This window comes from Myotis nattereri (genome assembly GCF_964212035.1).
Source record: "Myotis nattereri genome assembly, chromosome: 5".
Taxonomy (NCBI): Eukaryota; Metazoa; Chordata; class Mammalia; order Chiroptera; family Vespertilionidae; genus Myotis; species Myotis nattereri.
Window position 1 is genome coordinate 17,886,911 of NC_138080.1, and position 69,058 is coordinate 17,955,968.

Sequence of the window (69,058 nt, forward strand, 5' to 3'; positions counted from 1 at the left end):
AATGATGAGAGCGAAACATCAGCTGGCTGCCCCCTGCACCCCCTACTGGGGATCAAGCCCACAACCCAGGTATGTTCCCTGATTGTGAATCGAACTGTGACCTCCTGGTTTATAGGTCGATGCTCAACCACTGAGCCACACAGGCTGGGCTTATATAGATTTTTTGTTGTTGTAGTTCGGTCTAGTTTTACCCATGTCACTGCTTTTAGCCTGGAGTATGTTCCAGGGCTGAGTGTATCTCAGGAGATAGTGTCAGAGCTGGTTCTGGAAATGGCTCTAGCTCTATCTTGGCTCTCAATCTGGGACAGGAGCTAAAGTCAGAGCTGGTGCTGGAGCTTGCTCTAGCTCAGGAGGTGGTGCTAGGGCTCATTCTGGTGTTGGCACTAGCTCTGGAGATTGTTGCAGTTTCATAACCAATCTCTATCCTACCTCTATTGCCAGCTCCAAAGCTAGAACCTTATCCAAATCAATTCCAGGTTAAAGACAGCACCAGGTTTAGAGGAATAGCCAGCGCTGGCAACAGATTCACCTTTTAAAATATTTTGTTCAATTTAGGACATTAACTACATTCGCTATGCTGTGCACCATCACCACTATATAGTTTCGAAATATTTTTATTACCTCAAATGGGACCTCATACCCATTAAGCACTTCCTCCCCAATCCCTACTCATCTTAGATTCTGGCAACCACTAATTTATTCTAAGACAGAGAAAAACAAATATGATCTCATTTATACGTGGAATCAAAAAACATGGAACTCAAAAAAAAGTAGAATGGTGGTTGCCAGGGACTGAGGGGTAAAGAAAATAGAGAGAAATTGGTTAAAGTATATGAACTTCCATTTATAAGAGGAGTAAGTTCTGTGGATTTAATGTTCATCATGGTTACTATAGTTAACAATATTGGATTGTATACTTGAAAGTTGCTGAGAGTGAAACTTTAATGTTCTCATCATAATGACAATAACAAAATTGTAATTAGGTGAGGTGATGGATGTGTTAACTAACCTTATTGTGGTAAACATTTCACAATATAGATACATATGTATCATATATCACATTGTACACATTAAACTTACACAATAAATATGTCAGTTATATCAGTAAAGCTAGGAATAAGTAAATAAATATCATGAATTGCCATTAAAATAAGTGAACATGGATGTTTACAGCAGCTTTATTCATAATTGTCAAAACTTGGAAGTAACTCCATTAGGTGAGTGGATAAACAGTGGTTCATCCAGATAATGGAATATTATTCAGTGGCAAAAATAAAGGAGCTATTTGGACATGAAAAGACATGGAGGAACCTTAAATACATATTATTAAATGAATAAGACACTTTGAAAAGGTTCTATATTGTATGATTCCAGCTATATAATATTCTGGAAAAGGCAATACTATAGAGACAGTAAAAAGATTGATGGTTATCAGGGGTTGGTGGGAGGAGGGATGAATAGGGAGAACAGAGGATTTTTTAGGGCAGTAACACTACTCTGTATGACACTAGACTAGAGAATGATGGACGCATTTCATCATATATTTGTTTAAGTCTATAGAATGTACACCATCAAGAGTGAACCCCAGTAAAATCTAAGCCATCTCACATAGCAATATGTTTACGGATGCATCTCCTAGCAGTGGTTCTCAACCTTCCTAATGCCGCGACCCTTTAATACAGTTCCTCATGTTGTGGTGACCCCCAACCATAACATTATTTTCGTTGCTACTTCATAACTGTCATTTTGCTACTGTTATGAATCGTAATGTAAATATCTGATATGCAGGATGTATTTTCATTGTTCGTGACCCACAGGTTGAGAACCGCTGTAGGGCAAAGGAAACTAAGGAGAAAATAAACAAATGGGACTACATCAAAATAAAAAGCTTCTGCACAGCAAAAGAAACCACAATCAGATTGAAAAGGGAACCCACTGGATGGGAGAACATATTTGCCAATGTTATATCTGATAAGGAGTGAATATCCAAAATATATAAAGTACTCATACAACTCAACAAAAAGAAGACAAACAATCAAATTTAAAAATGGGCAGAAGGCCCTGACCAGTTTGGCTCAGTGGCTGGAGTGTCAGCCTGTGGACTGAAGAGTCCCAGGTTCGATTCCTGTCAAGGGCATATACTTTGGTTGCGGGCACATCCCCAGTAGGGGGTGTGCAGGAGGCAGCTGATGGATGTTTCTCTCTCATGGATGTTTCTAACTCTCTATCCCTCTCCCTTCCTCTCTGTAAAAAATCAATAAAATATATTAAATAAATAAATAAATAAATAAATAAAATATAAATGGGCAGAAGACCTGAATAGACATTTCTCCAAAAGGACAAACCAATAAATGGCCAAGAGATACATGAAAAAAATGCTCAAAGTCACTAATCATTAGAGAAATGCAAATTAAAACCACAATGAATATCACTTCACACCTGTCAGAATGGCTATCATCAAAAAATCAACTGACAAGTGCTGGCAAGGATGTGGAGAAAAGGGAACACTATTTCACTGCTGGTGGGATGCAGACTAGTACAGCCACTATGGAAAACAGTATAGAGTTTCCTCAAAAAATTAAAAATGGAACTTCTATTTGACCCAGTGATCCCACTTCTGGGAATATATCCTAAAAACCCCAAAACTCCAATCAGAAAGAATATATGCACCCCTATATTCATAACAGTGTTATTTACAATAGCTAAGATTTGAAAACTATCCAAGTGCCCATCAGTAGATGAATGGATAAAAAAAAATCTATGGGACATTTATACTATGGAATACTATGCAACTGTAAAAAAAAAATGGATCTCTTACCCTTTGGGACAGCATGAATGGACCTGGAAAATATTATGCTAAGTGAAATAATCCAAACTGAGAAAAACCAGTATTACATGATCTCACTCATTTGTGGAATCTAATGAACAAAAGGAACTGACAAACAAAATAAGACCCAAAGCAGGGTGGCATGGAACAGATCAAGATACCTCAATGTGGGGTTCAAGAAGAGATAAACCAAATAACTTATGTACTTACATGCATAGCCCATGGATACACGCAGTAGGGTGGTGAAGACTGGGGGGAGTGTAGGGTCTTGGAGGGGGGGGGAGGAAGAAAATGGGAGATATCTGTAATACTATCAACAATAAAAAATATTTTTTTAAAAAAGAGTGAACCCTAAATTGGTGGGGGGTGCAGAAAAAAATCAAGGAGCGTAAGGGGTGATAGAAGGAGACTTGACTTTGGGTGGTGAACACACAATACAGATTATGTATTATACAATTGTACATTTGAAACCTATATAAATTCTATTAACCAATGTCACCCCAATAAATTCAAAAAAAAACTTTTGAAGTGTGACACTGAGTGATCGCTTCGGCAGCACATACACTAAAATTGGAATGATACAGAGATTAGCATGGCCCCTGGGCAAGGATGTCACACAAATTCATGAAGCATTCCATATTTTAAAAAAAAATAAATTAAAATAAAATAAAGTGTGACGTTGGGTGATTATGATGCATTGACCAATTGTAACAATGTACCACTCCAGTAGGGAATGCGATAATATGGAAGGCTATAAATGTGATATTATAGGTGCACAAAACTCAATTCATGCGCTTGGGGGGAGGGGGGTCCCTCAGCCGGGCCTGTGCCCTCTCGCAGTCCAGGAGCCCTCAGGTGATGTTGGGCTGACGGCTTAGGCCCCCTAAGCCGTCAGTCGGACATCCATAGCACTGCTATGGAGGCAGGAGAGGCTCCTGCCACCGCCACTGTGCTCACCAGCGGTGAGCCCAGCTTCTGGCTGAACAGAGCTCCCCCTGTGGGAGTGGACTGACCACCAGGAGACAGCTCCTAGGTTAGCATCTGCCCCCTGGTGGTCAGTGCATGTCATAGCGACCGGTCGTTCTGTTTGGTCGATTTGCATATTAGCCTTTTATTATATAAAATAATTGTACCTTTCTCTCAATCTTCTTTGGAACTAAAATTGCTCTAATAAAATGAAGGGTTTTTAATTTTTTTCCAGTTTTATTGAGATAAATTGACATGCATCACTACATAAGTTTAAGGCATATAGCATAATGGTTTAACTTACACAGACTACAAAATGACTACTACATGTTTTTAGCCTCCACCATCTCATATAGATACAACAAAAAGGTGAAAGCAAAAAAGAAAATGTCCTTGTGATAAGAACTCAGAATTTACTGTCTTAATAAGTGTCATATATATCATACAGCAATGTTAACTATAATCATGCTATTAGATGCCTAGTACTTATTAACCTTGTAACTGGTTTTTGTACCTCTTGACCACCTTTCTCCAATCCCCCTACCCCCATCATCGCCAAAGATTTTATGTCAGCTCAACTTTGTTAAGTTGAGCTGCCATAAAATCATATTTTCAAAGTCTGAGAGAAGAAAAATGTGCTTCTGTAATTTGGAATTGCATTGAAGATTGGAATAGAGAAAACAATTACAGTCATGCAGAAATTTACAAGTCGTTTCTCCAAAATTCTTTGATGATCTCTGAAGAGGCCATGAGGAGCCCAGACAAGGAAGAACTGACTGAGGCTAAGTTGTTCAATGTTTGACAAAAATTCATACAGAAAAAGAAGAAAAAAAGGACTGCTTCAGAATTCAAAATGTCATCAGAAAAGGACAGTCGAATTAAATAGGACATTCTCAATTTCTCTCCTAACTATTTGGATGCCAACTTTGATTACACAACTTCAAATTACCTCTATGCTTTAAAACGGTTCTCCCCGAGGTTTCCTTTATACTGTGTAATGGGACAGAAATAACGTCATCGTTATTTTATTAAATATAGAATAGTATCTGTCTTGCTGCATTTAAGTTCTCCTTTTACACAATCTTACATTTATGTAACTTAAGAATATGCCACCAGATTTAAATATCCAACAAAAAGTTTAAAAAGTAGGTCAAATAAATTGCTGTATCAGAGGACACAAAGAAACACTATAAAAATAATTCCACTTTTTTCTCCCATGTATTGTTTAATCAATCGTACTATAACTACTACTACTTGTCACTGTTAAGTAGTTCTATTGCGGTTTTGTTCAAATGATAGCGAGAAAGTAAATAAACACCAATTTTTCATATTTGGATATTAAAGCAGTAACTTGGTGTATTATCTTTTACATGACGGCTCCTGCCCAGCGTGGCGATGTCCTGAGCTAGCTCCCCAACCCGCCCCACAGCCCTGCCCAGCACCCCACTAGAGTAACCCCGGGGCCCCAGGCGACCTTCCTAGGCCCCGCCCCGCAAGCCCCGCCCCCATAACAAACCCCGCCTCCCCAGCGCGTCCAGGGCCGGGAGTTCCGGGCTGGCCCCGCCCCCGCGGTGTCAGGCTCCTCCCCGGCTGGCTACCCGGCGGCCCGCTCTCCGCGCAGCTCCGAGGCGCGCCGGCCGCTTCCGCTCCAGGGGGCCCCGCCGGCGCCAGCCCTCAGAGGCTCGTCTTTTCCGGTCTCAGGCAGGCGTGGCGGGGCCGGCCGGCGCCCCAGCCCCTCCATATCCTCTCTGTCATGGCGGCGCCCTGCCTCTCCTTCCGGCCAAACCTGTCATGGCGGCACCCCGAATCGCCCCTTCTGGACCTAGCCCCTGACGGAGGTCTGGCTTTTAGTACTTCCGGCTGCCATGGCGGCGCCCAGGGTTCACCGGAAGTGAAACTTCGAAAGTGAGGCGGGCCTCTGCCCGGAAGCGAGCGCGGCGCTAGGAAAGATGGCGGCGGCGGCGGGCAACGCGCTGCCTAGTGGGGCCCGGTCTGGTGCGGCTCGGCCCGGCGGACAGCCCAGGCCCATGCCGCAGCCGCGCACGCTCCTTGCCGCCGGGCCGGCGCTCATCGCGAACGGGGACGAGCTGGTCGCCGCCGTGTGGCCGTACCGGCGCCTGGCGCTCCCGCGGCGCCTCACGGTGCTGCCCTTCGCCGGGCTGCTGTACCCGGCCTGGCTGGGCGCCGCGGCCGCCGGCTGCTGGGGCTGGGGCAGCAGCTGGGCGCAGGTCCCCGAGGCCGCGCTGCTCGTCCTCGCGACCATCTGCCTCGCGCACGCGCTCACCGTGCTCTCGGGGCACTGGTCCGTGCACGCTCACTGCGCGCTCACCTGCACCCCGGTAAGTGCGCGGCCGGAGCCCGACCTCCACCGCGTCGGGTCTCGGGGCGGGTCGCAGCCGGCGATCACGTCCATCCCCATCCGGCCCGGGCCTCCCAGCGGCTGGGCCCGGGTCCCTAGCGGCGCCCTGGACTCTGTAGCACCGGCATAATTTGGGGGGGCCGCTGCTGACTTGCTGTGCGACCCCAGCACAGGTACTTCCTTCCTTTGGGGTTCCTCCCCGGTGTTGTCATTTAGATCCCGTTCCGTAATACCCGTGAGAAGCATAGCGCAGGGCCCACCATATGTCGCTGTTGGATCGTTCCCATCCTAGCGGGCACTCGGCTGTTTCTCCCGGAAACAGTCCTGCCTTCCTCCCACCGTGGTTTTCGGTGAGGCGAGACCTGCCGGGGGCGTTTTCCTGTGTGTGAAGCCTGGTTTGGAAACTGCACATCAGTCCTGCCGTCCAGTGCCCGGAGGCCGCCGGTGCGGCCACCAGAACGAGCTTGAAATACAGTTCATAGCCGCGCTTAAAAGAGCGGTTGGTGACCAAGTGACTTCCCTGTTTGGGGTCCCTTTCCGCCTGTCTGCAAGGTGGGGGTGATGATGGTGTGGACTTCCGTCAGGATGCGACCGTAGCCCCAACATGGGGATGAGGGAGAGCTGCCCTGGGTTAGCAGTCGATGTCCCCGGGCCTGCCCCGCGGGTTTGGAGCAGTGGGTGGAGAGGTCAGCCTCCCGCCAGCCTCCACCGGACCCCAGGTGTGTGTCTGCTGAAAGAAGGGGAAAGGCAGCAGCACCGAGGGCTGCAGAAAGGCAGGAGCCCCACCTTTGACCTGACTGTGGGCTGAATCCTCTTTCTCCTCTGAGCGTGTCATCTCCCTCGGCCCGCAAGCCTTATGCCAGGGAGGGGCTCAAGCTTCGGGGCCTGGTAGAGCCGAGTCAGTACCGTGGAAGACCCCAGCGAGGGACAGAAGAATGGAGGGGGGTTACGGGGAGTGGGACACACACATCCGAACTTCCAGCTGCCTTTGGGCCCGTAGCTTCAAAGCGCGACAGCCTCCTTTGGAGAACAGGGAGGAGCTAAGCAGCCGTGGGATGATCAGATCTGGGTTCGCATCAGAGATCGCAGACACCAGTGCTCTGCTCTCTGGGTTTCAGTTTCCCCTTCTGTAAAGTGAGAGCCGGACACCTGCCTCGGGAGCCACGGTGAGAAGCATGGTGTCTGCAGAGCCCCTGGTACGGGGCCTGCGCGGGCGGCCTCACCAGGGTTCAGAGATAATGTGTTGTTTTCTGCCTGCTTCCATTGCCCAGGAGCTCTCTGAGGGGCAGGGCCTTGTTTGTCATAGTCACTGCGGCGACACCCCCTCCCTCCCTCACACACGGCAGAGCGGCAGTGGGGTGGATGCAGCTTGTGCTGAAGGAGTGCTAATTGAGCTCCATTTGCTGCTTCTTGTCCTAAGTGCTGAGAAAACAGCAGTGAACAAAACCCATTGCCTTCATAGGGTTCGTGGGGGAGACGTGTACTCAGCAGTCAGTGCCAAAGAGGGAAAATAGAAATGAGATAGGAGCATAGGGATGGAACTCCACGTGGGCATCCAGGTGTGGCCTTCTGAGAAGGTGACGTGTGAGCAAAGGCCTGGAAGCTGTGTGACGCGTGTCCTGGACAGAGAACAGCACGTGCCAGGAAGCTCCTTGGCTGAATCAAGGACGAGCCTCCAACCTCCTTGCTCCTCCTTGCTGGAGGACACAGCAAGGATCGTAATGGGGCCCTAGCCGGTTTGGCTCAGTGAATAGAGCGTCAGCCTGTGGACCGGGTTGGATTCCAATCAAGGGCACATACGTAGGCTGCAGGCTCCTCCCCAGCCCGGGCCCTGGTTGGGGTGTGTGTAGGAGGCAACCAATCGATGTGTTTCTCTCACATCCACGTTTCTCTCTGTCTTTCCCTTTCTCTTCCACTCTCTAGAAATTAATGGGAAAATACCCTCCGGTGAGGATTTTCAAAAAGAATAGTAATGGAGCCTGGCCAGTGTTGCTCAGCGGTTGAGCGTCAACCTATGAACCAGGAGTTCATGGTTCGATTCATGGTCAGGACACATGCCCAGGTTGCGGGCTCGATCCCCAGTGGGGTGCGTGCAGGAGGCAGCCACATCAATGATTCTCTCTCGTCACTGATGTTTCTGTCTCTCCCTCTCCATTCCTTTCTGAAATCAATTTAAAGTTGTTTTTAAAGAATATTAATGGGGTTGGGACGGAAGCCAAGCAACATTAGAACGGTGAGCTGTGACAGCTTGGTTCACATGGATCGGGGGTGCACCCCTTGCCGGACAGTAGTCTTCCTACGGTGGCCGGAAAGGACTCAGCAGCATCCCTTTGCCTCTCACAGGAGTACGATCCCAGCAAAGCAACCTTCGTGAAGGTGGTCCCGACCCCCAACAATGGCTCCACTGAGCTCGTGGCCCTGCACCGAGATGAGGTAGGGACCACCTGCCACCCTGCTCAGTGCAGGTCTTGGGTGAGATGCGCAGGCACTGGCATCCCAGTGAGGGGCTCTGCCACAGACAGCCTTCTCCCACAGGGCGAAGACGGGCAGGAGGTGCTGTCCTTCGAATTCCAGAAGATCAAGTATTCCTATGACGCCCAGGAGAAGAAGCGCTTCCTGCCCGTGGCCTTTCCTGTGGGAAACCCCTTCTCTTACTACCAGAGCAGCAGAGGGTTTCAGGAGGACTCGGAGATCCGCGCAGCAGAGAAGAAGTTTGGGAGTAACAAGTGAGTCCTGACATCCCACGTGCCCCTCCTGCTGACAGGACTGGGCCCTGCCTGGGTCATGGGCCTTGCTCTGCCCCGGCTGGTGGCCTGTTTCTGCCCCTTTGAACTCCTAGGTTGGGGTGCAAGTCTCCCCTGAACTTGTTTGCTGACAGGAACCTCCTGGGGGTTCTTGGGGAGGACCCCTCCTGGGGAGCCTGGTCACGGGATACAAGAGTTGGTTCTTCATCCTTGTCTTGTTTTTTGTTTTGTTTGTTTTTTAATATATTTTATTGATGTTTTACAGAGAGGAAGGGAGAGAGATAGAGAGAGAGAGAGAGAGAGAGAGAGAGAGAGAGAGAGGGAGTTAGAAACATCGATGAGAGAGAAGCATCGATCAGCTGCCTCCTGCACATCTCCTACTGGGGATGTGCCCGCAACCCAGGTACATGCCCTTGACCGGAATCGAACCTGGGACCTTTCAGTCCGCAGGCCGACGCTCTATCCACTGAGCCAAACTGGTTTTGGCCTTGTCTTGTTTTTATAATTCCCCAATTCATTTTAAATTCTTTCTTTAAAAAAAAAATATATATATGTGTATATATATATATATATATATACATATATATATATATGTATATATATATATATATATACATATATATATATATATATTTTTTTTTTTTTATTGATTTCCGAGAGGATGGGAGAGAGAAATATAAACATCGATGGCCGAAACCGGTTTGGCTCAGTGGATAGAGCGTCGGCCTGCAGACTGAAAGGTCCCAGGTTCGATTCCGGTCAAGGGCATGTACCTGGGTTGCGGGCACATCCCCAGTAGGAGATGTGCAGGAGACAGCTGATCAATGTTTCTCTCTCATCGATGTTTCTAACTCTCTATCTCTCTCCCTTCCTCTCTGTAAAAAATCAATAAAATATATTTAATAAACATCGAGGATGAGAGAGAATCCTTGATTGGCTGCCTCCTATACACCACCTACTGGGGATCGAGCCTGCTATCTCGGCATGTGCCCTGACCAGGAATTGAACCATGACTTCCTGGTTCATAGGTTGATGCGCAATCACTGGGCCACACCTACTAGGCTTAAATTCTTTCCTTAAATATAGTTTCTTGCCTGTCTCCTCATATCCTGGCACTTAAAGAATGGTGGTAAAAAAGAAGTCAGTGATCAGGATAGCTCTTACTTGTACCAGGTAGAATAGCAGGTGCTCTGTACACACTTTAATTTTCACCAAAACTGCCAGGGCTCACCCGTGCCTGGGAGGGGGCAAAGCTGAACTTCAGAGCCCCTCAGAACCTGGGGAATTCTTTCTGGGCTTAACTGTGTACCACAACTACCAGTCTCACAGGAAGGTTCATCATAAATGTTTACTGGTCCTCACTCCCCACCCCCACCCCCCCAGGCCCAGGCTCCCTTAAAGGCAGCAGACACAATACAGGGTGGTTTTTAGTTTATTTTTATCACTGTGGGGCCACTGTGGTCTCTTTATCATATTCCACCTTCAGGAGCCCACTACATACCGTGCTGCACACCCTTAGCGCCCGCTTTTGTCACATTTCTGAGGCTTTTATTCAGGGAGTTTTGGAGAAATCCTGGCCCCAGACCTCTCTCCACAGTGGGATGAGCTCAGGCCCCAGGGGCTCAAAGGCATCGGGCTGCCAGGCCTCCTCTGTGCACCTTCAGCTTCAGGGCTCCTGTTCCAATCAGAGGTTCCTTCTCCACTTGCTTTGTCTGCTGCCCAGATGATGGGTTTTCATCTCACCGGCCCCCACTCGGATGGGGGTGCTGCATGAAGGGCTTGTTGCCAATTCAGAAGCTTCCTCGGGGTTCTGCAGAGCAGAGGGCGGGGGGTTGTCAGCATGCTGCCCCAGTGAGGGTGGAGAGCCACCCTTGAATGGAGAGTCCTGTCGTCTAGAAGTTTGCCAGGGCTTCTCATTTCCTGAGGAGGCTGCAGTGCCTCCAGGTAGAGGTGTCAGGGAGGAGCCTCCGAGGCCTCCCACCGTGAACAGGGTCTGGGTCTGGTTTCTTGCAGGGCTGAGATGGTGGTTCCTGACTTCTCGGAGCTGTTCAAGGAGAGAGCCACAGCACCTTTCTTTGTGTTCCAGGTAAAACAGCAGCTCCAGCACATCGTCACACCCCATCCTTTAGGGCTTACACAGCCAGCATGACCTGTGTCCAGTTCCAAACCCGAAAACTTCCCTGTCCTAATGGGTCAGAGTCTAGGGGTGGAATGCCCTCGGTGTAGGTCCAGTGCTCAGCAGGCATCCTCATTACATTTCTGGGGCAGGTGTTCTGCGTGGGGCTCTGGTGCCTGGATGAGTACTGGTACTACAGCGTCTTCACGCTCTCCATGCTGGTGGCCTTCGAGGCCTCCCTGGTGCAGCAGCAGATGCGCAACATGTCGGAGATCCGGAAGATGGGCAACAAGCCCCACACTATCCAGGTAAGGCCAGCAGGGTCCCAGAGGTCTTGGCAGGCCTAGTGCAGGTGTGTTCCCAGAGCTGACCACGCCCCACCCCACTCAGGTCTACCGAAGCCGCAAGTGGAGGCCCATCGCCAGCGACGACATTGTTCCCGGGGACATTGTCTCCATTGGTGAGGCCCAGCTCTGCTCTTTCCCGGTGGCATCTTAGCCTTGGCTTCTGCCTGACCCTCTGCTGCTACCCCACAGGTCGCTCGCCACAGGATAACCTGGTGCCGTGCGATGTGCTGCTGCTTCGGGGCCGCTGCATCGTGGACGAGGCCATGCTCACAGGAGAGTCAGTGCCACAGATGAAGGTGTGGGGAGGGGGAGACCTCAGTCCACTCAGGTGTATTGTGGACCATTCTTGAAGGAGCCACCATCCAGGAGAGTGCCAGGATCTTGTCCAGGCGCCCAGGAGGAGGGATGGAATCCTGGCCAGGAGGCTGGAGGAGGCAAAGCTGCTGATCTCAGTGCCCTGGACAAAGGGAAATTGGGTGGTGGAGAGAGGAGAGGAGAGTCCCGGAGTGTTGGGACATCTAGGTGCCCTGAGATAGCAGATCGAGGTGGACTGAGAAATGAGGAGGATGTGATTTCTGGGAGAGGCCAGGTGCAGGGTCACAGGGAGTCGACAAACGTGCAACTGGAGAAAAGATGAGATTTGCTGGGCCAGATATAGAGCAGGTGGGCTCCACCAGCCCCAGGGTTCAGCTCCCCAGAGACGGGGTGGGGAAGGAGGCTGAGGTGGGACTGACCATTGGCTTCAATGTCCTCCCTTCTCCCCAGGAGCCCATTGAAGACCTCAGCCCCGACCGGGTGCTGGACCTGCAGGCCGACTCCCGGCTCCACGTCATCTTCGGAGGCACCAAGGTGGTGCAGCACATCCCTCCACAGAAGGCCACAACAGGCCTGAAGCGTAGGTGCCTTGGGAGTTTTGGGGTGTCCTGGCCCCACCTCCTTACCCCCTCCATGTCTGCTTGGCTATGAGGGAGTCCAGACAGAGAGACAAATGGCACTGTCTCTGCTTGTTTCCACAGCGGTTGACAGTGGGTGTGTGGCCTACGTCCTAAGGACTGGATTCAACACATCTCAGGTGGGGATCTTGCCTGACTGGGGAGGGTGGGCTCCATGGCAGATGAACAGTCAAGATGGCAGTCCTTTTAGACCCCAGGACATCCACCCACAGGCTCGCTCTGACAGCGGGTACTAGGCCAGAGGCCGTGCGGAGGAGCCCAAGATCAGACTCACTCTCCCCTGCTGAGGGCCTGGTGGGAAATCAGAAGACTGCCTGATAGAGACAATGGCCAGACCTCCTTCCAGTAACTCCTGCGCTATCTCAACCACTTTCTTCCCCCACCTCCAGGCCTTGGCCACTGGTCTCCTTAGCTTAGTCAAGTTGCAGCTGCCGATGTAGCCATATGGTCCCTGGACCATCTGTGTGGTGGGTTGCAGGACTCACTGATGGGCCTGGGGCTGCTGCTCTCTGTCAGCTAAGGGAGGATCTGACCCTGATGCCCTCAAGCAGGGAGGCCACCACCCCATCCCCACACACCCCCCAGAAAGGCCTCTGACTCCTTCCAGGGCAAGCTGCTGCGCACGATCCTCTTTGGGGTCAAGAGAGTGACTGCAAACAACCTGGAGACCTTCGTCTTCATCCTCTTTCTCCTTGTCTTTGCCATCGCGGCAGCCGCCTACGTATGGATTGAAGGTAAGCACCACGTTCCCCACCTGTCTGCTGGGTCCCCTGCCCACCACCACAGGCTGACAGGCCCTGTCTCCATAGGCACCAAGGATCCCAGCCGGAACCGCTACAAGCTGTTTCTGGAATGCACATTGATCCTCACATCAGTAGTGCCCCCTGAGTTGCCCATTGAGCTGTCTCTGGCTGTCAACACCTCCCTCATCGCCTTGGCCAAGCTCTGTGAGTACCTGAAGCAGGGCTGGGGTGCCAAGGGGCTGGGGCCTGGCAGGACCCCTGACCCTGGCTCCACCTTTCAGACATGTACTGTACGGAGCCCTTCCGCATTCCCTTTGCTGGCAAGGTGGAGGTGTGCTGCTTCGACAAGACAGGAACCTTGACCAGCGACAGCCTGGTAGTGCGCGGTGTGGCTGGGCTCAGGTGAGCGTGGAGACCTGGGCCAAGAGGTACCCAGCCAGCAGCAGAGGGCTTTCTGAGGGCTCATGGCCTGAGTGCTGCCCACCCAAGCCCCCAAAGGAGGGCCTGTCAGAGGTCTGTCCAGGGGGCTTCCTGTGCAGTCTCAGTATGAGTGACAGTGGCACAGGAATCATCTTAGGCTCCAAGCAGCCATGTGACCTGTGGGAGCATCCGTGATACAAGTACAGATGTCACAAGGACCAAACAGACACCCCTGCTACCCCTGAAGTGACTGGCACAGATATGGGGGCCCATCCCTCTTCCTGGCTGGCAATTCCTAGAGGGGTCCCTTCACCCTGTAACCAACTATTTCCCTTCCTTGCAGAGATGGAAAGGAGGTGACCCCCGTGTCCAACATCCCTGTAGAAACACACCGAGCCCTGGCCTCATGCCACTCCCTAATGCAGCTGGATGATGGAACCTTGGTGGGTGACCCCCTGGAGAAGGCCATGCTGACAGCCGTGGACTGGACGCTGACCAAAGGTGAGGGGCTGGAGTCTCAGGCCCAATGCAGACTCACCACCCGCTCTCACGCTCCCGGGAAGGCAAGCCAGACCCCTCAGGCTGGCGGGTGGGCATGCACACACTTGGTTGTCCCCCTGGGTTGGAACCCACCCCACCCAAAGCTACGGGGCAGGGTCCTCCACGCCCAGGTCTCCCAGCTCTTATCCCCAGGAGCCCGAAGGCCCTGGATCTGGGGAGGGGAGGAGGGAGGAGGGGCAGGCGGGGGCCTGGCTGCCTCTTTGGAGCTAAGGCCCTCAGGACTCGCACTTATTTGTTTCCAGATGAGAAAGTATTCCCCCGAAGTATTAAAACTCAGGGGCTGAAAATTCACCAGCGCTTTCATTTTGCCAGTGCCCTAAAGCGAATGTCCGTGCTCGCCTCCTACGAGAAGCTGGGCTCCACCGACCTCTGCTACATCGCGGCTGTGAAGGGAGCCCCTGAAACCCTGCATTCCATGGTGAGTGGAGCACAGCCCTGGGCTTCAGCGGGGAGGTCAGTGTGAGGTAGTTGGTGACATTCCTCTGCGTTTCCTACAGTTCTCCCAGTGCCCACCCAACTATCACCACATCCACACGGAGATTTCCCGGGAAGGAGCCCGCGTCCTGGCTCTGGGGTACAAGGAGCTGGGGCACCTCACCCACCAGCAGGTAATGGCCCAGGCCTCTCACCCATGTTCCCACACCTTGTGTCCTCACGGTGCCCCTGTGAGCAGGCACGATCTCATCTTCCTCCTCCCCAGACTCTACCTTTGGAGACTCCAGGTGGCACTCAGTCCTCAGTCCCTTCTCCATAGTGCCCTGCCTCCATGGGACCCAGGCCCATCCTGGAACCTAGGGCTACCTCCACCCAGCTTCCTACCCCCACACCCATGGGTCCTCATGCACCCTCAGTAAGCATCAGAAGACATCTTTTTATTCAGAGAGGAAGGGAGGAGGGGAGAGAGAGAGAGAGACATCAGTGATAAGGTAGAGTCATTGATCAGCTGCCTCCTGCACACCCCCTATTGGGGATCCAGCCTGCAACCCGGGCATGCTCCCTGACCAGGAATTGAACCATGACCTCCTGGTTCATAGGTCAGTGCTCAACCACTGAGCATGCTGACTGGCCCAGGAGACAATTTAGATTACCATCTCTAGTCTAGTTCTGACCCAGCCCAGTTCAGTCACCTGGTTACTGCATGGTTTGGGGACATCCCCAGCTCTCATTCATACCCCCATGTCCCATCAGCTCTTCTCCCACCTCCACTGCCAACACTCCTTTACCTCCTTCCACCTTGGCCTTCATCCAGGCTGTTTGCACCCAGTGGCCAAGAGATCCTTCCAGAATGCATGCCTGATCACACCCCTCCAGAGCCACTCCTGCTTAATGCCACCCCTCTCACAATCCAGGACCCCTCAGGGGATGTCGGAGGCCCAGTGCACAGATTCAGCCTGATTCCCGCAGGTCAGGCTGAAGGATCCCACCAGTGCACGAATCCATGCACCAGGTCTTTAATGTGCATATAAGATCTTTGGTTAATCTCTTTCCTTCCCTCCCCTTCCCTCTAAGATTCATCAGTCTGTTCCATGTTTCCATGCCTATACATTGAACACCTGCCCCTGGTGGTCAGTGTGCATCATAGCTACTGGTCAAATGGTCGCTTGGGCTTTTATAGATATAGATGCCTTCCCCAGTAGAAGACAAGCTTAATGAGGGTGGGCATTTTTGGTTTCTGGGATGAGGTAGAGGGTGAGCACATCTGGGTTGTTAACAAGGAACAGTTGACAGAAGCCAAGACACAAGGTCTCTGTGAGGACATGCCATGCCCACACCAGGGAGTAGAAGCACTGGGGGCGGGGACCACCCAGCCATTGCCAAGCTGCTGTGCCACAGGGAGGACAAGCCCTTCTCTGACCTCTCCACTCAGCACATCGTTGGGGCTTGGGGAACTGCAGGGCTGGGGGACGTTATGATCGTAAGAGCGCCCCATGTTTGTCCACAGGCCCGGGAGGTCAAGCGGGAGGCATTGGAGTGTAACCTCAAATTCGTCGGCTTCATTGTGGTCTCCTGCCCGCTCAAGGCTGATTCCAAGGCTGTCATCCGGGAGATCCAGAATGCCTCCCACCGGGTATGGCTCCTGGACCCTCCACACCAGGCCCCTCAGACAGGTGGGCGGGTGGGCCTTGGCTCCTTACAGAGAGGAGGATGTGACAGCAGAGGACACTTCCACCTCCAGTGGGGCAAGTGGGTGCTTCCTGGGGTCCACAGCATCCCGGAGAGGCTGAGGCTGGGTAGAGGGTGTGGGAGCAATACCCAGACGGGTCATGCCTGTCTCATTGGCTTTAGTCTGTTCATCCTGGTGTTTATGTTGTTTAATTTGGGACTCGGGATGCAGTTTAACGTGGGAGCTAAGTGAGCAGTCTCAGAGGATGGTGGCAGGATCAGTCCCCGCCTGGCGCTCAGCAGGCCTCCCAGCTCTAAGCTGGGAGGCTGGAACATGTGGTTCCCACCCCCCCACACACAGCTTCCTGGGAAGCTACCAAGCCAAAAAGGTCCACGAAAAAACTGCTTCATAATTTAACATGAAAGGTATGGGTGTTCTCAGAAAGACATACATGTATTATTTTTAAAAACATCGCCGGGGTGGACAGATTGTGGCCTTGGAAGCCCAGTCCTCAGGAGGGGGCCCAGACTTCTCTCTGTAGCCTTCCTTAGCGGGGACTCAGGCACTAGGTCTCCAGGCTGGAGTTCTGCCCCCTCTGAGCCTTTGCCCCTCGCCCCAGGTGGTCATGATCACTGGTGACAACCCACTCACTGCCTGCCACGTGGCCCAGGAACTGCACTTCATTGAAAAGGCACACACGCTGATCCTGCAGCCTCCCACCGAGAAAGGTGAGACCCCAAATGAGCACGCCCAGTGTTAGTGAGTGCCTGTGATGGTGGCAGCAGTGCGACATGGGCCTGTGGGTCACAGCCCTGCTCCTCCGGCCATCTGGCTAGAGTTCCACCCGTGTCTAGCAGCATGAGGGCAGTCACTGGCTCCAGGATCAGTGATGACATAGTCTCAGGCAATCGATTATAGTCACACCATCTCATGTTTCATATCATCACACCCACCTTGGGCCTGACGGGTGCCTGTGCACTGCATGTATACTCCGTTCCCAAGTTCAGGGACTGCTGGTGCTGGTGCTTGGCCTGGCCAGACCCTGGGCAGCGAGCTTGGTACGTGTTATCACATTGTCCCTTCACCCTACACAGGAGGGCTTGCCGTCTCCATGCCACGTGGGAGGAAGCCATCTGGGTCAGCTGTTGTCACCCAGCTTTATAGGCAATGAAATAGAAGTGAACCCACCCACCCAGGTTTCTTGGTGTCATTGTGTCTAACCATTTGAACCTGGATGGCCTGGCTCCAGCAGCTGGCCACTCGGTTGACTGCAAGTGGTCCCCCAGAGTCAGACCATTCGAGGAGCCGTTCCAGCCCCAGCACTTTCTGCCTGGTAGGGCAGGGCCCGTCAGATGCTGAAGGACGGTGCCCAGTGCAGCACCTAACCTGGGGGTGCTCGCAAGGCTACAGGCCAGGGGAGGGTGTTGGCAAGGCCCAGCCAGGTCAGCTCCTGGCGCTTCCTGGCCTGTCTCCCATTCTGCACTGCTGGTCCCAGAGCTCCGTCCGGCTCCAGGCACTGGGCTCCTGAGAGGCCCGGGGTTATGGGCAGGCAGCCCAGAGAGGTGGCTGTCAGGGCTATTGATTGGCAAGTGAAGCTGCTCTAATAAAAGGGCAACAACAAAAACCAGGTGGAGGTTAGTTTCCTGCCCAGCCGAGTCTGTCCAGCTGAGCCATCAGTGCCAGGAGGGCTAGTAGGCCAGCCAGCTGGAAAGAGGAAGTGGATAGCAAGTGTCTGGCCAGAGGAAGTGACTCCAGTGCCCCAGCCCCGGGAAAATGGGCTTTCAGGCAGGCCACAAGGGTGGGGCTAATTAAGTAATAGGTTTAGGGTATGCCTGGGTTGGAATTTGGCCACTTCACGTGGTCTCAGGCGCTGGGTTCTGGGACTCCTCATTTGTATTGGAGGGTTCTGAACAATCTCTATTGGACGGTCACCAGTCCAAGGCACAAGTAGGTGTGGATGCGGCTTGGAGGAAGGGTGAGGGTCAGAATGGTGCTCCAGAGAGGAGAGACTAGGAGCAGGCATGTTGAGTCCAAGTCAGGGGTCTTCCTGGGTGACGAAGCCCTGTCCCTGACTCTGGGCACTGGTCCTGCAGGTCGATCCTGCAAGTGGTGCTCCATCGACGGCAGTGTCGTGCTACCCCTGGCCCAAGGCTCCCCAAAGGCGCTGGCCCGGGAGCATGCCCTGTGCCTCACGGGCGATGGCTTGGCCCACCTGCAGGCCGAGGACCCCCAGCTGCTGCTGCGCCTCATCCCCCATGTGCAAGTGTTTGCCCGTGTGGCCCCCAAACAGAAGGTGAGCGCAGAGGTGGTAGGCGGGCGAGGCCCTAAAGTGGCACACAGCCCTCACTTGTTCCTTTGCCCATGTAGGAGTTTGTTATCACCAGCCTGAAGGAGCTGGGCTACGTGACTCTCATGTGTGGCGACGGCACCAATGACGTGGGTGCCCTGAAGCACGCCGACGTGGGTGAGCTCCCCCACCCCCCGGCTTACTGTTCTGCCAGGCAGGGCTCAGCATAAAGGACACCTCCCCGAGCATGGGGAGGCAGTGAGGGGATAGGGCGGAGCCAATAGGGTCAGGGATCCACGGGCAGGACACAGTGTCTAAGGAACAGTGTGGCTGAAGCCACCAGAGCCATGGAGAAAGTTTGGGGAGCCAGGGAAGCTCTGTGAGAGAACCCGGGGACCCTTTTAAGTCGTTATAGAAAGTAAGATAAAATGCTCTCTGAGGTACTCCTTGGGGGGGTCCAGTGAAATGGGAGGTTTGGCTCTGAGGCCCATGGCTCCATCTAGGCATTGAGCTGACACTCACTCTGGCTTGGGGCCAGTGGGCTCCCCTGGATCCTGACACACACATATCCTTCCCTTTCCCCAACCCCAGGTGTGGCACTCCTGGCCAATGCCCCAGAGCGGGTTGTCGAGCGGAAGCGGCGGCCCCGTGACAGCCCTGTCCTGAGCAACAGCGGTGTCAGGGCCACCTCCAGGGCATCCAAGCAGAGGTTGGGGCTCCCACCCCCAGAGGAGCAGTCCACCTCCCAGAGGGTGAGTCTTGGGAGGAGGGCGCTGGCACCCCCTTGTGTCCAGGTCTCACCCACCACCACCCACCCCACAGGACCGCCTGAGCCAGGTGCTGCGGGACCTCGAGGATGAGAGCACGCCCATCGTGAAGCTGGGGGATGCCAGCATCGCGGCGCCCTTCACCTCCAAGCTCTCATCCATTCAGTGCAGTGAGTCCTGCCATCTGCCCCGTCCCCTACCAGCCCTGCCTGGCGCCCATGCCCATGCCTGCATGCACCCATGCTCACACCTACCTCCCCCAATCCATGCAGTCTGCCACGTGATCAAGCAGGGCCGATGCACACTCGTGACCACGCTGCAGATGTTTAAGATCCTGGCACTCAATGCCCTCATCCTGGCCTACAGTCAGAGTGTCCTCTACCTGGAGGGCGTCAAGTTCAGCGACTTCCAGGCCACACTACAGGGGCTGCTGCTGGCTGGCTGCTTCCTCTTCATCTCCCGCTCCAAGGTGGGCTGAGACCCCAGGCAAAGCAATGGCTCCTGCCCTACCCACAGGCACCTCCACCCTGGAGGTGCTGAGAGGCTTCAGTGATGCACGGCAAGGAACACTTGGGCTGTCAGAGGTGCTTCCAGACGGATGTCATCTTTTCTTCCTCACAGCAGCCCTCAGGGGGAAGCTGTCATCCCCGTGTTACAGATGGGGAGTGGGAGGGAGGGGGCGAGCCCACTGAGCTCTTCCCAGTAGCACAGCTCGGGCCCCAGCACTGTCCACAGGCAAGCAGGGCTCTGGAGGCTAGTGCCAACCCATGGCCCCAGGATGCGGTGACTGCTCTCTGCACCAGGCCTGCAGGAGGCATGGTGGGTGGGTGGGTGGCCCAGGGCACTCTGGGCTTGACACTCACCCTGTATTCAACCCCCAATACTGCAGCCCCTCAAGACCCTATCCCGGGAGCGGCCCCTGCCCAACATCTTCAACCTGTACACCATCCTCACGGTCCTGCTCCAGTTCTGCGTGCACTTCCTAAGTCTTATCTACCTATACAGCGAGGCCCAGGCCCGAAGCCCTGAAAAGTGAGTGCCGCCCTAGTAGTGGGTGCACAGGGCACTCACAGGAGGCAGCGTCCCTGTGGTGGGAGGTGGAAGGAGGATGCAGATGCAGGTGCAGACGTTGGCCTGGGGCAGCCAGGACCAGGCAGAGAGCCCTGGTTATGTGCAGGGGCAGTGGGAGCCACAGAACGGCCCTCACCCCATGCGTCCTGCAGGCAGGAACAGTTTGTGGACCTGTATAAGGAGTTTGAGCCAACCCTGGTCAACAGTACTGTGTACATCATGGCCATGGCCATGCAGATGGCCACCTTCGCCATCAACTACAAGGTGAGCTCCAGCCCTAACCCAAGCATGCCCTCCCCACCCCCCCCCCCCACCCCCACAACACACACTGCTCCTCTGTCCGCACAGGGCCCGCCCTTCATGGAGAGCCTGCCTGAGAACAAGCCTCTGGTGTGGAGCCTGGCTGTGTCACTCCTGGCTATTGTGGGCTTGCTCCTCGGTTCCTCGCCTGACTTCAACAGCCAGTTTGGGCTTGTGGACATCCCCGTGGAGGTGAGTATCCCTGTGGGTGTGGCCCCAGGACTTGACCTGGGCCCATCGGCAGGCATCCAGCTCATCATCGCTCCCTCCCCTGCAGTTCAAGCTGGTCATCGCCCAGGTCCTGATCCTTGACTTCTGCCTGGCACTCCTGGCCGACCGCGTCCTGCAGTTCTTCCTGGGGACCCCGAAGCTGAAAGTGCCTTCCTGAGACAGCAGTGCCAGCACCCACTGCCCACCCTGCTACCACCGGGCAGGGACCCCATGTGGGCCCCAGGAGGGAACACTGCCCCCACGGCAAGGCCAGAGCAGCCTTGCCCATTAAGACTGAGTTGGGGCCGCCCCTCTCACCCCCCCACATGGCCGTCCTTGGGCCTGGCTGGCAGAACCAGCCCCCAGCCAGCACCTTTGGTAAATAAAGCAGCATCCACAATTTTAAGAAGCCCTGCCTTCACCTCTGCCTGTACACACAAGGGGTCGCTGGGAGGCTGGGTGTTCTCCGAGGAAGGTCCTGGCACCCGCCCAGAGGGCTGTGTGAGGTTAAGGACACCCCCTGCAACAGTCGGGGCTTGGGTAGGCCAAGCTTCCAGCCCAGAGCTCTGCATATTCCCTGGTTTAATAAGCACCCCCATATGTCAGCTTCATATTTTCACACCTCAGGCACTCGGGGGAGGCTTAGGATCTATGGCTTTTTCCCCTTTTCAGTTATATGCAAAATGGCAGCATGCCTTCTCCGCATGGTGTCTTATATGTGAGGAAGTTCAATCCACACCATTGGAATGCTGACTCAGGCTGGGGTCCTGAGGCATTTGGGTGCTGTTGCCATTTCAGTCACAGCCAGACTGACCCAGCAGCCTGGCTCTGCCCTCACAATGACTGTCCTTCCTTTCAAAGGGCGCTCAATGCAATCGGCAATGTCAGAGCAGGCAGCACGAGAGCAGCCGGTTGGAGATAACAGCGAAAAACTTTAGGAAGCAAAGTTACAAACGAAGTCTAATTACAGCCAGAAATTCCACTGAGTGAAGAGTGGGTGCATTTTTATGACAGAAGCTGCTTGTGACCACCGCAGGCGAGGGGACCCAGACTCACACTTCTGGGCTGCCTGCCCACCGATGCTAATTGGGGAGCTCAGTCCTTTCCTGCCCTCGGTCATCCTCGGTAGCCCACCCCCGTCTGCTTCCCCAGTGAGTGGAGTGTAGCCTGCAGGCCTTGGGAGGCCTTGGGAGGCCTTGGGAAGCAGCAGGGACCAGCCGGGGATACCTGTGAGCATGATGAGCACTGGCTGGCCAAGGTCCCGGGGGGGAGTGGCCCCAGACCGCAGCCTGCAGAGGGTTGCTGTGGTCATGTGGAATGTAGAGGGAGGCCAGATCCCTGCGACAACTTGAGGCGACTCCGGAGAGCAGTCTGGAATTGGGTTTGCCAGGGATGATTGGGGGCTCAGGGGAGGGTTTCTGTGCCGCCCTCATCACTACCCCATCCCACCCCAGGCCTGAAAAGAACGGAGGGCCACGCTGTAATTGGCCCTCAAGAGCCTGATCTAGCTTTGAGGGTCACTGGGAGTCCCCCAGGCCAGGAGTTTCTGGGCACAGAGTGTTAGGTGACTTCTGATTCGCCTGTAATTGGGCAGGACTGCGGGCCTCCACAAGGGGCTCCATGTCTCTAGTCCGGCTGGACGGGTTCGGGGGTCCACGGAGCCCTGAGCAGGATGTCACTGGGTGTGTGGAAGGGTCGAAAACCGGTGGACTCGGGTCACTCCTGGGGGAGTGAGCTGGCGCTTTGGGACCGCGCAAAGATCTGGGAAGGAGAACCCTGGCCAAGATGGAGTCCTGAAGTGCCCAGGTGTGGGGTGGCCGCCCAGGAGGCACTGGCCTTACAGCATCTCTGCCCTGGAGCTGGGAGCTCCTTCAGCGCTTCCGAGCCCGGGGGCGTGGCCTCGGGCAAGGGCGTGTTTCGCTTAATAACGTAGGGGCGTGGCCTCTGGCAAGGGCGTGTTTAGCTTGATAAAGTGGGGGCGTGGCCTGCCACGGGGCGGGGAGACGCGGAAGCTGGTGGTAGCCCGAGCAGAAAATCTGGGCTAGGCCCAGCCGGCGGTTCCATCATCTCAGTCCCTGTCCCCACCGAGCAACCCGTAGGCCATGGACGCAGCAGAGCCGGGTAGGCGGTCCGGGGTACGGGATCAGGAGGGGCACCAGCCATACCCGCTTCCTAAACTGAGGGCCTATGGTTGTCCCTCTCTGTCCTAGAGCAGGGGAAGGAGTTCCTGAATGGGGAGGACGCCGGGGATCCTCCATTGTGGGCACCGTCCCCCCCCCAAGCCGAGAGGAGCCCGGGACACCAGTCCCTGACCCCCTCCCCCTTGGAGTCTTCACCCCGGATGCCTGGTTGAAGGGGCCCAGGAAGGGGAAGTGGCTGCTTCTGCTTTTGATATTTGTGATGGGGGCAGGGTGCAACAACCGCGGATGGAGAGGGGAGAGGGCGACCGCGCAGCAGGATCCGCACCTGCTGCTCCGCAGCCCAGGGAGGAGCAACGCTGATGGGGCCCCCAGAAGAAGGGCGGGAGAAGCTGTTGCAGAAATGTAGCAAGTTTCCGCTTGTTTCGGGGGCTGTCGTTTGTGTCTCTCTGTGCATGTTGAGTGTCAGTCATCAGTCTTCATGGCCCGATGGTTCGGTCTGCCAGTGTTTCTGCCACAGCTCTCTGCCTGTCTGTCCCATGTGTATTTCCATCTGTCTGGCCTGAGTTCCATGTGGCTCCATTGCCAGGCTGGCTCTCGCCCCTGGGGACAGTGTGACTGCATCTGGGGCATCTGTTTTGTCTCTTTGCCTCTGAGCCCGTGTGTTTGTGGCTGTCTCTGCTCTCTGTGTTGGGCTGTGCCTGAGTCCATCTGCCTGGCAAAGTCAGCCCCACCCACCCAAGCTCACCCTCCCTCCATTCCAACTCAGACACCCACCCCATCCCACACTCCCTACAGAACCAGAACTTTCTGTCTTGCTCCTCTTTCTTTCTCTCTCCCCACCTCCAAACAGCCACCGGAGGTGCTGTGGACTGAAGGAGGCTTCGTGTACCCATACATGACCCCCGCTTTCAGGGCTTCCCCCGGCTCCTGAGAGCAGGAAGAGGTACAGTGACATCTTTCGGAGCCTGGACAACCTTGAAATTTCGCTGGGGAACGCGTGAGTCTCAGACTGGGTCGCCCCCAAATCCTGCCAAAATCTCCAAAACACCCAAAATTCACCCCCCCAAAATCCACTGGAAATCCCTATAGTGGTCCTAGAACCCCCACATATCCTCTGGTGACCCCTTAAAACATTTGACACCCCTATAATCCCACTCTCTGAATCCCAAAGTTATCTGTAACCTGTCAAACTCTGTCTCCTGTCTCATAAAAAAGCTCACCTGGTTGTCCCCCAAAACCCCATCCCTTAGACCTCCCAGATATAAGAGATGTCACTGAGGTGGTATCAGGACCATCTGCCAAAATTCCCTGGGACCCTCAGCACCCTGAGCGGGACAGCCTGGGTGGAGGGTGGTATCCTGATACCCTTACCTCCCAGGACCCTTGAGATGCTGGCTGGAGACCCTATACTTTCAGGAGACCCAGAGCCTGACAAGACCCCCAAGGCCACTGTGGTGAGAGGTGGAGCCAAGGGGGCAGGAAGGAGGGCCTCCAGGAGGAGGGGCTTTAAGGAGGGGTCCCCTGCCCTGTATGTTCCTGAATGCTGTCTCCCTCCCCCTCAGACCAGTGAAACCAGCCATTGGAGTGGCCCCTCCCCAGAGGGCCCTGCACCCCTTACAGGTAGGGGGGGTTTGAAGCCAGGAGGTGGGGCCAGAAAGTTCTTCCCTTAAGTCAGTGGTTCTCAACCTGTGGGTCGCGACCCCTTTGCAAGTCGAACGACCCTTTCACAGGGGTCGCCTAAGACCATCGGAAAACACATATATAATTACATATTGTTTTTGTGATTAATCACTATGCTTTAATTATGTTCAATGTGTAACAATGAAAATACATCCTGCAGATCAGATATTTACATTACGATTCATAACAGTAGCAAGATTACAGTTATGAAATAGCAATGAAAATAATTTATGGTTGGGGGTCACCTCAACATGAGGAACTGTTTTAAAGGGTCGCAGCATTAGGAAGGTTGAGAACCACTGCCTTAAGTCATCACCGACTGCCTGTCCTGTGCACCTGGGACACTGCAGTGCACAGAGCGGATGTGAGCCCCTGCCCTCAGGGAGCCCCAGTCTGGGTGGAGAATCCGCATAAAATTGCAAGTCATTGTAAAGGGTATTTTGGGGAGTCATAGGGTGTAGAATAAAGGTCACTGGTCAGGTCTAGAGGCTCCAGTGAGGTTAGGGTTTCAAGGGAGTTTAGGATTCAGAGGTCAGAGGTCCACCTGTCTGCCCCAGGGGAGGAACTGGACTTGCGGCTCATTCGGACCAAGGGTGGTGTGGACGCAGCCCTGGAGTATGCCAAGACCTGGAGCCGCTATGCGAAGGAGCTGCTAGCCTGGACCGAGAAGAGAGCCAGCCTTGGTGAGGGTCCTTCCACCGGTCCCAGGCTCCAGGCAGCTCCCCCTCCCTGCCCAGCTCAGACCCTTGCTGTCTCCCCCCAGAGGTAGATTTTACCAAAAGCATTATGAAGATCGCCGAGGCTGGCAAGGTGTCAATCCACCAGCAGGTAACCATGACCAGCCCCCCACGCCCCAGAGCCCAAACCCTTTGGAAAGAACCACAGCCCAACCCCACCCCTAGATCCTCAGCATCTTCCACCCCCACCCCAGAGCCACATGCCCCTGCAGTACATCTACGCCCTGTTTCTGGAGCACGACCTCAGCCTGGGAGCCCTGGCCATGGAGACAGTGGCCCAGCAGAAAAGAGACTACTACCAGGTGAGGGAGCCATGCTGCCCACGACCATTCCCTTCACTCCACTCAGCGTCAGTGCTCTTTTGCTGATGAGGAAGCTAAGGCCCATGCGTGCTGAGGAACTTGACCAAGGTTACCCAGCAGAGATTCAAGCCAGGCTTCCTGTGCGATTGCAAAACTGCATTTGTTTGTTGGTGGGGCGCAAGGTGAGGTGCTGAGTGTGCCCAGGAAGAGTCTCCTGGCATCTCTGGATCCAGGCAGAAAGGATGAAGTGACCACTAAGACTTCTTGTTGGGACACGGAGTGGGGGTGACGGTGTCACCGGGGGGTGGCTGGTCAGGGTCATCCTGGGGGCAGGACCCCGCAGGAGTGGGACCTAGGCAGAGGTACATTCCGGGTCTGAGGCAGGGACTGGCTCTCGTGGAGATGGAGTGAGTCCTGGTGCCCTGGGTGAGAAGACCCTCTGGGAGACTGCAGACCCTGAAAAGGACCCAGAGGGTGGCAGGCACCCGGCCTCAGGGAACGGAAGGACCGGTGGCCCTGAGGCAGCATCCCCGTCCCCCATCATTGCCAGCCCCTGGCCGCCAAACGGACTGAGATTGAGAAGTGGCGGAAGGAGTTCAAGGAGCAGTGGCTGAAAGAGCAGAAGCGGATGGTGAGGCCCGGGAGGGTGAGGATGAGCTAGGGGAGGGGAGGACGGGGCACTGACTGGGCTCCTGCCCTTCCCCCAGAACGAAGCAGTGCAGGCACTGCGGAGAGCCCAGCTCCATTACCTGCATCGCAGCGAGGACCTGCAGGTGCGCGCCCAGGCCTCCTCGGAGGACCCAGCCCCCCAGGCCTCGCCGGGACACAGCAAACAGCAAGAGCGGCGGCGGCGCTCCCGAGAGGAGGCGCAGGCCAAGGTGGTGACCCTGCCCCTCGGCCCCCTGGTGCTTCGGTGCTCCCCACCCCATGCTGTCTCCCACCTGTACCCGGGCCTTGCTTTCTCCAGGTGCAGGAGGCAGAGGCGTTGTACCAGGCCTGCGTCCGTGAGGCCAACGCGAGGCAGCAGGACTTAGAGGCCACCAAACAGCGAATCGTGTCACACATACGCAAGCTGGTGCTGCAGGGGGACGAAGTGATGAGGCGGGTGAGACCCTACCCCAAGCCGAGCGCCCCTCCCTCCTGGCATCTCTGGATCCGGGCAGAAAGGATGAAGTGACCACTAAGTCTTCTTGGGACACGGAGTGGGGGTGACGGTGTCACCGGGGGGTGGCTGGTCAGATCCTAAACTGCCTCCAGGGTACCAGGACCCACTCCGTCTCCATGATGGCCAGTCCCTGCCTCACACCCTCGATGTACCTCTGCCTAGGTCCCACTCCTGTGGGGTCCTGCTCCCAGGATGACCCTGACCGGCCACCCGCCCCGGTGACACCCTCATCCCTAGGCTGCCTTCCACTGTCTGACTCCACGCCCCCTCTCATGTGTGGTCTCCGTGGTCTCCACCCGGCAGGTGACCCTGGGACTGTTCCGGCTTCGAGGGGCGCAAGCAGAGCGTGGTCCCCGCGCCTTTACCGCCCTGGCCGAATGCTGCGCGCCCTTCGAGCCTGGCCAGCGCTACCAGGAGTTCGTGCGGACACTGCAGCCAGAGGCCCCGCCACCCCCACCACCTGCCTTCTCTTTCCAGGAGTTTGTTCCTACCCCGCACAGGTGGGCCCCTAGGAGCAGAGTCAGGAAGGAGCCCCAGACATGGGGCGGGCTGTTGGCGTCTTGGGCTGAGAACTTGGGGTCAAAGAACTCAAAGCCTCAGCACTTGGATTTAGTACCCAAGGCTCTCATCCGGGAAGCGGGGGTTGCCCCAGTCCTGGGAGGGTCGGGACTTTAAGATCGATGCACTGGCCACATGCTCTACACCTCAGGGCTTGCAGACCCAAGTACTTGGAGTTGGATGCACGATGCGGAGCCTGGGTGCTATCGCCTTGGCCAGTGTCCTGGTTCTCAGAGCCCTCAAACCTGTCCTCTCAGCTCCCCTCTAGACACAAAGAAAAAGCTCTCCGGCCCCCCGCCTCCTCGGTTGGATGAGAGTGCAGCTGAGCCAGGCCCTGGGGAGGACACAGGCGCCGGCTGGCAGGGTGAGTGCAGTGAGGGCTGGGAGGAGTGGTGCTGGGGAGGGTCGTCCTCACTGACCTCTTCCCTCCTAGGGACTCCGGGCCCCACTCCAGGCAGCGACGTGGACAGCGTGGGCGGTAGCAGCGAGTCTCGATCCCTGGACTCTCCCACTTCCAGCCCAGGTGGGGCCAGGACCTGGCCCTGACCCACTCCTAACTCTGACCCTCCTCCAGCCCTGGCCAGGCTCTGACCTTTAATCTTTAACCTACCCTTCGACCTTTAACCTACCCATACTCCTGACCTATTTCTTCAGCCTCTGACCTATCTGACCCCCCACGTACACACCTTCAGCCCTTTCCCCAAGGATATCTGGGGGTGGTTCTGAAAGGCCTGAAAACTAGGAAAGTCTGCTTAGCTTTGGAACTTCCCCATGACCCCTATGACCCCAGCCTCTGGGACCCTCTGACCCCAGGCCCTGGTTCGAGGCGGCTGGTGAAGGTCTCATCCACAGGCACTGAGTCTTCAGATGACTTTGAGGAGCGAGACCCTGGTAAGGCTGGAAGCAGGTGGGGCAGGACGGGGGCCGGGATGGACCAGGCCCCCCTCACCCTACTTTCCCACAGACCTGGGAGACGGGCTTGAGAACGGGTCCGGCAGCCCCTTCAGGAAGTGGACGCTCTCCAACGCAGCCCAGACTCACCGGCTGCGGCGACTGAGGGGCCCAGCCAAGTGCCGCGAGTGTGAGGCCTTCATGGTCAGCGGGACCGAATGTGAGGAGGTGTGGCCCGGGCCGGTGACCCAGCGCTCTCTGCTGACCCCCCATGACCTCCCTGACCTTTTCAGGAAACCGTCCTTTATTTATGCAAAACGCCTTCTAAGTTAATGTTTATTTGCCACCAATGGATTTGCTCCCCCCCCCCCCCCCACAGTGCTTTCTGACCTGCCACAAGCGCTGCCTTGAGACTCTGCTGATCCTCTGTGGGCACAGGCGGCTCCCAGCCCGGACACCCCTCTTCGGGGTCAACTTCCTGCAGCTGCCCAGGGACTTCCCGGAGGAGGTGCCCTTTGTCGTCACCAAGTGCACGGCTGAGATAGAACAGCGCGCTCTGGCTGTGCAGGTGCTACCTTGACCCTTGACCTTTGACCATCCCCAGCAGTGGCCTGGCCCTCTCCATGGCTGGATTACTACCCAGGTGTTTATTTCCCACCCTACCCTACAGGGCATTTATCGGGTCAGCGGGTCCCGAATCCGTGTAGAACGGCTGTGTCAGGCTTTCGAGAATGGCCGAGCGTTGGTGGACCTGTCTGGGAACTCACCTCATGATGTCTCAACTGTGCTCAAGCGATTCCTCCAGGAGGTGGGTGCTCAGGGGACAGGGCAGGGCCAGCTGGGCAGGCTGAGGCTAAGGACCCTCTGCAGCCTACCCACACCCATGTTCCCTCTGCCATTCCACCCCCAGCTCACTGACCCCGTGGTCCCCTCCCACTTCTACGATGCCTTCATCTCTCTGGCTAAAACCCTGCATGCAAACCCCGGGCACGACTCTGAGACCCCAAGTCCCAGTCCTGAGGTTATTCGCTTGCTGAAGGCCCTCCTGGTGCAGCTGCCTGACTCTAACTACAACACCCTGCGGCATCTGGTGGCTCATCTGTTCAGGTGTGCACTGTCCCTGACCTTGAAGTGGATCTGTGACAACTGGACATGTGACTACTGACCCCTGACACTGACCTCTGACCTTTGCATGTATTTTCTAAGCTCTGAGCCTTAATACATGACTTCTGACTTTCGGTGCCTACTCCTGCACCCCTTGGCTGGGCATAGAGCTGCTGGTCTCCAACTGTGACCAGGGCACTGACCGTGACTTGGGCAAGTCACCACTAGTCCGGCCTCCAGGTCCCACCTGATAAGTGACGACTGTGCACTCTGTGCCTTTCCTTCTCCTCACCCCAGGGTGGCTGCACAGTTTGAGGAAAACAAGATGTCTGCCAACAACTTGGGCATTGTGTTTGGACCCACGCTGCTGCGGCCACCGGACGATCCTGGGGCAGCTGCCACCGGCTCTGTTACCTGCCTCCTGGACTTCGGGCACCAGGCCCAGCTTGTCGAGTTCCTCATAGTGCACTATGAGCAGATCTTTGGGATGGACGAGCTCCCCCTGGCCACTGAGCTCCCACCTCAAGACCCCAGCCCAGGCCCTGGGCCCCTCACAACCAGCCTCCAGCCAGCACCCCCATACCTTGCCCCAGATCCCCTGCCCCCAACCTTACCCTCAGATTCAGACCCAGACCCTGAGCCCCACAGTGCCCTGGAGAAGCAGCCCGAGGTCATGCCCTCTGAGGTAGGAACCAGCTGGGCCCACAGACATGGGGAGGGTCCTTTCTCCATTTCATCTTCTCATTCGCTCTCTCTCCTCCTTTCCTTTCCCTTTAAAATGTTCTCTTTCACTCCTTCCTTATGTACCCTGTGCTCATTCTAGAAGGAGAAGTGAGGAGTGGAATTGGGGAGGGGAGGGAGCGTTAATAATGGAGTGACAATAGGATACAGCCCTGCAGAGGGTGATCATTCATCCCTTCAACAGAATACTTATTTAACACCTACTGTGTGCCAAGCAGTGCTTTTGGCATTACATATACATCAGTGAGCAGAATATCCAAAGACCCTGTTCTCTTGGTGCCTGCATTCTCATGGGAAAGCAACCAGCAATAAACAAGAAATATGATACAGAGTTAGTTATATAGGATGTTACATGGTGACAAGTACTATAGAGGAAAGAAAGAGTAGCATAAGGTAAGGGATATCAGGGACAGGAGGTGAGAGGTGATGGACAGTTTGTAGCAGTAAGTAGGATGGTGTGGGCAGGTCTCTTGGAGAAGGTGGATTTGAACAAAGACTGGGAGGTTGTGAAGGAGAAATAAGCCAGGGAAGGGCAGGGTAAGTGCGTTCCAGGCAAAGGGAATGGCCAATGCAAAGGCCCTGAGGTGGGAGCATGCCTGGTGTGTTGAAGGCACAGCTCCATGGTGTAATGAATGAAGGGAAGGCGAGGCCAAAGAGGTCACCTACTATACGTGAGCACTTTACAGGCTTCCTGTCATTCTCGCCACAGCCCCGAGCGGTAGATACTGTTAGGGAAAACCATTTACAGAGGAGACCCCTTGGGAGGTTTCCTGGTCCCTCGGGTTCTGCTACACCTGCCACTCCTGAGCGTGCAGACCTCCTCCACTGCAGTCCCTAGGGTTGCTGGTAAGCGGTAGGACTCTGAGAGCTGGAATGACTCAAACTGCTCAGGACGGTTCTGACTCATAGAAAGAACTCAGGCTGCTATTAGCATTCAGCTAAAGGCAGAATAGGGAGATTATACAGCTAACTGGGCATAAGATTGCAGAGAACAGAACAGGAAGGAGCGTCACCTCATCCTAGTGTGGAGATGAGTAAGTCACAGCCTGGTTGGCTTCTGCTGAAGCCGGGTGGCCCAGCCCTCAGAGCCCACAGTGGAGACCAGTAACATTGCTCTGCACAGCAGGACAGTTAAGGGCACCACATCTTCCCAGACACCAAAACTACAAAGGAACTTGCATGTCCAGGAACAAACTCTTGGTTCTCCAAGAGTCGCAGAGAACTGGGATTTTATTGTGGGGGTCTTGGTCTTGGGTTTCTCCCTACAGATTCTAACTCCACAGAGTGACCAGAGAGAGGAAGTGGCCCAAGACACCAAAGAGGAGAGAGGGGAAGGTGAGTGTGTTGGGAGTAAACCGGGAGTTCTGGGGGTACCCTGCCCGGGTAGCTCGGCAGAGAGATGACTCCCGGGAGGGATGTCCAGAGGCCGAGTGATGCTCAGCAGTGACCACCCCATTCCACAGTGTCCAGCCAAGGCCCCGAGGACTCACTCCTGGGGACACAGTCCCGTGGCTACTTCAGCCGCCAGCCAGTGAAGTATCACCGGGGGGGCGTGCGGCCTGTCACCCACCAGCTGTCCAGCCTGGCCCTGGTGGCTTACAAAATTGACGAGGAGACTCCTGTCACATCAGGGCCTCAAGGGAGCTTGCGGGGGAGGGGACCGGGCCCTGCTGCAGCCTCCCCTGAGGGCAATCCACCTCGCCGCACCCCACTGCCCAAGCACTTTGAGATTACCCAGGAGACAGCCCGGCTGCTCTCCAAGCTGCACAGAGAGGAGGTGCCCACGGCCACCTGCTGCCCGGACCTTCCGCCTGAGGAGGAGGAAGTCGAGCGTCTCTGACCGGCCCAGCCCTCTGACCAAGTGGCCCAGGACGGAGGACATAGACTCACTTCTCCCCAGGAGTTCAATATTGGGGGATCAGGAGAGTTCCTATAAGGAAAAACTACAGGCCTGGGGGAAGACCAACCCTTTTGGAGACAGTGTACCAGGATCCCCCCACGAGACACGGGTTACTGCCAAGCATCAGGGCCACTCAGGTTCAGAGGTCACTCAGGGTCAGTACTCAGGTCCAATACAGGTCACAGGATCCTTGGGGTCCGCCCTAGTCTCTGACCCCTTGGACAGGGGTACCGTTGGCTACTTTGGTCGTGGCCACTTCCCACCTCAGCCCACCTCCTTCGCTGACCCCAAGTGACCTGCTTCTGGAGTCGGGGGAGTGACAGCCAGATACATCCGGGCCGGCCAGTCGGTCGGTCGGTCGTGCCTGGGGTCTGACGGCCCCTGAATAAACTGTGTCCTTATGCCCGTCAGTGTCTTTCTTTGCCAGGTGAGGGCAGCAGCCTTTGGCCCCGTTTTACCACCAGGGAAACCAAGGCCGCCTTTCTTTGGGCACCGATAGGCGGTCAGGCTGGACGGGGCACCGAGCTGACTCATGCCACCCGGCCCTGCGGGAGCTCCCGGCCCGTCCTGCATAACCAAATATAACAAAGTGAAGATAACCCGGACAATGGAGCTGTGTGCTCTGGGCCGGGCTGCGGGAGCCCAGGGCCCGGGCAGGGGGCAGCGCCGCCGGGGCGGGGAGGCGCGGGGGCGGCACTTCGAGAAACCAGCGCGGCGGGACCGGACCGCCAGCCGAGGAGGTCGGCAGAGCGCGGGGGCCGCGGCGCGGGCATCTCCCGCCGGGAGCCCGCGGTGGGGCGGGGGTCCGGGCGGTGGGCCCGGGCGGATCAGGGCGGGGCCTGGAGCTCGGCGGCGGATTGGACGCGAGGGAGCGGGGCTGGGCCGGGCCGGGGTGCGGACCCTGGGACCCCCGGAGCCGAGCCCGGGCGGCGCGAGGTCACGGCGGGAGTTCTCCAGCCGCGGGTGACTCTGCCGCCCCGAGGCCCGAAACTGCGGGCGCGCGAGGTGTGCGGGGACGGGCGGGGGTCCCGCGCCGGAAGTGGAGAGGGGCCGCGAGGCGGGAGGAAATGGGGGACCGCGGTTCCGGGCGACCCTGTGCTCCGCGCGCGGCGGGGGCGGGGCGGGGCGCCCCCAGGGGCGGGGGCGGGGCGCCGGGGCTGGGCCGGGACCGGCTGGGACAGGACCGGGAGGGCGGCACCGCCTCCCGCGCCGTGTGCCGCCCGCGCTGAGCGCACTCACACTTGCGCTCCCTGCGTGCTCGCTGGGCCATGGGTGCCCGGCCCGGCCCTCCGTGCTGCGCGGCCGCCCGGTCTGCGGCGTGAAGGACCGCCCAGGTGAGGCCGGCGCGGACGGGGCGGGTGGGCCGGGCCCCCGGGAGGGTGTGGCGCCTGCCCGCGGGGCCCAGGTGCCGCCCTCCTCCCCTCGCCCTCCTCCCCTCGCCCTCCTCCCAGCCTGGGCGCTCGAAAGCCCCGCCGGCTGCGCCCTTCGCGGAGGCCACCGGAGCCCGCGTCCCCCGAGCGGCCTGACCCCGCCCGCACCGGCAGCGCTCTCGTCCGAAGCCCGTCGCCCAACTCCCGGGCTGTCCGCTCGGCCCCCGTCACCTCCAGGCCCAGCACCACCGCCTGCGGGGCCCCAGCCGAGGCCCCACCGCGCGCACATGCCCCTGAGCTCTGCTCTCTGCAGCGACCCCGACACTGAGCTTCCCTCCCTGCCTCCCTCCCTCCCCGCTCACACCCCTTTGTCCTGCCCTAACCCAGCCTCCCGACCAGAGCAGACTGGACCCAGACTGGTGGAACTAGGCAGATGGATTTTGTTTGTTCCTTTAGGTTACAAAACAGAACCAACTGGGGGGCGGGCGGGAGACAAACAAACAAACAAACCCAGCCAGTTGTTTGATTTGGGAGGTAACTTCTGTAAGAGTCTTTTTCTTTCTTTTTCTTTTTTCTGTTAACTCTCACCCGAGGATATTTTTTCAAGAGTGTAAGGGAGGGAGAGAGAGAGAGAAACATTGATGAGAGAGACAGTCAGTTGGCTGCCTCTGGCTCACACTCTGACCAGGGATCGAGCCTGCACCCTCCGTGCGGACCCTTGACCAGAATCAAACCCGGGACCCTTCAGTCCACAGGCCGACGCACTATCCAGTGAGCTAAGCCAGCTAAGGCTGTGAGAGTCTTACTTGTAAATGAGCAATAGCTGTCCCACCAGCACCCCACAACCCACAACCCACGGAGCGTGCTTTTCTAGGTCACTCTGGTCCCCCAAACACCACTTTGCCCTGAGGCCTTTGAGTTTGAGAGCTTTGGCCTTCTTGTCCTGATCCTGCCCTCTGTGCTGCTCCCTTCTGCGTCCTTCCCACACGTGCCGCCCGCACTGACCTTTTCCTCTGCCCCCAGGTGGTCACCATGGCCCAGTGCTACTACAACGAGACCATCGGCTTCTTCTACAACAACAGTGGCAAGGAGCTGAGCTCCCACTGGCGGCCGAAGGACGTGGTGGTGGTGGCCCTGGGCCTGACGGTCAGCGTGCTGGTGCTGCTGACCAACCTGCTGATCATCGCGGCCATCGCCTCGAACCGTCGCTTCCACCAGCCCATTTACTACCTGCTTGGCAACCTGGCCGCCGCTGACCTCTTTGCCGGCGTGGCCTACCTCTTCCTCATGTTTCACACGGGCCCGCGCACAGCCCGGCTCTCGCTCCAGGGCTGGTTCGTGCGGCAGGGTCTGCTGGACACCAGCCTGACGGCCTCGGTGGCCACGCTGCTGGCCATCGCCGTGGAGCGGCACCGCAGCGTGATGGCCGTGCAGCTGCACAGCCGCCTGCCCCGTGGCCGCGTCGTCCTGCTCATTGTGGGCGTGTGGGCGGCTGCGCTGGGCCTGGGGCTGCTGCCCGCCCACTCCTGGCACTGCCTCTGTGCCCTGGACAGATGCTCACGCATGGCCCCCCTGCTCAGCCGCTCCTACCTGGCGGTCTGGGCCCTGTCCAGCCTGCTCGTCTTCCTGCTCATGGTGGCTGTCTACACCCGCATATTCTTCTACGTTCGTCGGCGGGTGCAGCGCATGGCGGAGCATGTCAGCTGCCACCCCCGTTACCGTGAGACCACGCTCAGCCTGGTCAAGACTGTTGTCATCATCCTGGGTGAGTGGGACCCCACTTTCCCCCAACTCCTCCAAGACCTGATGGAGGAGTGTGATGGGAGGAGATGATTTGGGTGGGGAAGGTTCTCCAAGGAGGTGATATCTGAGCAGAGACCTAATTGCTAGAGAAGGGGAAAGAGTTCCTGGCAGAAGGACAGAGAACCCCAGGCAGCAATTCCAGAGAGGAGAGCAGGTCAGCACAGCCTCAGAGGGCAGAGATAGAAGTCAGATTTTGTTCTGAATTCCTTAAGGGGGTAACATGGTCACTGGCTGTTGCAATGTAAGATGGTCTGGGTCGGGGAGGCAGCAAGAGGCCTTCCCATTAGGATATGCCCACCCCCACCCCCACCCTCCCCCCCACACACACGCACAAACACACAAGAACAAGGGGTGACTCTTCCAATGGTCTCCTTCCCCCCACGGAGTAGCTGGCCTGTCCCACAGTGACGTCTTTTCCCCACAGAACAGATCTCCATGTAGAAATGCCCAGGGCTCTGGCCACAGTGCACCAATTCAGAAAGGTGTCCCTTCTGGCAGATAAGTCAGTGTAAAGAGACCCTTCTTAGCAATTCTGCCCCATCACCCTGCCAAGCCAGCAAGACAAGCCTCCCTTGCACTGCAAACCACAGCTGTTGTCCAAGCTCTGGACACCCCTCCAGGCCTGAGCTTGGAGCTGTGGGTCACCTTGGGCTCCATCCCGCAGGGGCGTTCGTGGTTTGTTGGACGCCGGGCCAGGTGGTGCTGCTCCTAGATGGCCTGGACTGCAAGTCCTGCAACGTCCTGGCTGTGGAGAAGTATTTCCTACTCTTGGCCGAGGCCAACTCCCTGGTCAACGCTGTGGTGTACTCCTGCCGCGATGCTGAGATGCGCCGCACCTTCCGCCGCCTCCTCTGCTGTCAGTGCCTCCGCCGCCGGTCCACCCAGGAGTCTGCCCACTACACATCCTCCACCTGCGCAGGCGCCAGCACTCGTATCATGCTTCCTGAGAATGGCCACCCCCTGATGGATTCCACCCTTTAGCCAACCTTGGACTTCAGCGGGAGGGAGCAAGTGCCCGCTCGCACCCCTGACCACTTGTGGATGTGCCCGGTTCAACCCAATTTGAAGGACAGAATTAAAGGCAGACCCTCGGTCTGGATGCCAGACCTCTGCAGACACACACAACTCTGCCTGCTCCGGGGCCTGGGCGTACGTGGTCATCTCCAGGTGCCCGGGACAGTGTCAGATGGGGTACCGGAACTGGCTCTTCAATCATCTCAGGTTTGGGGGTTTTAACAGACATGTTCCTGTTTCACTGCACATCCCTGGTAAACCCTGTGGACTGCTTCCTTGTCCGTGGTGGTGTGTGTTAAAGGTCGGAGAGATGAGGACTCTCAGGCCATGATACCCAAAGTCACAAGGACAGATCATGGATGCACCATGTGCTTGAGGCTGATTCTTCAGGGGCAGAGTTTGTGGCCCCGTGAAGTCTCCGGGCTTGCCTGTCCCCGTTAGACTTGAGGGTACCCACAAGGAGGACATATTAAGGAGTAAACTTTTATTTTTCCTCTGAGGTCTGCAAAGCACTTTCCGTCGTCAGCTCAGTCTGTCACTAGGTCCCAGAATTGTCCATCTCCGCAGCCCTGTTCTCATTCCCCTTCAGTCTCTGGCTGGCTGTTCCTCCATCGCGCTTGGAGACTTAGATCTGTTCCCTCTTGTCTGTCTTCTCCACTTGTTCCCTTGCCTCCATCTTGCCAACTGCCTGTCTTCATCCTCTGGAGCTGAGTAGTTCATGGACCGTGTGAGTCCTCTCTTTCCCGCCTGCCCTTTCGTCCCAGTCCAGGTTAACAGTCGTGCGTGTCCATCCCATTGCACACTGCACACCCACAGTCAGGGTAGGGGGATCCATGGAGCAGGGTGCCAGATTTGAGTGTTGCCATTTCTCAAGCTCCCCTGATGTCTGGCACACTGATAAGCACTTCCGGTGCATTATTTAACCATCACCTGCAGGTATTACACTTATTTTCAGGTGAGAACAGTGGCTTTGAGAGGTTGAGATCTGGCCCATGGTTCCACAGCTTTGAAAGGACACAGAGATGCATGCAGGGACTGGAGAGGCCCCTGGGGAAGGAGCTTCTGGTTCCCACAAAGTGTGAAATTGGTCACAAACTCAGCCTGGCTTTTCCCACCTCACCCCACAGCCCCCTGAAGGCTTCAGACACACCAGACTCCTGATGAGGAGCCCCATCTCAGGTGTTCATAGAAGCACCTGCTAGGCATAGTGTAGACCAGGGTCTGGATGCTCTGCTTCCACCTAAGGAGGAGCTGGGGTTATGTCCCTACTTCAGGTTCACACACAGAATAACAGCCGATTCTGAAAGCAGGCCTCCCATCAGAGGCCCAGTTCTTTTTTTTAAGTTTTTTTTAAAAAATATGTATTTATTGATTTCAGAGAGGAAGGGAGAAGGAGAGAGAGAGAGAGAAACATCCATGATGAGAGAGAATCATTGATCAGCTGCCTCCTGCACGCCCCCCACTGGGGGTCAAGCCTGCAACCCAGGCATGTGCCCTTGGTCGGAATCGAACCTGGGACCCTTCAGTCCGCAGACCGACGCTCTGTCGCCTGAGCCAAGCCGGCTAGGGCTGAGGCCCAGTTCTTAAGCTACTAATGTACGCATTGCCAAGGAACCAAAAACATCTAGGTCCGCAGTTCTCAACCTGTGGGTCCCGACCCCTTTGGCGGTTGAACGACCCTTTCACAGGGGTCGCCTAAGACCATACTGCATATCAGATATTTACATGACGATTCATAACAGTAGCAACATGACAGTTACGAAGTAGCAACGAAAATAATTTTATGGTTGGGTCACAACATGAGGAACTGTATTTAAAGGGCCAGAAGGTTGAGAACCACTGATCTAGGTCCTTTTACATTACATGGGGCTGGGCTTCCCTTTGGGGAAACTCCAAGCCCTAAGGCAGCTTTGTGAGGAGGCAAGAATGAACTGGGGTGCTGGGTACTTCTCCAGGGTCCAAAGTGGGCAGCATGGCGCCTGGGGCCTGGGGCCTGCAACTCCAGAGGTGATGACCCAGGATGGCAGCTTCCAGCAGGTGCCTGGGCACCCGCCCAGGAAAGATGCTGTCTTCGCCTCCATGGAGCTCTGGGCCTGTTGGGTAGATGTGTCATTTTGGGGGCCGAGGCAGCCGACCAATTCCTAGGACCTCGAAAGACAGCTCTGTGCTTCACCGGCTGAGCATCCTCCAGGTTCTAACTCACAGTCCTTGACTCTCCTTTGGGATTTCGTCCCACCAGTGTGCCCTCTCTTGCAGGTCTCTATTCTCTACCGGGTGACTTCAAGTTTTTGTCCCTGCTGGTCTCTGAAGCTTTCAAACACCCATCCCCTCACCCCATTCTCTAACGGACACCAAAGTTGCCCACTATTTTCAGGCCGCCTGTGCAAGAACTGTGCTAGCAGCTGACCTTCCTCAGCGGGGCTTTCGCTCTCCATGGCGCCCACGGCCTAGTACTTCCTGTTATTGGGGCCAAATGTCAACTCATCAGGAAGCTTTTGAGGTTGTTATTACGCTGGCCCACATCACTCATTTCCATTCCCTGCTGTCTCTTTGGGGGAGGGGGACCGAGGGGGTCCCTAATCCAATCACGCCAGGTGGTTACTGCATCTCCTCTCCAGCAGCGATGGGAGCCCTGCCCGGGAGGGCTGGCAGCCGGGCTGAGCCTGCATCTGGGGTCGGCCCTCAGAGCGAACAGGCTCCAGGCAGTCCACGAAGTTGCGTAAGTAATTCTTGTCCAGTCTGTTCCTCTTCTCTCGCTTGGGGAGCTGCTGTCTCGGGCGCACCGCAGGTTGGTCTCCTGGAAGTATCCTTCGTTACCCATGTGGTAGCGTTTTCTGGGCCTGGAATGCTGCAGAGCAAGGGGGTGAATAAACAGGAGAGTGGTCACGCTCAAGGCAGACCTTGTACGGTGAACAGAACCAACTTGTACAGCTGAGAAGCCCACTCAGCTCTCACCTCCCAGCACCGTCGGTGCCCCTCAGGGAAGGTGGATGGAGCCTTGAGGGCCGAGGGAAATTCTGAGCAGGAAGGGGTGCCTGGGGGGACGGCGGGCTGCTCGGAGATGTGGGGGACCCTGAGGACCACTGGAGCGGGCGGAGCGGGTCTAGAGGAGGACGGGGGGGGGGGGGGGTGACGCGCCTTTACAACCCCGCGCCCTTCCGGCCGTGGAGCGGGCTGTTGGGGTGCCCGTGGGCGGCGCGCGGCGGCTGGGAGGGTCGGGGCGCGGCTCACGCGAGTGCTCCAGGCTCGGCGCCTCCTCCCCGCGCCCTCCGGGCCGCCGCCAGGCCCCGCCGGCCCAGCTCGGAGACCCCTGCGGCCGATCACGGCCTCGCCGGGCGAGCGGAGCCTGGAGGGGGCGCGGGGGGTGCTGCGCGGCTCGGCTGGGGCCGGAGCCCCCGAAGTCCGGCCCAGGAAGGGGCGGGCCCCGCGGCGGGGTGTCTGGGGGACCGCACGGGGTGCGTGTCTGAGCGGGGAAGCAGGTGTGCGGGGGCTTGAGGAGGACGAAAAGGGGTTTATGGGGTTAAAATGTAACGGATTGAAAAGCTTATGGGGCTAACGGGGGCGGGGGGGGGGCGGTTAGGAGATCGTCCCGGGGCGAGAGGGATGGGCTTAAGGGGCGGCCTACGGTGAAGGGGGGTTAGGGAATTGTGAGGGGGAAGAGGCATGTTGGGGTGCGAGTAGATGGTTAGTGGGATTCATGAAGTGGGGGATTTGGAGTGCAGGTAATGGGGAGTTGTGGAGGATGGACTTGGGAATAAAGGGATGGGTCACTGAGCAGGTGTGGGAACCATCAGGAAAAAGGGCCACTCGGGGAGCTGGGTGGAAACAAAGGACCCCCCGCTTTTTTATTAATTTTTCAAATATTTATTAGCTACTGTGTGCAGAGATACTGGCTTCTGGCACAGTCCCAGTTCTCAAGCTCATGGTTTGAGAAAATAAGTGCAAAAAACTTAGTATAGCCCAGCCGGTGTGGCTCAGTGGTTGAGCGTGGACGCATTCACCAAGAGGTCACCTGTTCAAGTCCCAGCTGGGGCACATGCCCAGGTTGTGGGCTCCATTCCCAGTGGGGGGCGTGCAAGAGGCAGCCAATGACCAATGTTTCTCTCCCTCTCCCTTCCTCTCCCTCTAAAATCAATAAACACATTTAAGAAAAAAACAGTACAAATTGTGAGAGAAGCTGTAAGGAAAGGGGTGGCATGCTGTGGGAGGCCAGGTGGAGCGGGCACAGCACCTTCAGAGGCCCTGAGGTGGGAAACGGGGGCAGAAAGCGGAATCAGGGACTGAAAGCCCCCACTTGAGTTTGGAGAGAGGCTGGAACTGGTCGCACTAGGCCTGCACGTCTCAGATCGGGGTTTTGTTCCAGTTGTGAGGGGGAAATCACAGCAATTACAAGACCGCTGTCCCACCGCCCCACCCGCCAGCCAGCCAGGCTTGGTAAAGCCTCCTTCACAAGGCAGCCATTGTGCTTGGGTTCTGCCCGAATTGTTAGGAATGGGAAAGGACCGAAGTCCTTCGGGAGGATGAGGTCTTAAGTGAGAACCTGTCTGGGGGAGAAGGATGGGCCCCGGGGAGGGAACCAAGGTCTGGTGGTGCGGACCCAGTCAGTCCCTGGAGCTTCTCTGGAAGGGGGTTTACAAAGCCAGCTGGCAGCAGCCCTGGGCAGTTTCATAACCTCTCTCTGGGAAGTTAGGGGTGTTACCCACCACCGCTACCACCGCCACCGTGCTTATTCCACTTGTGGACGCATTGTGCGAGGTGCTAGAGAAACCAAGACAGCTAAGATATTCCCTGCCCTCTCGGAGCTCGCTGAAAAGCAGAGTGTGTGGGAGACTGATTTATAAATAGTTTTCATATCCGCGATATGCTGAGTAGACGTAATTCCTGGCGCAAAAGCCTGGGCTGGGAGAGGGTGCCTTTGTGTGATGCCGTATTTGCTAGACTAGTCTGAGAGCAGGGACCTGGTTGTACTTCCCTTTGTATTCCCAGGGCCTGGCACCCAGCATGCATAGCGTTTTGTGGCTCTTAGATTCTGGAAGGATGAGCAGGAGCTGGGGGGCCGGGGCGGGGGGGGGGGCTCTTCACGGGCAGGAACCACCGAGGCAGAGCTCGGCGTGTGTGTGGCGCTCCCCGAGCTCCTTTGCTTCTAGGTGGAGAGTGGTGTGAGGCGTGAGCTCTGCCCGCGAACTGTCACCCACGACAGCCCCAGGCTGCTGGCTTCTCTCTTGTAGCAGTCTTTCCAGGCTCCCCCAGTTAGGCTCCGGAATAAAATAAAATGTACCTGTCACCTCTTCTTGCTCTTCTTGAAGACAGCTCTTTCCCTCTTCAGGCTCAGGAAATGAATAGTGGGGTGTGACACATGCTTGACAACATGACTCTTAGATAACTGGCTCCTGGCTTCTTTCTGTGGCAGAAAGACACCTGGGGCTTCACCTGTGGTTCTCAACCTTCCTCACGCCGTGACCCTTTCATATAGTTCCTCATGCTGTGGGGACCCCCAGCCATAAAATCATTTTCGTTGCTACTTCATAACTGTAATTTTGCTACTGTGATGAATCGTCATGTAAATAAATACCTGATATGCAGGATGTATTTTCAGGGGTCGCGGCCCACAGGTTGAGAACCGCTGGTAGGCGAACTCAAGGCCCTAAAAGTCCCCCAAGTCCAGACAATAGTATTTAATCCTCAGGTGAGTCACGCACTCTGCTCTCGAGAAAACAGCTTGAGTGGGTCTTCCTCTCTAAGTCAGCTCCGCAGCCTGGCGGGTCGTGTCTCTCCTGGTCGGCTGACTGGGTATGTGGCCCTCTGCAAGCCTTCCTGACCCTGCCCTCTCAGGGTGCCCGCCGACCCCTTCATGGTCCCTGGAGTCAGTTTAGCTCAACTGGTTAGCAAGAAGGAATGTCCCATCTCAGCTGTGAGGCCCTCTCAACCTGTTTTGTCACCACCAACGTGTTTAAAAAAGGAAAGCAGAAAAACTGTGCTATTCCTGTCTTCCGGTCAAGATGGCGGCGTAGGTAAATGCAGCATCGGCGTCCTCCCACAACCACATCAAAATTACATCTAACCCACAAACAACCATCGTGCAGACCTGCCTGGAATCTGGCTGAGTGGACATCCTACAACTAGAGAATTAAAGAAGAAGCCAAACTGAGACTCGTAGGAAGGGCAGAGGTGAGGAACAGGCTGGTTCAATACCCACATGTGGCATTTTTTAAAAATATATTTTATTGATTTTTTACAGAGAGGAAGGGAGAGGGATAGAGAGTTAGAAACATCGATCAGCTGCCTCCTGCACACTCCCCACTGGGGATGTGCCTGCAACCAAGGTACATGCCCTTGACCGGAATCGAACCTGGGACCCTTGAGTCTGCAAGCCGACACTCTATCCACTGAGCCAAACCGGTTAGGGCAACATGTGGCATTTTTTTAATCGAGAGGGATATCTTGGCTACAGAGGTCTATGTGAGGAGCAAGGGTCCCAGCCCCACACCAGACCCCTCTGTCCAGGGTTCCTGTGGCAGGAAGAGAAGTCCCCATAACTTCAGGCTGTAAAAACCAGTGGGGATTATGGTTGAGTGACATGTAGGCTTCTGGAGTCCAAGGTGTTCCTCTTAAAGGGCCAGCACACAGAATTGTGCTTGAAAGGATCCGGGGACATACAGGAGGAACTAAATTGTCTGGCATCAAGGCAAGAACTGGGGGGCAGCTTTCTCCCAGACAAAAGTGCTGGCAAAGGTCCTTGTTCCTAGGCTGAGACCTCCTCTGCCAAAGAGCCAACTGGCAGGCGCCATATCCAAGTTTCCACCAACCTGACTCACACTGTTCACCTGACCCTGGTGATTCCCCGAGACCTCGCCCCACCCCACCTAATTTGCAGCCCCACCCAAGCTGTTTGCAGTGGTCTTTCCATATGAATAGCCTGTCCTGGCTTAGGCTTCAGTCTTTTCTAAAATCTTTCAAACAAGCAGCAGCTGACCTCAGCATGCCCTATAATAAGAGGCCTCAGGCTCGGTACTAGCAGCAGCTGCCTTGTTTCACAGCTTGGCCTCTCCGGGGCACCCCCAAGCAGCCATCTGCAGATCACCCTGTAGCTCATTCTAGCTAAATAGTCTTGGGACAGTGAACTGTGTGTTGTTCTTGCTTCTGACTACACAGATAATGGAAGGACATTGGGAACTTTGGGATGCACCATCTTAGTTTAGATTCAGCCCAAGTCAGCTGGAGACTTCCTGTGTGAGGGGTGATCAGTCTCCTTGAATGATCTTCTGACCTTCTTAGGCCATCCCCTGAGCTCTTCCTGGAAAAGGGATAGTTCCACATCTTCTGATTTGAACCTTTTACTGATCATGTTCTTATTCATTTCTTGTATGGGACCAGTAAAGCAGAAATGTTAATCTCATTTGCCAAGGATTGTCTGAATATTTTGCTCTTATATGCATAGACTTTTAAAAATTATTGATTGATTGATTTGAGAGAGAGAGCTGTTGTTCCACTTGTTTATGCACTCACTGGCTGGTTCTTATATGTGTCCTGATGGGAGACTGAACCTGCAACCTTGGCATATCAGGACAATGCTCCAACCAGCTGAGCTACCCAGCCTGGCCACCTTAGGTGTTTTTTTTTGTTTTGTTTTTTTATTTAATATATTTCTTTATTGATTTCAGAGAGGAAGGGAGGAGAGAGATAGAAACATCAATGATGAGAGAGAATCATTGATTGGCTGCCTCCTGCACACCCCACACTGGATGGAGCCCGCAACCCAGGCATGTGCCCTTGGTTGGAATCGAACCTGGGACCCTTCAGTCCACAGGCCAGTGCTCTATCCACTGAGCCAAGCCGGCTGGGGCTGGGCACCTTAGTTTTGTATAATAATAAATTTTACAACCTTTTACAGTTTACATAGTTACTTCATTTGCTTCTCTCCACTACCTTTACGAGGGGTATATGAGGGTTATCAGACTAGGAGTGAGAGCTCCTCTGTTAGGATTGTCAAACTCCAAAGTCCTTCCCTCCTCTCAGGGTCCTTGGCCAATGTTTGAGTCATGGGCCCTTTTTCGTTTGTCAGTCGTCATCTGAAATTATTTTTCCATTGATTTTTAGAGAGAGTAGAAGGAAGGGGGAGAGACAGAAAGAGAGAGAGAAACATCGATGTGAGAGGAGACACATCCGTTGGTTGCCTCCCCCATGCACCCCGACGAGGGCCAGGGCCTGCAATCGAGGTATGTGCCCTTGCCTGGAATCGAACCCACAACCTTTCTGTCAACGGGCTGACACTCTATCCACTGAGCCAAACCAGCTAGGACAAGTCATGGACCCTTTGAAAATGTGTAGCAAGCTCTGGGCCCTTGCCCGTTCCCTCAGCAGCCTGCCAGTTTACAACACGCTCCGGGGGCCTCGAGCCTCAGGTGCCCTGGAGCCTGGACTGCTTTTTGTCTATTAGTGAGATTCCTAAGGAGTCAGTATGAAAACTCTAAAGTTAGGAATGGCTGAGGGTGAGTTTTGGAAACCAGATCAAAAAGGAAGCAGAGCCTAGCTGGTTTAGCTCAGTGTTTAGAGTGTCGGCCTGCGGACTAAAGGATCCCAGGTTCGATTCCGGTCACAGGCATGTACCTTGGTTACAGGCTCCATCCCCGGCCCCAGTCGGGGCAGGTGTGGGAGGCAACCAATCGATGTCTCTCTCACATCGATGTTTCTGTCTCTCTCCCTCCCTTCCACGCTCTCTCTCTAAAAAATAAAAATAATTAAAAAAAATAATTAAAAAAGGAAGCAGAATGGTCAGCAGCGTCATTTTGAAGACCCAAGCTCCATACGCTGCCCTGGCAGAAGCAGCTGAAGAGGACTGACCCTCCCGCAAGTTGTTCTGCATGTTAGAAGGACAGGGGTGGGGGGTAGGGGTGGGGAGGGGTGGTGTTGCTGGGTTGGTAGATTTGGCTGGAGTGGTTACTTCTTTTTTTTTTTTTTAATATATTTTATTGATTTTTTACAGAGAGGAAGGGAGAGGGATAGAGAGTTAGAAACATCCATCAGCTGCCTCCTGCACACCTCCTACTGGGGATGTGCCCGCAACCAAGGTACATGCCCTTGACCGGAATCGAACCTGGGACCTTTCAGTCCACAGGCGGACGTTCTATCCACTGAGCCAAGCCGGTTAGGGCTGGAGTGGTTACTTCTTGACCCTTTGCTTGCAGGTGCACACAGATACACTAGAGCAGCGGTTCTCAACCTTCTGGCCCTTTAAATACAGTTCCTCATGGTGTGACCCAACCATAACATTATTTTCGTTGCTACTTCATAACTGTCATGTTGCTACTGTTATGAATCGTAATGTAAATATCTGATATGCAGGATGGTCTTAGGCGACCCCTGTGAAAGGGTCATTCGACTGCCAAAGGGGTCGCGACCCACAGGTTGAGAACCGCTGCACTAGAGAGTTACACTGTTTAAGGTGGTAGCCACTCACCATGTGTCTTTTTAAATGAAAATGAATCAAAATGAAATATATTAAACATTCAGTTCCCCAGTTGCATAGTTGCATTTCAGGTGCTCAATAGCCTTGTGTGGCTAGGGGCTGCCATATTACCTCAGATGGAGAATGTTTCCGTCATCGCAGAAAAGGCTCCTGGACAGTGGCATTCGAGAACAGCGCTGCTCCGCATGCAGCACGTCTGTGGAATCTCCCTGCAGCACAAGTTGTGCTATGGTAGGTCTTTGGGGGCAAGAGTCCACATTTCTAACAAGCTCCCAAGGGTACCACCGTTGCTGATCCCAGACCACACTTGGAGGTCAGGCTCTCAAGAGTGGAGATGAGCCCTGACCGGTTTGGCTCAGTGGATAGAGCGTCAGCCTGCAGACTCAAGGGTCCCAGGTTCGATTCCAGTCAAGGGCATGTACCTTGGTGCAGGCACATACCCAGTGGGGAGTGTGCAGGAGGCAGCTGGTCGATGTTTCTAACTCTCTATCCCTCTCCCTTCCTCTCTGTAAAACATCAATAAGATATATTTAGAAAAAAAAGAGTGGAGATAATAAAGTCCCATTTATTTCAGTTTTCATAAATCGGTTTACCTGGTAGTTGGTTAATCTGACAAATGGGAAATTATTCTTGAGCCTGAGTTTGATTTGTAGACACCGTGGATTTTAAATTGATCGCCAGGGTTACGTAGTGGCGTTCTTTTGCCTACTTATTCAGAAAGTAGTTTTGTGGGGTTTTTCTCTAAATGAAACACTTGGCCTGGGGCCTGGGGCCCCATTGTTTACATTTTTCAGTCTAAGAAAATCAGGTTTGAAAGGTTCCAGGTTGTGCCAACTCAAATTTGTGTTCATTTGTGGAACTTGAGTATAACAGAAAATGACCATTGTGGGAGGGTATTAAGGATTTGGGGGCAAAAATATCTTTACATATAGTGAATAAAAGCATGATAGAGAATAGTCCCTGTCTTACATGTTTTAGGAGTAATATGGCATATGAGGTGGTGTGCCTGAAACTAAAAATATTCTATTTAGAAATTGGCTTTTAGACAATGTAATAGGTATTACAATTATGGCCTTCAGAGCATTTCTTAGGAAGAAAACTCGCTGAAGTGTTTTGGGTTTTTACACATACTTCTTAAGTGTCTTCTACCAGTAGAAATTTGCAGGACTTTTTTTTTTTTTTTTTTTCCAAATTATATGAGAAAGTTTACTTAGAAAGTTACAGGGGAAGAAGAAGTGAGCCAGCTGAGCTGGGCTGCGTAGGCTCAGGAAATAAGTTACAGAAGCTAAAGAAGGACCCTTGGAGCTTAGGAGAGAGAAAGGCAAAGGTAAGGGGCCTGGGAGGGAGAGGAGGGGGAGGGGAAGGCGCCCGTGTGCCCAGAGAGGGAGGCGCTGGGTTCTTCCTCGTAAAGGTTTTAAAGACGGGGCGGGGCGTTTAGGTGAGGCCTAGGGGAGGATAGAAATAGAATATGAGTCAGCTTTATGCTGATGTGCCAAAATGACATTTATTCTTCCTACTTCATCCGAATGACTTTCTTCTTTTTTTTTTTTTTTCTTTTTTTTAATTGATTTTTTTACAGAGAGGACGGGAGAGGGATAGAGAGTTAGAAACATCGATCAGCTGCCTCCTGCACACCCTCTACTGGGGATGTGCCTGGAACCAAGGTACATGCCCTTGACCAGAATCGAACCTGGGACCCTCAGTCCGCAGGCCGATGCTCTATCCATTGAGCCAAACCGGTTCGGGCTGCAAGACTTTCTTGATTTGTCCAGTGTTTCTGCAGATTGACTTTGCTAATAACATCAATTAAATTCTAACAATTATTAAAGGGAGATGATGTAATGTTTACTATCCTTACAACTTACCCCAAAGGCAAGGCATACACTGTCCACCTAGCGATGTGCCCCTGCTCTCGATACTTCTGGAATAGTACATTAGGGCCTATAGACCTCCAGAAGTATGCACATTAATGCATGTCAGCCTCTGCTTTCAGCACGTCCATTCGAAGAATTCACGGGGTCAGAGGAGGAATGTCTGGTGTGGAATTCCCCAAAGCCAGATAGCATTAGCATGGGAGAAGTAGACTTTCAGTGTGGAAATTTTCAGTTTCATCATTCTTAAAGAGCTGCCTTAGGTGCTAGTCAACTTAGGGCCCGAAGTCTCTGTTCCTGGCCCGCTGACAGGTGTCAGCTGGACTCTTAGGTTCACATGCTTATCTTGGCTTGGCCAAGCGCCAAAGGAGTCTTGATGTCCTAGAGGACTTGGAGTTTACTTTTTGTGGTTTTAAAACAACTTCCTGAAACTATCTACAACCTAGGGTCACCGTAAAATCCTTTTTGACATGACTTCATAGGATGCTTCAGAAAAGTTTCCCAGACGAGCCGGTACCACGCATTCATTTCAGTGGCAGTTTCTGGGTGCCTCAGTCTGAACACAGACCTCCCCAAATCCTAGGCAGTGAGCGGCTTCTCAGCGAGCCTCTTCCTGAGGAAGTGGTCCTGCGTGAGAACTTGCCTGAGGTCAGCAGTTGGAGGGTGGCTGGGTGGAGATTTGGCTTTCTTCTCTTGAACGCTGCTACTGCCCTGCAGCCTCCTTTCTTCTCGGGCAGCGCACTAGAGTATGGCATCACTTCCTGCTTCCAGGACTAGGTCGCACTGGTGGCCTGAGTCTCCAGAGGAGCAGAGAGAGGGTGATGAGGAATTAACTAGGGCAAGAAAGGCCACCTGTCAGCAAGACGAGAGCCTGCGGAGCATGATGCGACCCTAGAATCCAGCTGAAGCCAGGCTGGAGCCCGGGAGCCTGCCCCAGGGAGGTGACCGTGATCTGGGTGTGAGCCTTTTTGCCCAGCAGAGAAAGGAGGCCCCGTGTTCGGGGCTGGGGACATGCACGCGTGCGGGGAGGGCCAGGGCGAGAAAGCACGCAGTCCGGTTCCCTCCGGCCTGAGCGGAGGGCATGGCCTTCGAAGGGGGGCTCGCTCGGTGGGGTGACTGCCTTCGCTGCTGCTCAGCCAAGCATGGCCTTGAACTCCTTGCCAAGCAAGGAGTGAGCATGCAGTGTGTTGTGTTCCTTGTTCCTTCTCAAAGTGCTCTGACCTTCCTAAAGTATTTGTCTTGGATCAGAAGAAATAGTCGTCACATCTGTTTCTCTAACCACCGCTGGGAGAGTCTGTGCACTTTGTAAGGCCGCGAGAATGATTAGATTCGGGGCCATTTGCATAACTCGAGTTGATTTCCCCACCTCAACATCCTTACCCTTCGTCACATCTGTTTTGCTTTCGCTTGTAAGATAACCTATTATATGTCTGAGGACAGCACCCAGACACCTTTGGAGGCGTTCTTCTGCCAACCACAGTTCCCACTACAGGCAAACAAGAGCCAGAGTCGGCCCCCCGTGTTTCTCTGACTTTACCACGTGGCTCTCTCACTCACCGCTGACCTCACAGCATCCTGGTTTCTTAAAATGCCAGGTGTGCTCTCACTCAGGGCCTTTGCACTGGCTGTTTCCTCTGCCTAAATTATGACTCTCTCCAGCCCTTTTCCTGCCTGACTTCTCCTTGTCATTCCAATCTTGGCTTTGGCGTCACCTCAGAGATATAGAAATTCCAGTAAACTTCTAGTCGTCACTCTGGTTGAAGTTGTCACAAAGCACCAGCCATGGCTGCTGGTTTTCTTGTCTGTGTGTGTATTCGGTGCCTCTCACTCCCTCCTTCTTAACTGCCACAGGGGTCGGGAACTTGTCTGTCTGTGTCTGTGACGCTAGGATGGTGTGTGGCACATAGTAGGTGCTCAGTAAACATCTGCTAAGATGAGCAGCGGTTCTCAACCTGTGGGTCGCGACCCCTTTGGGGGTTGAACAGCCCTTTCATAGGGGTCGCCTAAATACATCCTGCATATCAGATATTTACATTACGATTCATAACAGTAGCAACATTAGAGTTATGAAGTAGCAACAAAAATAATGTTATGGTTGGGGGTCACCACAACATGAGGAACTGTATTAAAGGGTCGCGGCGTTAGGAAGGTTGAGAACCACTGTGCTAAGTTATCGCATGGCCCTGGGGTAGGATGGCTGGGGTTTCTGCTGCTGCATCAACGTGCTACTACAGGGCAATAGTGAGAGCACAGCTTCCAAATCACTGCACCTTGAAACGGATAGTTCGTGATGTGTCGTTGCATTGTTTGTATTGTTTAAAATTCTACGTGTAAAGGGAAATGTTTTGTATATTGTTGTGTCGCTCTATTTATACTTTGTACAAATTGAATTCATATGAAATGCTATGGTATGTACCTTGCTGAGGGGTTTTCAAAGGAACTGGGCCACTCAGTATGAAGGATCTCAACTCTGGTGGACAGAATGACACCCTCTTCCTCACATACTTCTCTGTCCCTTCTCTTTCAGAAAGTGCGCCCTTAACTTACCAGGGACTCTCTGAGGGGTGGCTGTTCTCCTAGGCCTCCTAAGGGATCAGGGCTTTTGGGAACATGAAAGGCAGGGCAGCAGGTCATGAGCCCAACATTTGGAAACGAAAGTTGTAGGAAGAGTTTTCCGTCCCAGGCTACGGAGATCAGGCTGGCTAAGTCCGGAGGCAGACAAGCAGGGACCCTCTTGGGACTGGTTTCTAGAGTGGAGTCCGTCTGTCTGAGCGGAGTCAGTCCCTGGTTCCAGTGCCTAGCCATCCCTACAGCTGTCGGTTAGTCTGCCCCCCGGATATGGGGTATAACGCCCCGGCCGGGTGGCACCTGGATGCCAGGAGATCCCTGTGGACTGGAGTCCGCCTGACTGAGCAGAGGGAGTCCATCCTCCGGGTGCTGGCCGTCATGGTAGACCAGGTGGCTGGTAGTATCCAAGGTCAAACCCATGCCCCAGGTAGGTATTTCCCGGGTGGAAAGGAACCCGTGCTTCTGTGGCACTCCGACCACAGGATGATGGCCCAGCACAGCCCGGAGGCTAGCTGGCGTGCCTCTCACGTCCAGCTGGGAGTTCTTATCTGTCTCTCCCTGGATGGGGAACCAGCCCACCGTTCCTGGAGAGATCCCTTTGGGTGAAACTTGACCCTGAACCCCTCAAGCTTCTTTGGCAGCAGAGCCTGGTCCCACCATCAAGTGGACAGTGGAGAAGTTGGGTCAGTTAATGGCACCCTTACGTTTAATACTATCCTGCTGTTAAACCGGTTTTCCCATTCTCAGGGAAGTGAATGGAGAATGAGGCCTCCTTAGATCAATGTGTCTTTTCCATACATACAGCCTGACTCGCTGAAATGACCCTCAGCTATATGCTACCTATAAACTCTATAATTGCTACAAAGTCTGAGAGAAAAACACACACAAGTGGAAAGAAACATCCCAAAAATGGATAAGTGAATTTGTCTTTTGCCAGCATTTGCCAATCCTTGAGGTATTAAAAACGACTGCACTTGCCCTAACCGGTTTGGCTCGGTGGATAGAGCGTCGGCCTGCGGACTGAAAGGTCCCGGGTTCGATCCCGGTCAGGGGCATGTACCTGGGTTGCGGGCACTTTCCCAGTGGGGGATGTGCAGGAGGCAGCTGATCGATGTTTCTGACTCTCTATCTCTCTCTCTTCCTCTCTGTAAAAAATCAATAAAATATATTTTAAAACAACAACAAACAAACAAACAAAAAAACAACTGTCCTATCCCTAACCGGTTTGGCTCAGTGGATAGAGAGTTGGCCTGTGGACTCAAGGGTCCCAGGTTCGATTCCAGTCAAGGGCATGTACCTTGGTTGTGGGCACATCCCCAGTAGAGGGTGTGCGGGAGGCAGCTGATCGATGTTTCTCTCTCATTGATGTTTCCAACTCTCCCTTCCTCTCTGTAAAAAAATCAATAAAATATATTTTTTTAAAAGACAGAGAGAGAAAACGACTGTCTTTGTTTTACAAATAAAGTCTTTACAGAGAAGAAAAAAAAGCATGCCCTTAATTGCCATCTGATGAAACCTAGTTCCTCATGTGCTGTGTGAACTCCAGGAAAAGGCAAGTAGGCCACTGAGAAGACACTTCCTGTGGACCCGGGACCACAGCAACTGCATGTCTGTGGTCTTGGCCAAGTGCGTGCCGTGGGCCTTCTTGCCGCCACGTCTCCCTCTGGCCGTGGACGGTTCGTTTCTGTCCTGTCAGAGCCCTGCTTGCGGGTGTGTCACATCCACGGACTTTACCGTGTACAGCCGGAGCAAGACCGCTGCCAGTGAGAAACGAGCAGCTGCACGTCCTAAGCAAGACCCAAGAGGCACTGTGGCATGCAGTTGTTTTCAAAAAGGGAAGATGATAGAACTTAAAAAGTAGAGCGATAACAATTTCATTTTGTTTGGGTTTTTTTCTCTTTTCTTTTAAATTTATTTTTTATTATTGACAATATTACAGATGTCTCCCATTTTTCCTCCCTTTGGCCTCCTCCACCCAGCCCTCACCCCACCCCAGGCCTTCACCACACTATTGTCTGTGTTCATGGGCTCTGCATATAAGTTCTTTGGTTAACCTCTTCCCACCCACCCCTGCAATTAGTACTTTTTAAAAAATGTATATTTTTATTGATTTCAGAGAGGAAGGGAGAGGGATAGAGAGATAGAAACATCAATGATGAGAGAGAACCACTGATCAGCTGCCTCCTGCATGCCCCCCACTGGGGATCAAGCCCGAAACCCAGGCATGTGCCCCCGGCCAGAATCAAACCTGGGACCTTTCAGCCCGCAGGCCGATGCTCTATCCACTGAGCCAAACTGACTAGGGCCACAATTTTTAAAAAAAAATATATTTTATTGATTTCTCACAGAGAGCAAGGGAGAAGGGATAGAGAGCTAGAAACATCGATGAGAGAGAAACATTGATCAGCTGCCTCCTGCACACTCCCCACTGGGGATGTGCCCGCAACCAAGGTACATGCCCTTGACCGGAATCAAACCTGGGACCCTTCAGTCTGCAGGCCAACGCTCTATCCACTGAGCCAAACCGGTTAGGGCACAATTTGTACTCTTTAATCCCTTCACCTTTTTCACCATTCTCCCCAATACCCCTCCCACCTGGCAACTTTCAAAATGGTCTCTGTATCTATGAATCTGTTTATCTCCTGCTTTATTTGTTTTTAGATTCAATTGTTGATAGATATGTATTTATTGCCATTTTATTGTACATGCTTCATTTAAAATTTTATTGTACATACTTCATTTAAAATAATTTTATGATTATTAAAATTTTTTTACAAAAGTTTATTCTTTCTTTTTTTTAATATATTTTTGTATTGATTTCAGAGAAGAAGGGAGAGGGAGAGAGAGATAGAAACATCAATGATGAGAGAGAATCTTGGATCTGCTGCCTCCTGCATGGCCCCCACTGGGGATCAAGCCTGCAACCTGGGCATGTGCCCTGACTGGAAATCAAACCATTACCTCTTGGTTCATATGTCGATGCTCAACCACTGAGCCACGCTGCCTGAGCCAAAAGTTTATTCTTAAATGTACAACAGTCTCCAAGACAACACTTCATTCTACCTATAGGTGGCAAGACATGTTATGACAGGGAATCCAAATGTTGAAACAGAAATGGAATGAAGGATCACCCAGGCACAGGAACTGCTAGCTCACTTTTTGCCAAATTTCTTAATCCCACCTGTGGCCAGAGGGCCCCTCCCCACGGCATTTAACTCAAGTTTCTTCAGCTCCTCTTTTTGCTTCTGCTTGAATGCCTTATCTTCCTTGGCCTGCTTCTTGGGCTACTTCAGGGACTTCTTCTTGTGGCCAGACATGATGCCTCAATTGTTCATATTTTTATCGTTTTTTTTTTCTTCTTTTTAAAGAAAACCCTTTAACATTTCATGTAATACTGATTTGGTGGTGATGAACTCCTTTAGCTTTTTCTTGTCTGGGAAGCTCTTTTTATCTTCCATTCTAAATGACAGCTTTGCAGGATAGAGTAATCTTGGTTGTAAGTGATTGCTTTTCATCACTTTGGATATTTCTTGCCATTCCCCTCTGGCCTGCAAAGTTCCTGAAATCATCTGATGGTCTTATGGGAGCTCCCTATACCAGTAGACAACTAACTGCTTTTCTCTTGCTGCTTTTAAGATTCTCTTTGCCCTGGCTGGTGTGGCTCAGTTGGTTATGCATCATCCTGTGCACCAAAAGGTTACTGGTTTGAACCTCGGTCAAGCATGCGTATGGGAGGCAACCAATCAATGTTTCTCTCGCATCAATGCTTCTTTCGCTCTTTCCCTCTCCCTTCTTCTCTCTCTCTTAAATCAATAAAAACATTTTTTAAATATATTTTTATTGATGTCAGAGAGGAAGGGAGAGGGAGAGATAGAAATATCAATGATGATAGAGAATTACTGATCAGCTGCCTCCTGCACACCCCACACTGGGGATCGAGCCCGCAACCCAGCCACATGCCCCAACCAGGAATCAAACCTTGACCTCTTGGTTCACAGGTTGACACTCAACCACTGAGCCACAACAGCTGGGCAAAACATTTTTTTTTAAAAGAGTCTCTTTTTTTCTTTAACCTTTTGCTTTTTAATGATGATGTGTTGTGGTGAGGGCCTCTTTTGGTTCATCTTGTTTTGGACTTTCTGTGTTTCCTGGACTTGCATGTCTATTTCCTTCACTAGGTTAAGGAAGTTTTCTGTCATTATTTTTTCAAACAGGTTTTCGATTTCTCTTTTCTCTCATACCCCTATGATGTGAATGTTGGAATGCTTGAAGTTGACTCAGAGACTTCCTACGTTATCTTCATTTAAAAAAAAATTTTTTTTTATTGATTTCAGAGAGGAAGGGGGAGGGAGGGAGAGAGAGAAACATCAATGAGAGAGAAACACTGATCGGCTGCCTCCTGCTGCCCCCTATTGGGGATAAGTCCGCATGCGCCCTGGCTGGGAATCAAACCGGCAACCTCTTGGTACATGGGTCAATGCTGAACCACTGGCCACACTGGCCAGGCTGTTCTAATTCTTTTCCCTTCTAGAGCACTTTGTAACCCAGAATGTTATATTCCTTTTGGCTTACAAAGTCATTGCAGCTTGAGTCCACATTTGTTCTCATAGGTTTGTTTGTGTATATTTAACCTTTTATTTTTTTAACTTTTTATTTTGAAGTAATCACAGATTTACAGAGCTGCTCATTAAATTGTCCATGTACACATCAGTATAGAGTATAGACTCATGGAGTCTTATTTTATCATGGTCATTTACTATCATCATTCATTTTGATGCTCAAATTGTCCCAGCTTTGGATAGAAGGAGTCTCTTCAAAGTAGCCTTGAGTCTGGAGTGGCGCCATCATGTTTTGAGTACTTCCTTACTTGTTGCTAAAGGGTTCCATACCCGTTTCCAATGTGTTGGCCAGAGGTTCCCCCACACCGGCAAGTAATTCTTGGACACCAGCTGGGTATCCTACAAGTCAACTCAATTCTGAAACTACCTCTGTAGGTAATCATCAGATCCTACAGGTTAAAGGCTCCGTCTCCTAAGACTGCACACTCCCGTCTCCCATGTCAGATACCCAGGTTCTCTATCACCTATGCTTCTGACACTGGCTATAGATGGGAGGTTCCAATAGCCCCTCTTTGGGTTTGATTAATCTGCTAGGATGACTCACAGAACTCGGAAACATTTCACTTGCTAGATTACTGGTTTATTATAAAAGGATGTAACTCAGGTACAACCAGATGAAAAATGCATAAGGCAAGGTATGGGGAAGGGGCACAGAGCTTCCCTGTCCTCTGAGCCCACACTCTCCCCCCGCTCCCCCCCCCTCCCCCCCCCCCCCCCTGTCTCCAATCGTCCAACAACCCAGAGCTCTCTGAACAGTCCCCTTTTGGGATTTTTTGGCGGCCTTGTTACATAGGCACCATTGATTGATTATGTCACTGGCCATTGTTGACCTGTTCCACCCCAGCTCCTCTCTGCTCCCTGGGGGTCTGGAGATTGGGGTGTGTCCCCTGGCAACCAGCTTCCACCCTCAGGTGCTGTTCCAAAGGCACCTCATTTACAAACAAAAGACACCTTCTCCAAGAGCTTTAGGAGTTCTAGGCCAGAAACGGGACAAGACCAAGTACTGTATATATTTCTTATTGTAAATCACAATATCACAGCCACCAGACCATGTTCTGAGCTCATATTCTACACCCTTTGCTTCAGCCAGAATCAGCCATTTCTCCAAGAAACCCTGGCTCCATTTGGAGTCGATCTTGGCCCTGGGTGTGCTCTTCGCTATTGAGGTGTTACTGCTCTGGCCGCTCTCAGGAAACAGAGCTAAAGCATATTTGTGAGTGATACACATTCACATCTAGTTTTCCTGTATCTGTATATGTTGAAAACCATGAGTCCATCCCAATGTATTTAATTCTAGTTCAACACCGCAGGGTTCATTCTGTTTTTCCTCTTCACGGATTTGTAACTCCTTTTTCTGATAGTAAGAACCCTGCCCCATTCGCCTCAGCACTTTCACTTATTTAATCAGTGGTTCCCTCCTGCACGCCGTCCACCTCCCCCACTCTCCTCTCCACTCCCTGGGCTCCTGACCCACTGCTGACGGCTCCCCCGTGACGCCCTCCTCACCTTTCCTGGGCTCCCCCACCCAGGGCTGCGTCCCCCCCTCCAAAGACACGGGCTCCCTCAGCTCAGGTCCTCACGGGTGTCTGACCGTCTAACGGTCTGGTCTCATCTGCTCCTTGTTTAAATTATGGGGAGCAGATATTACGGCTTCCAGTGAATGGAAGCACAAAGCTCGGCTTTTGTGAGGGTTAAACAAGTTCGCCCTCACTCCTGGCAGCATTCCAGCATTTTGGGTGAACTGGGTAAGCAGCATTCCTGCACCCCATACCTGCGGGCTGGGAGAAACCGACCCCGAGACACAGCAGCCTCCATCCCCTGAGTCGCTGGCTCCTTAATGCCATTGAGTTGTGTGATGTTGATCACCCTGATAGGGACGCCCTTCGGCCTTGGAGTGGGTCAGTGTCCCGTCCTCACCGTGCTGGCCTGTCCCTCCCAGGCACCTGAGGACAGAGCCCCGCAGAGGCAGGCAGGGTCTCCACGAGTCTGAGTGTGCAGTTTGGGGAGATGCCTGTTACCAGATCCGGTTAAGGAGGCTTCTCTCTATTCCTGGTTTGTAAGGGTTTTTTATCATTAATATTTTACTTGGTTCTATTTATTTTTGCATCTTTTAAATATATATATTTTTATTGATTTCAGAGAAGAAGGGAGAGGGAGAAATAGAAACATCAATGATGAGAGAAAATTATGGATCGGCTGCCTCTCGCACCCCCGCCCCTCCCCATTGGGGATCAAGCCCTCACCCCAGGCATGTGCCCTGACCAGGACTCAAACCGTGACCTCCTGGTTCATAGGCTGATGCTCAACCACGGAGCCGCGCCATCGGGCTCTCTTTGCATCGTCTGGGTCAGGGTTTTTCCCCTTTAGGTGACTACGGTGATCTACACGGAAAGATTTTCATCTCCATTGATTCCCATTGACGTTGACTCACTCTGACAGGTTTGAAAGTACCTGTGTGCAGAGATAAGCCTCTTGCTGATGATTCATATGCGCCCACGTGGACGCTGCTGGCTTCGTGTGCTGGTCGTTCCTGTAGCCATTTCAGCTCTCTCCGTGGATGGGCCACGCCTTCCTGATGGAGCACCGTCCGTTTCTTTGTATGATGAGTGGGTGAGTTTTCTTTTTCTTGTCTTTTTCTTAATATATTTTTATTGATTTCAGAGAGGGAGAGAGAGAGAGAAACATCAATGATGAGAGAGTCATTGATCGGCTGCCTCCTGCACGCCCCCTACTGGGGATCGAGCTCGCAACTCAGGCATGTGCCCTTGACCAGAATCGAACCTGGGACCCTTCAGTCTGCAGGCCAATGCTCTATCCACTGAGCCAAACCAGCTAGGGCTGGGTAGCTTTTCTTGAGTGTCTTCTCTGAAGCAGTTGATTGGGGCTCTCTCTTCCTGGAGGGCCTGAGGGTGCTGGTCCACAGAATGTCCTCATGGCCTCTGGGAGAACTTAGCACAAACCCCATTTCTGGAGCGTGATTCTGCAAGGCCAGGAGCTACCTGGGCCCAGCGAGCAGGCAGTGCCACACAGCAAGAATGGAGGGACGTGTGCCTCCGGGGCCTTGCGGGGGTGCTGGGCATTCCTGGGCCCCAACCATGATCTGAGGGGTTTTTCACAGCAGCAGAGCCCCCAGGCACCCAGGTGCGGGGTGCGGGCAGCAGTGTGCCCCGTGCTTCCCTGGGGATCTCGTTGAATCCTCACGTGTGAGATTCCCAAATGAAAAACACTGGAACTAGGGTCCAGAACTGCCCAGGCCCAGTGACACCAGAACTGACTGAGTCTGAATCACACTCTTTCCCTGACAATAAACCTCTGCCAGCTCCCCGAGCACCCACCCCCCTCGGGGCAGGGGACGGGGAGGGGGGGGGGTGGCATGCTGCAGCAGTTTCATGGCTCCCTGGTGAGTCTGGAATTGGTTTGGGAGACCTCTAACCTATTGGATGAAATGACCCCGAGAGCGCCCCCAACCCCCACAAGCTTCTGAGTCCTCCAGCCCTGGGCCTGTGTCATCCTGTCAATGAAAAGGAGTGAATCGCCCTTAAGGCCATTGAGTTGTGTGATGTTGATCACCCTGACCGGTTTGGCTCAGTGGATGGAGCATCGGCCTGCGGACTGAAGGGTCCCAGGTTCGATTCTGGTCAAGGGCATGTACGTTGGTTGCGGGCACATCCCCAGTGGGAGGTGTGCAGGAGGTGGCTGATCGATGTTTCTCTCTCATCAATGTTTCTGGCTCTCTGTCTCTCTCCCTTCCTCTCTGTAAAAAATCAATAAAATATATATTAAAAAAAAGAAAAAGAAAAAGAGTGAATCGCCCTGACCGGTTTGGCTCAGTGGATAGAGCGTCGGCCCGTGGACTGAAAGGTCCCAGGTTTGATGCCGGTCAAGGGCATGTACCTTGGTTGTGGGAACATCCCCAGTGGGGAGGTGTGCAGGAGGCAGCTGATCGATGTTTCTCTCTCATCAATGTTTCTAATTCTCTATCCCTCTCCCTTCCTCTCTGTAGAACATCAATAAAATGCTATATATTTTTTTAAAAGAAAGAAAAAGGAAATGAGTGAATTTCTGAAAACATTAGAATGATTTTTATTTAGGGCCTTGCTGTCTGCCCGAGCGAAGAGCTTTGAGGAGCCTTGACAGTGCTCCGACTCTGGGAAAGTGGGGGCACTGGTGTGGAGTCAGTGCGTCTACTTCAGTGGCCGGCAAACCACGGCTCGCGAGCCACATGCAGCTCTTTGGCCCCTTGAGTGTGGCTCTTCCACAAAATACCACGTGTGGGCGCGCACGTACAGTGCGAAGTTGACTTAGAACTTTAAGTAAAGTTTATTAAGTTAATTTTAGGGAACATTGTGGAGTGAAAGAAGATGTAGTGTCGAGGATTGAGAAAGGAATGTTGAGATGGTTTGAACATATAGAGAGGATGAACGAAAGGAGATAGACGAAACAAGTATACAAGACGAGTGTGGATGGGAGAGTTGGAAGGGGTCGACCTCAGTGAACGTACCTCAATCAGACTGAGGACGTTTTTAGCAAAGGCCAGCTTAGGAGTACCCTAATCAAGTTAATAACAATGTACCTACCTATATAGTTTAACTTTTAAAAATTTGGCTCTCAAAAGAAATTTAATCGTTGTACTGTTGATATTTGGCTCTGTTGACTAATGAGTTTGCCGACCGCTGGTCTAGTGCATCAGAAGTTGCAGTGATGGCACATGCCGTGTAATGATGCACAGTTTTACCGAATGGAAGCGAGGTACAGAGAAATGAGGTTGAGTTGCCCTGCCCCCTGGTGTCAGGATTTTTAACTACAGTCTGGAAAGAAACGACTTCACTCTGAGGTGATTTATTTATCCTCACTCAAGGATTTTTCCATTGATTTTTATTTTATTTTATTTTTTTTAATTTATTGCTTAAAGTATTACAAAGGGTATTACATATGTGTCCATTTTATCCCCCCGCCCTAGACAGTCCCCTAGCCTCCCCTATCCCCCAGTGTCTTATGTCCATTGGTTATGCTTATATGCATGCATACAAGTCCTTTAGTTGATCTCTTACCCCCCTCCCTCCTGCCCCCCAACCCTCCCCGGCCTTCCCGCTGCAGTTTGACAATCTGTTTGAGGCAGCTCTGCCTCTGTATCTATTATTGTTCAAAAGTTTATAATGGTCTCTATTATCCATGAATGAGTGAGATCATGTGGTATTTTTCCTTCATTGACTGGCTTATTTCACTTAGCATAATGCTCTCCAGTTCCATCCATGCCGTTGCAAATGGTAAGAATTCCTTCTTTTTTACAGCAGCATAGTATTCCATTGTGTAGATGTACCACAGTTTTCTAATCCATTCATCTACTGATGGGCACTTAGGCTGTTTCCAGATCTTAGCTATGGTGAATTGTGCTGCTATGAACATAGGGGTGCATATATCCTTTCTGATTGGTGTTTCTGGTTTCTTGGGATATATTCCTAGAAGTGGGATCACAGGGTCAAATGGGAGTTCCATTTTCAGTTTTTTAAGGAAACTCCATACTGTCTTCCATAGTGGCTGCACCAGTCTGCATTCCCACCAGCAGTGCATGAGTGTTCCTTTTTCTCCACATCCTCTCCAGCACTTGTCGTTTGCTGATTTGTTGATGATAGCCAGTCTGACAGGTGTGAGATGATACCTCATTGTTGTTTTGGTTTGCATTTCTCAGATGATTAGTGACTTTGAGCATGTTTTCATATGTCTCTTGGCTTTCTGAATGTCCTCTTTTGAAAGGTGTCTATTTAGGTCCTTTGCCCATTTTTTGATTGGATTGTTTATCTTCCTTTTGTTGAGTTGTATGAGTTCCCTATAAATTTTGGAGATTAGGCCCTTATCAGATATGACATTGGCAAATATGTTTTCCCACACAGTGGGTTTTCTCGTTGTTTTGTTGATGGTTTCTTTTGCTGTGCAGAAGCTTTTTATTTTGATGTAGTCCCATTTGTTCATTTTCTCTTTAGTTTCAAGTGCCCTAGGAGCTGTATCAGTGAAGAAATTGCTTCGGCATATGTCTGAGATTTTGTTGCCTTTGGATTCTTCTAGAATTTTTATGGTTTCCTGTCGTACATTTAAGTCCTTTATCCATTTTGAGTTTATTTTTGTGTATGATGTAAGTTGGTGGTCTAGTTTCATTTTCTTGCATATATCCGTCCAATTTTCCCAACACCATTTATTGAAGAGACTATCTTGGCTCCATTGTATGTTCTTGCCTCCTTTGTCAAATATTAATTGAGCTCCATTGATTTTTAGAGAGAGTGCAAGGGAGGGGGCGAGAGAGGGAGAGAAACATCATTGTGAGATAGACGCGTGGACTGGTTGCCTCCTGCACGCGCCCGGATTGAACCTGCAACACAGGTGCAAGCCCCTGCCTGGGAATCGAATCCGAGACCCTTCAGGCCGCGGGCTGATGCTAACCACTGAGCACCAGCCAGGGCTTGGAAGTGACTTTGATCAGGATGTAGAAACAACAGGCCCTGTTTCCTGCGATCATTGATCTTCAGCGTTGAAACTGTGTGGGTCACACACCGGATCCCTCCCCCGTGGTTTGTGCCTTGTGCCTTCGTAAGAGATTTTAGGAAAGTTCTTTCTGTGTTTTCTTAGTTACTAGTTATGGTCGGTAAGCACCCTCGCCCTTCCTCAGGCCCTTCCCAGCCAAGGGCTGCGGGTGACAGGGTGGGAAAGTGGCTGATTGGAGGGGCCAGCCCGGGCATCTGACGTCTCTGGCGCTCACTGGCGGTTTAGACGTCCTCCTGGGCTGTCGGGAGGTCCTGAGTGGCTCCCCCGGACACACACCCTGGCACAGCGAGCGCTGGAGCACCCGGAGTGGGGCAGGTGGCAGTGTGGGGCGGGTCAGGGCAGAGGAGGCTTTCCCTCTGAGCCTTCTTCCCCCTCCTCCCGACCCCCCCCCCCAAATCGCCACGCCTTCGTCCCATGAGTAGAGAAAGGAAAAATGACTTGGGGTCACGCTCCTGCGTTGGTCTGCTCAGGCTGCCATAGCAAAATGCCACCGACTGGGCGGCTCAGACACAGACATCTATTCCCTCACTTTGTGGAGGCTGCGAGTCCTCGATCAAGGGGGTGCGGGTGGGGGAGAGGGCTCGCTGGTCAGAAGGGCACCGTCCTGCGGTTCGGAGCCCACCCTGACGACCTCGTTTGACCTTGATCACTTCCTCGCAGGCCCCGTCTCCACATACAGTCATGCTGGGGGTTAGGGCTTCCACGTGTGACTGGAGGGGTGGGGGGCGGCACAATTCAGTCCATAGCAGCTCTATATTGTTTCTTACAAAAAAAATCATGTATCGATAGTCACACTTTTATCTTACTTTACTGGGAGTTTTATCACCCTCGGTAAGTTGGGAACAGAAGAAATCTGGCAGTTTGGGTGGGTGCCTTTATTTCAGTCCCCACCTCTTCTGAGTGCCTCCAGCAGACGGTGGCCCTGAGCTGAGCTCCTGTCCCCAAGGCCTGCTGCCTGCCAGTCAGGGGGGTCCCCCGGGGGGCTGAAGAGCAGGTCTGAGATGTCTGGAGCAGCACTGGACGTGAGCCAGCAATGGACAGCAACGAAGGTCTAATGAGCGTAATTAGGCCAGTGACCGCGCACGGGGACAGACGCGCCATGTGAGGGAGAGGCGGGCGTGCACGGGAGGGGCTCATGGAGGGAAGACACTTTGCAAGCAGGTAAAGCCCAAACACATGTGCTTGGTGTGGCCTCATCCACAGCTGTGACTGGCAGCGGTGACCGAGGCACCAGGTAACGTTTTCGGTAAGCTGGGCTTTTCCTCATGCCTGTTGCAGAAAGGCACGGCCTTAAAGTAATAAAGCTGGCCCTGGCCAGTGTGGCTCAGTTGGTTGGGTGTCGTCCGTGCACCAAACGGTTGCCAGTTCAATTCCCTGTCAGGGCTCATGTCCAGGCTGTGGGCTCCCTCCCCAGTGGAGGGGCGTAAGGGAGGCAACCGATAGATGTTTCTTTCTCTCTCCCTCTCCCTTCCTCTCTCTCTAAAAAAATCAATAAGAACATATTTAAAAATAAATAAGTAAAGCTGGTAGCGTGGCCGTTTGTCATCACAGCGCCTCAAGACATACGCCTGGTTAACACCGTAGACGCGACAGGCGCGTTGTCTCCTTATTCACAGACGTCTGGGCAGCTTCCGTTCTTCACAATTATGAACAGCGCGGTCATGTGCATCCTGTAAATGCAGCATTCCCAGGGGCCCGCCTTCCCATGGGACAAACTCTCAGCACAGGAGTTTGGAGACCAAAGGACACACACTTTTCAATATTGATTCGCATTTCAGAACTGTCCTCCCCAAAAGGCTGCACCAGTGCACATACCCTGGGAAGAGAAATAAGAAAAGCCTCGGGCCTAGCCGGTTTGGCTCCGTGCATAGAGCGTCGACTTGCGGACTCAACGGTCCCAGGTTCGATTCCGGCCAAGGGCACATGCCCAGGTTGTGGGTTCAGTCTTCAGTGGGGAGCGTGCAGGAGGCAGCAGGAGGCAGCCGATCAATGGTTCTCTCTCATCATTGATGTTTCTCTCTCTCCCTCTTCCTTCCTCCCTGAAATTATTAAAAATATATATTTTTAAAAAGCCTTGGGTAGTGTCTTCATTATTTAGAGTTTTCATTTTGAGAGCAGTAAATTCCTTGGTGTGTTTTTGGTGTGTGTGTGTGTGTGTGTGTGTGTGTGTGTGTGTGGTTCCTGGCTGTGGTGGGGTCTCAGAGGCTTGCTGTTGCATAAATAAAAGAATGAGCCCTGACTGGTTTGGCTCAGTGGATAGAGCATCGGCCTGCGGACTGAAGGGTCCCAGGTTCGATTCCCGTCAGGGGCATGTACCTGGGTTGCAGGCACATCCCCAGTGGGAGGTGTGCAGGAGGCAGCTGATCGATGTTTCTCTCCCATTGATGTTTCTGGCTCTCTATCCCCCTCCCTTCCTCTCTGTAAAAAAATCAATAAAAAATTTGTTTTTTAAAAAAAGAATGAAAGACAGATGCCAGGCCCCCAGCAGCCCACATCACAGGTGCACACCCACACCCTCACCAAGCTGCACGTTCCCATCTGAACCACTCCCTTGGAGCTGGGAGTCAGGGCATGCTGGGCCTGTGGGGAGGGGCGAGACCGGTGTATCCCTGGACTCGGGGAGGAGCTACGGGTCAACCTGGAACAGGCGCAGAGCCTCACGTGCCCTCAGAGAGCCAGCAGGGCCCAGCGGAGGAAAGTCTGTTGATTTGTTTGCCTCTGAGACACACACACCGTGGCAGCTCCTGTGAACTCGGGGAGGAAATAGCTGAGGCCAGGGGGTCTTGGAGGGTTGGATGGGCAGAGGGCCAGCAGGAGGCTCAGCCTGTAAAGGGAAGTGCAAGAGAGGAGGGTGAAGAGGCTCACGCTGCACTGTCTGATGGCGGCGGCAGTGGTTACAGACAGACTCACCACAGCGCAGGCCACCTGAGAGGCGCCACTTTCAGGGTGTTTTCTACAGGGGACGGGGGGTGTTCTGTGGACAAACAACCCAGGGTCCCAGGGGCTCCGTCTCTGCACTGCAGACAGAGCCCTGAGCGCCCAGCCAGATGTCGGCACCGATGTCCCGCTCACTGCATCTCGCCATGACGTTCAGGGACCGTCATCAGCTCCAGGCCTCACTGGGTCTCCCTCATGCTCGGAGTGTGTGGAAACCCACGATGCCACACCAGCCCTCCAGAGCCCCCGGGAGGCCAGTTCTCTGCTGGGGAAGCACCTCCATGTCATCGAGGCCCAGGTCTGACCCCTCCATATCTCCTGTCTCCTCCGCTGCCCCTCTGACACTGTTGCTATCTTTCCAGGCCAGGGGCAGCTGGCAGGACCCCCTAACCCCAATGTCAACTCAGATGCATCTAAGTGTTGGGGACAGCAGAGAAGAAGACAGTGTGGCCTGCATGAGTCCGGCGTGGGCGACTTCGCTGCGTGTGCAGCTGATCGCCTCAGAAAACCCAGAACCGACAGCAGACGGTTCTTTCTGGGCCACTGCCGGGGACACTGCTCCCACTCTTGCTTGTGAGCTGGGATTTAAAACGGGCCCAGGGGCTGCTCATCTCCCCAACATTTTTACTAGGAAGACTATGAATTGTCTCCCCTAGGACTTGTCACAAATCCTCCCATTATAATTGGCTACTCTAATTTTGATATTGTTCGCCACCAGGTTGTTTGTGGCCATAGCGGACAGTGGGGGCGCAGCGTCGTAGCGGACAGTGGGGATGCAGTCGGGCGAGTTGTGATTCCGTCCTCGCGTGTGTCCATTGAGTGCCAACTCACCCAGACACTGCCTGCCCTTGTATCATTTCATACAGTTTTGGTTCAAGTCTGCCGTGGGCTCAGAATTTTACTGGGGATTGGTTTCGCACCTCTCTCCCCCCTCCGCCCGCCCCCCCCCCCCCCCCGCCCCTTAGTACAAGTTCTACCATTTGTAGCTGAAATGTTAATAAAGACAGGTGTTCTCCAAGGACCACGGTGGCTTCGCCTTTGGCCCACACGCGCCCTCTTGTGGCCATGGTGTGAATGCAGGTTGTTAGCTACTGACTTCATTCAAACCGGGTTTCTTGGGGGGTTTTAAGTTGAGGAAACGCCCCTGGGTCAAATTCTGCACATAAAGTCGCATTTTACTAACATTTCGTATCGCGCTATTCAAAAACGCCTGAGGTGTGGCCCCGCGACAGCAACCAAGCTGTCAAGATTACAGGAGCCCAAAGGAGTCACCCCGTCACCCCTGAGCCTGCCCCGCCAGCATGGAGCCTCCGTGCAACAGGTGGGTCTCTGGGGTCCGAGGCTTCCTGGCCTGCACCCCAGCCCCCAGTTCGGAGGCACTGGCAGAGCCAGGGTGCGAGCCTGAGGCAGTGCTCAGGGACTGACTGCTCGCCGGTACAGCTGATCATGACAGCAGTTTTCAAAAGGCATATCCTTTCCCTCACCAGTGTCTCCTTCTAGGATTTGTCTACAAATACTTGGATATGAGTGCAAAATGATGCATTTCTTGCCACATTTTTGCAAATTGAAAACGCCTAGCCGAAACCGGTTTGGCTCAGTGGATAGAGCGTCGGCCTGCGGACTGAAAGGCCCCAGGTTCGATTCCGGTCAAGGGCATGTACCTGGGTTGCGGGCACATCCCCAGTAGGAGATGTGCAGGAGGCAGCTGATCGATGTTTCTCTCTCATCGATGTTTCTAACTCTCTATCTCTCTCCCTTCTTCTCTGTAAAAAATCAATAAAATATATTTTAAAAAAAGAAAAAGAAAACGCCTGTCAGTCAGGGACTGTCTGAACCAGGGTAGCTCAGCCTTGCAGTGGGATATTACGTAACAGCTGAAAGGGCTGCTGGGGCATTTCTCTACAACATTAATGTTAAGAATAGGGAGGTGGCACCTTGTATGCATTTTTTAAATTGGGGGGGGTGGGGGGACTCCACCAGATATGTCTAGGAGAAAACACTGGTCACAGCCCTGGCCTCTGGAGAGAAAGCCGGGACCCAGGGGTTGGCGGGAGGCAGTCTCTCTTTCTCCTTGGGCAATTGGCATTTTAAAAATCCTTAAGAGAACCATAACCGGTTTGGCTCAGTGGATAGAGCCTCGGCCTGCGGACTGAAAGGTCCCAGGTTCGAATCCGGCCAAGGGCATGTACCTTGGTTGCGGGCACATCCCCAGTAGGGAGTGTACAGGAGGCAGCTGACCAATGTTTCTAACTCTCTATCCCTCTCCCTTCCTCTCTGTGAAAAATTAATAAAATATATATATTTTTAAACTTAAATGTTAAAACATATTTTAAAAACATCCTTAAGAGAATGGTGAAAGGAGGGAAGCCAGAGCCCTTGACACTGATCACTCCCCTCACCAGTCATGCTCATTATCCCCGCACCAACCCGAAGCTTGGAGGTGGGTGATCAGAGGTTTCACCTGAGCGGGGGCCCACCCGGAAGGGGGATTGGAGGCCGCAGCACAGAGAGATCAGGGTTTCCGCGGAGTGCAGGCCCAGCCGCTGTGTCCGAGCACGAGCACCAGGGGTCGCTGTGGCCCATAAATCCTGCAGCGAGCACAGAGTTGGAGATACTGGAGCCCTGGGCTGAGGCCCCAAGGTTTTAAGACCCGCTCCTCACCTTCATCATAATGTTACACTCAGCACGTCCCTTGGGATGTGTCTGACAACCTCCAACCCAGACCCAGCCCCCCTCCTTCAAGGTATGCAGTATTTGCATGATCTGCTTTGTTGGAATTAAAACGGTGTGGTATTTGCATATCATTTGCATAGCTTTTATAGATTTGTCTTGATTTTGTGAGCCAGTTTGGTGGGAGACGAGACTGGGGAACAGGTCCTGGGCCACCTTTGGGTGTGGGTGGACACGGCGGCCCCCACCCTCCCGGTTCCGTGAAACCACGTCCCCGCTTGCCTGGTCGGGAGCCCTAGGAAGGCATGCTCTGTCCTCTTAGGGGCCCACGGATTCACTGAGGCAAAGGCCACCGGAACCCAACAGGGTCCCAGGTGGTGGGACCCAGGACCGACTGGGAGTCGCCCAGCCATGGAGGCTACCCTGAGGGATCTAGGCCAGGGCCGCTCAGATGGTCACTCAGGTTAAATGCAGGTGCTGGCCAGGTGTCTGGGCGGAAGGGCTGCTAATATTCTTCCCAATCCACACATGTTAACCTCGCGCTCCTTACTAGAGAAGAAAGCCTAATGTTCATCATGCGAATTCATTAGCAAAGTATCTGGGGTTGGTTGGCAATTTTTAAAAGGCTGGGCTTTAGGTTAGAGTTTTCCAAGTGGGGGGCCGAATACCTGGAGTGTGTGGTCCTGACTGGATAATCGCCCCGCCTGGGCGGGGCCCCACATACGCCCACGTTTGGCACCGGCTGAGACCGAGCGGCTGTCAGAGTCCTAGGGGTCCTTATTTTGGAACTAGAGGCCCAGTGCAGGAAATTCATGCACTGAGGGGGATGGAGAGTCCTGCACCCTCTTGCAGTCCGGGAGCCCTCAGTCTGTCAGCTTAGTCAGATATCCTTAGTGCTCTGCTGTGCTTGCCAGCCGTGAGCCTGGTTTCTGGCTAAGTGGCACTCCCCCTGTGGGAGCACACTAACCTCAGGGGGCAGCTCCTGCATTGAGCGTCTGCCCCCTGGTGGTCAGTGTGCATCATAGCGGCCTATAGCTCTGCCATTTGGTTGATTTGCATGTTAGCCTTTTATTATATAGGATAGGGAGAATTTAAAAAGAGAGGGATGGCACTCCAACTCAGAACACACATCCAAATGGAGCCAGAGGACCTGAATTTTAAAGTAAATTACAAGCACAGGGTCATCTTGCCCCCATTCTGCTGACTGGGGACACCTAGACAGGAAGACAAGAGCCGGGTCATCTGACTGAGATCTGCAGTATTAAAGGGGCTCCCCCTGGCCCACGGTGGCACCAGTTAATGCAGGAATCGCCAGCAGGCACCAACACAGCGAAGGTAAGTTTGAGGAGAGTGTTGGTGCATTCTCACTCGCCTCCCCCAACCAAAAATCAGGGCCCGAGCTGGTTTGGCTGAGTGGATAGAGCATGGGCCCTCGGACTGAAGGGTCCCGGGTTTGATTCCAGTCAGGGGCATGTACCTTGGTTGCAGGCTCAATCCCCAGCCCCCATCGGGGTGCGTGCAGGAGGCAACCAATTGACGTGTCTCTCCCACATCCTTGTTTCTCTCTATGTGACTCTCTTCCTCCTTCCACTCTCTCTAAAAATCCATGGAAAAAATATCCTCAGGTGAGGATTAACAAAGAAAATGAATCGGGGAAACGGAGGCCCACATTCTGTACTCCCCCCCCTGCCCACCTCCCTGTGGCCCTCAGGCCCTTCGAGCCTCCTCCAGCTCCTGACCCTGGGGCTGCCTGGCCAAGGCGTCCTTACCCCAGGGACACCCTGTCAGGAAGGGCTCGCCCGCCCCCAGGGGCCAGCCTATCCTGCCAGAGCCCATTCTGAGCCCTGCCTCTGCCCCCATGTGCCGCCCGCCCTGAGCCCCCATGCCCCCCTCTGTGAAGTGGACATAGCAGTAGCCCCGCCTGTAGGGCTCCGTGGGAACCTCCTGAGCACGTCCTGTCCCAGGAAGCGCTGAGGGTGGTGTCCACGCTTACGGAGAGCCGGGGGGTATATTGCCCCCATTTTGTCAAGGGGGATACCAAGACAGGAGGCCGTTGTCAGCCCAGGCCGGCCCCCCTGGTGAGTCTCCGGGGGCTGCCCGGGGGCAATCTGACAAGGATCCTGTTTATTGATTGGGCCCTGGCTGCGCTTCCCCTGAATCCAATCCCCGCTCCACCTCCCCACCAAGCCCTACAGGAGCCATCTTTTTT

At 53.7% G+C, this 69,058-nt stretch overlaps 3 protein-coding genes and 1 pseudogene across 4 annotated transcripts; 3 read left to right on the forward strand and 1 right to left on the reverse strand.

The window, feature by feature from the left end:
* Positions 1–5,729: 5,729 nt before the first annotated feature.
* On the forward strand, positions 5,730–21,759 carry ATP13A1 (ATPase 13A1). Its single transcript, XM_081092316.1, has 26 exons — positions 5,730–6,132; positions 8,496–8,585; positions 8,688–8,878; positions 10,910–10,982; positions 11,165–11,320; positions 11,403–11,472; positions 11,549–11,655; positions 12,125–12,254; positions 12,376–12,431; positions 12,920–13,046; positions 13,122–13,259; positions 13,337–13,457; positions 13,819–13,976; positions 14,279–14,454; positions 14,534–14,644; positions 15,979–16,104; positions 16,760–16,868; positions 18,234–18,433; positions 18,508–18,604; positions 19,019–19,179; positions 19,250–19,364; positions 19,467–19,663; positions 20,084–20,226; positions 20,418–20,529; positions 20,614–20,757; positions 20,843–21,759. Exons 1-26 carry the CDS (start codon positions 5,743–5,745, stop codon positions 20,951–20,953), a joined length of 3,609 nt encoding a protein of 1,202 aa, XP_080948442.1. The 5' UTR covers positions 5,730–5,742; the 3' UTR covers positions 20,954–21,759.
* A 1,013-nt stretch (positions 21,760–22,772) lies between these two features.
* GMIP (GEM interacting protein) lies at positions 22,773–32,400 on the forward strand. Its single transcript, XM_081091555.1, has 21 exons — positions 22,773–22,896; positions 23,186–23,913; positions 24,295–24,370; positions 24,479–24,536; positions 25,154–25,279; positions 25,360–25,424; positions 25,528–25,635; positions 26,186–26,266; positions 26,343–26,513; positions 26,603–26,740; positions 27,104–27,300; positions 27,616–27,722; positions 27,792–27,881; positions 28,172–28,249; positions 28,323–28,477; positions 28,629–28,817; positions 28,920–29,057; positions 29,160–29,356; positions 29,651–30,038; positions 31,363–31,429; positions 31,558–32,400. The coding sequence occupies exons 3-21, from the start codon at positions 24,305–24,307 to the stop codon at positions 31,932–31,934; spliced, it is 2,796 nt and encodes a 931-aa protein (XP_080947681.1). The 5' UTR covers positions 22,773–22,896; positions 23,186–23,913; positions 24,295–24,304; the 3' UTR covers positions 31,935–32,400.
* Positions 32,401–34,393: 1,993 nt separating this feature from the next.
* Positions 34,394–36,692, forward strand: LPAR2 (lysophosphatidic acid receptor 2). The gene is made up of 2 exons (XM_081091556.1): positions 34,394–35,129; positions 35,832–36,692. The coding sequence occupies exons 1-2, from the start codon at positions 34,397–34,399 to the stop codon at positions 36,146–36,148; spliced, it is 1,050 nt and encodes a 349-aa protein (XP_080947682.1). The 5' UTR covers positions 34,394–34,396; the 3' UTR covers positions 36,149–36,692.
* A 16,546-nt stretch (positions 36,693–53,238) lies between these two features.
* On the reverse strand, positions 53,239–53,403 carry LOC308520331 (translation machinery-associated protein 7B-like; annotated as a pseudogene). Its single transcript has one exon. The product of its transcript is annotated as a translation machinery-associated protein 7B-like (transcript).
* Between the last annotated feature and the right edge of the window lie 15,655 nt (positions 53,404–69,058).

Excerpts from the sequence above, each read along its gene's own strand:
- ATP13A1 (XM_081092316.1), top strand. The coding sequence starts at position 5,743 with ATGGCGGCGGCGGCGGGCAACGCGCTGCCTAGTGGGGCCCGGTCTGGT. Across the intron at positions 12,255-12,375 it reads GGCCACAACAGGCCTGAAGC|CGGTTGACAGTGGGTGTGTG; the intron begins GTAGGTGCCTTG and ends TTGTTTCCACAG. Across the intron at positions 16,105-16,759 it reads TCCAGAATGCCTCCCACCGG|GTGGTCATGATCACTGGTGA; the intron begins GTATGGCTCCTG and ends CCCTCGCCCCAG.
- GMIP (XM_081091555.1), top strand. The coding sequence starts at position 24,305 with ATGCTGGCTGGAGACCCTATACTTTCAGGAGACCCAGAGCCTGACAAG. Across the intron at positions 26,267-26,342 it reads TGAAAGAGCAGAAGCGGATG|AACGAAGCAGTGCAGGCACT; the intron begins GTGAGGCCCGGG and ends CCCTTCCCCCAG. Across the intron at positions 27,882-28,171 it reads CTCTCCCACTTCCAGCCCAG|GCCCTGGTTCGAGGCGGCTG; the intron begins GTGGGGCCAGGA and ends CTCTGACCCCAG.
- LPAR2 (XM_081091556.1), top strand. The coding sequence starts at position 34,397 with ATGGCCCAGTGCTACTACAACGAGACCATCGGCTTCTTCTACAACAAC. Across the intron at positions 35,130-35,831 it reads GACTGTTGTCATCATCCTGG|GGGCGTTCGTGGTTTGTTGG; the intron begins GTGAGTGGGACC and ends TCCATCCCGCAG.